Source organism: Carcharodon carcharias, chromosome 2, assembly GCF_017639515.1.
Source record: "Carcharodon carcharias isolate sCarCar2 chromosome 2, sCarCar2.pri, whole genome shotgun sequence".
NCBI lineage: Eukaryota > Metazoa > Chordata > Chondrichthyes > Lamniformes > Lamnidae > Carcharodon > Carcharodon carcharias.
In genome coordinates this window covers 15,972,004-16,044,092 of record NC_054468.1, presented here as the reverse complement: position 1 = coordinate 16,044,092, position 72,089 = coordinate 15,972,004, and the positions used below count along the sequence as shown (strand labels likewise).

General features: G+C 45.9%; 1 protein-coding gene across 3 annotated transcripts; it reads left to right on the top strand.

Moving 5' to 3' along the window:
* The first annotated feature begins 24,263 nt into the window (after nt 1-24,263).
* On the top strand, nt 24,264-56,214 carry p2ry1 (purinergic receptor P2Y1). 3 transcript variants are annotated; one of them, XM_041207368.1, is made up of 2 exons: nt 24,264-24,486; nt 54,030-56,214. In XM_041207368.1, the coding sequence occupies exon 2, from the start codon at nt 54,075-54,077 to the stop codon at nt 55,158-55,160; it is 1,086 nt and encodes a 361-aa protein (XP_041063302.1). In that variant the 5' UTR covers nt 24,264-24,486; nt 54,030-54,074; the 3' UTR covers nt 55,161-56,214. The 3 variants fall into 3 exon arrangements, with proteins under 3 accessions (XP_041063302.1, XP_041063310.1, XP_041063293.1); XM_041207376.1 differs by having other exon boundaries at nt 24,264-24,497; XM_041207359.1 differs by having other exon boundaries at nt 24,264-24,500.
* Nucleotides 56,215-72,089: the final 15,875 nt, after the last annotated feature.

Here is a 72,089-nt window from a genome sequence, read left to right as displayed (position 1 = left end):
AACATCCAAGAGGGCAGAACTAATAGGAGGACAGGAGAGTGAGGTCTAGGTGGGGTAAGGGCACACAGACACACACAGACACACACACACACACACACAGCCTCTTTTAGCCATTCCTGTTCTCTTATAATGTACATGAAGCACTGTCTATATTTATCACTAAAAGCTTGGGAGCTGCTTCTCTCTTTGGCAGTCGTGCAGTTCAGCTGTTTGAGATTAAAAGTTCCAGAGACAATATGGCACATGTAAAGGGATTATAAAGCCTAACTGGCGTGAATGGGCACGCATCGAGGTCAGTTAGGCAGTAATGGCTATTGTTTACGGAAGATTGGCCTGTAATTTGTGCAGACTACGATTCCCCACCACTCCCCTGCCCCTCGCAATTGCTCTGGGATCGTGTCTAAGATGCTGTCCATCACTGACGCTGCCACAGTTTGTGGGGGTCAATGAGGGCCCATCATTATAGGACAGCTGGGTGTAACTACTACTTCAAGAACTTCTCTGGACACAGCAGTGTGTACTATCCACAAGATGCATTGCAGCAACTCAGCAAGGCTCCTTCGCCAGCACCTCCCAAACCTGTGACCTCTAACACAAAGGCAGACAATAGGCAGCAGGTACCTGGGAACACCATCATAGCATCATAGAATAGTGCAGCACGATCAGAGGCTATTCTGCACTGACTCTTTTGAAGAGTGATGCAGTTAGTCCCCATCCCTGACTCTTTCCCCATATCCTTGTAATGTTTTCTCCTTCAAATATGTGTCCAAATCCCTTTTGAAAGTTCCTATTGAATATATTTCCATCAGCCAACCATGCAGGAAGAGCAATCGGAGAAGCGGACCTGTGGAAGACACATGGAGCGGGGAGAGAATAAATACAGTCCTGGGAGCTGTACGTCAATTGCTCAGATTAACCATCTTTGGGAAGAGCAGTCAAAAAGCGGACTGGACAGCTGCTCGGAATCGGCCCATGCTGAGTCCACAAGGAGAGAGAGAATAAACAAACTGTGATGTCACAGGAAAGAGGCAATTTGATTGCTTGGAGAAGAAGCTAGCTGTCTGGTGAGTATCTGGTGAGTATCTCAGAAGTGTTTAAGGATTATTCTATTCCTAAGGTTTAGAATAAAGTAGGAACTTTATTTCTGGTAAGGTTTAATAAGTAGGATTTAAACGTTAAAGTGATTTAAAAGTTTAAGGTTAAGGCATGGCAGGACACCTCAGCCAAGTGGAATGCCTGACCTGTGGGGAATCATGGACACTTCTCGTGACCCTGACGAGCCCACATGCAGGGAGTGTCACCTGCTGCACAAGCATGGGCTCTGTGTTTCAGAGCTTGAGCAGTGCCTGGAGTCACTGAGGTGCATCCGTGAGGCAGAGAACTACATGGATAGCACATTCAGAGAGGTGGCCACATCGCATGTTAGGGGCAAACAGGCAGATAGGGAATGGGTGGCCGTCAGGCTGTCCAAGAGAAACAGGCAGGTAGTGCAGGAGTCCCCACAGGTCCCGCTCACTAAGTGGTTTCCCATTCTGGATATTGCTGAGGGCGATGGATCCTTGGAGGACTGTAGCAAGAGCCAAGCCCGAGGCACCATGAATGACCCAGCTGTACAGGGGGGGGGGATGAAAAAGAGTGGAAGGGCGGTACAGATAAGGGATTAGTTAGGGGAGCAGACAGGCATTTCTGCAGCTGTCAACGTGACTCCAGGATGGTTTGTTGCCTCTCTGCCACCAGGGTCAAGGATGTCACAGAACGGCTACAGGACATTCTTGTGAGGGAGTGCAAACAGCCAGAGATCATGGCCCACATTAGTACTAACGATATAGATAGGAAGGCGGATATGGTCGTACAATTTAGGATTTAGTGAGCTAGGTAGAAAATTAGCAAACAGGACACCTAAAGTAACAATCTCCGGATTACTCCCAGTGCCATGTGCAAGTCAGTTCAGAAGTAGGAAGATAAGACAGATGAATGCGTGGCTGGAAAGATGGTGCAGGAGGGAGGGCTTTAGATTCCTGGGATACAGGGGCTGGCTCTGACGGAGAAGGCACCTGTTCAAGCCAGACGGGTTGCACCAGAACAGAGCTGGGACTGAGCTCCACGTGGGTCATTTTGCCAGTGCTGTTGGGGAGGTTTTAAACTAATTCAGTAGGGGTGTGGGAACCAGGAGAGAATATTAGAAAGTAATACCAGGGTGCACAGAAAGTTGGGAGAGGCAGATAGCACTAAAATAGAGAATAGTAAGTTAATAGATGAAGTCAGAGTAAGGGAGCAAGTAATGAAGTCTAAATCAGAGTTACACTGCATGTATGTGAATGCAAGCAGTATAGTTAATTAATTTGGGGAGTTACAGGCACACATTGCCTTGTGGGATTATGACGTTGTGGTGATAACGGAAATCTGGGCACTAAATATTCCTGGCTACAAGGTGTTCAGAAAAGATAGGAAAGGGAAAAAAGGAGGAGGGGTGGCATTTTAGGTTAAGGAGAGTGTTGCAGTACTGGAGAAAGAAGATGTGTCAGAGGATTAAAGGACAGAATCGATTTGGCTAGAGCTAAGGAATAAGACAGGTGCAATTACATTTGTCGGTGTAATGGATAGACTACCAGCTAGTGGGAAGGATATAGTGGAACAAATGTGCAAGGAAATTACAGAGAGGTGTAAACGTCATAGAGTAGTTATAAAAGGGGACTTCAATTACCCGTATATAGACTGAGATAGTGGTAGTGTAAGGGGCAGTGAGGGACAAGCATTCCTAGATTGTGTTCAGGAGAATTTCCTACAGCAGTATGTGTCCAGTCCAACAAGAAAGGAGGCACTGCTAGACCTGGTTCTTGGGAATGAGGTGGGCCAAGTAGATCAAGTGACAGTGGGGGAATATTTAGTAAACAGTGTTCATGGTATCATGAGGTTTAGGATTATGGTGGAAAAGGATATTCGTCAATCCAGGGTAAGAATAATCAACTGGCACAGAATGGACTTCAATGGAGCAAGAATGGAACTGGGCCAGATAGACTGGAACCAAAGGTTGGTGGGAAAAACAATAGCTGAACCTTCAAAGAGGAGATGGTTTGAGCACAGTCAAGGTATGTTCCCTCAAAAGGGAAGGGTAGGACAACAAATCCAGAGCTCCTGGACAACAAAGGAGATAGAAATTAAGTTAAAGAAGAAAAAGTGTGCTTACTACAGGTGTCAGGTAGCAAATACAACTGAGAATCAAGCTGAACACAGAAGGTTCAGAAGGGATGTGAGAACGCAAATATGGGAAGCAAAGAGGGATTATTAAAAAAGGCTGGCAGCTAACATAAAAGGAAATTCCAAAGTACTCTATAAGCACATCAATAGTAAAAGGGTGGTAAAAGGAGTAGGGACCAAAAAGGGGATTTACACATGGAGGCAAGAGGCATGGCTGAACTATTAAATGAATACTTTGTATCTGGCTTTACCTACAAGGGAGATGCTACCCAGGTTATGGTGACAGAGGAGAGTTTAAAATTGGTAAGGGGGAGGTATTGGATGAGCTGTCGGTACTTAAGTTGGATAAGGCACCGGGACTGGATAAGATGCATCCAAGATTATTGAAGGAAGTGAGGGTGGAAATTGCAGATGCACTGACAATAATCTTTCAATGTTCCCTGGATTCTGGGAGGTGCCGGAGGACTGGAGAATTTCAAACATTACACCCTTGTTCAAAAAAGGTTGTAAAGATCTGCCCTACAATTACAGACCAGTCAGTTTAACTCTGGTGGTGGGGAAATTTCTAGAAACAATTATTCGGGATAGAATTAATAGTCACATGGAAAAATTTGGATTGATTCGGAAGAGTTAGCATGGATTTGTTAAAGGAAAATCGTGTCTAACTAATTTGCAGGAGCTTTTTAAAGAGTCGTCGATGTGTATAACAGTTAACATTTTAAGTCCAACATGACTCTTCTTCGGAAGGTGAATGTCGCTGTGCTGGGGAATGTAGTGGTGGTGCTTCCTTTGAGGGTTCTGAAGCAACCTCAGAGATGGTGCTTGGGTAGGCGATGGAGCTGGAGCTGGGGGAAGGCCGTCCCCTCTTTTTATTCTTTGACTGGCCACGAGGACCTGCAGTGAAGAACTAAAAGAATTAACTCATGGTTATGCACAACCCCTTTTCTGAACTATGCTTCAGGTGTTACTCCTGCATGGCCATTTGTGACTTGATGGCTGCAACACTCCACTCTCTCCACCCACGCTAACCTGCGCTGTGACATCCATCCAGGCCACCCATGGTCAGACAGGAGGGCCTCCTGCTGCTATCCCTGGGAAACAGGACCTCCCACCTTTGCCGGATGGCCTGGAGGGGAATGTGCAGCAAGATATCGCTGAACCGTGGGGCCAATCTTTGCCTTCTCTCAGACACACCCAGAGGTAGGGGAAATCCACTCAGGCAGACAGACCGATGCTGCCAGCTTGCAGGGAATGAACGGATGTCCTTTCTTTCATTCTTTCATGGGATGCAGGCATCGCTGGCATTGAAAAACATTTGGCGCGCATCCCTAATTGTCATTGAACTGAGTGGCTTGCCACACCATTTCAAAGGGCAGTTAAGAGTAAACCACATTACCGTGGGCCTGGAGTGACATGTAGGCCAGACCAGGTAAGGGTAGTTGATTTCCTTCCCTAAAGGACATTATGGTGCCTGGACTCTCAACATTGTGAGGTAATGCTGGGGACACCAACTTCCTACCCGCCCGCGCTGCATGATTCGCCGTGCTCCTTGACCATGAATAGCTATTTGGCTGACTGCTGCATTGGTCACACACGGCCTGTGGTCTTGCCCCCAGACGGAAGTAAAATGCTCACTTCCTGTCCTGCCCCTGACAACCTTGCTGTTACCAGAGATTCCACTGAGGAGGTGGAATTATTATTATTCTGGTATTGGCATATAAATTACTAGAGTTATTCAATTCAATATCTTGCTCTTGCAGTTTAAATTCATAGCCAAAGGTTGCGATAGCAACCGCACTTTTATTACCATGTTGCTGGCCCAGTTTGGCCCCCTCTCCCAACAAACTGGTGTTTAGCTCCCTGAACGTTGGTAATCATCCACTATTGCCATCGGATAACTATTGTCCATGCATGAGCTCAGTCAGAAGTTAGTAGCTCAAATATAGTGGATCATCACAGTTGAGCTTGAACATTGACCCTCCTTTGACGAACTCGCACTTTCCAGAAAGGGTTTCTGGGTCACAAGTAGTAAGGGGAACCTTGGCTAATATTTTATATTTTTCCCTTTCCTAGCCCAAGAATCACTGAGACCAGCTGAGATCACTAACACTGCAGAAAGCAAAGATTGAAACCAGCACCGCTCCATTTTGTGCACTTCTTGGTCCATTTACCTATCAATAGGTGTTAGGAGTAGGTCATACATTCCATTGAACCTGCACCGCCATTTAATAAGATCATAGTTAATCTTCTAGCTCAATCCCACTTTCCCAGCCTATCCCACTATCCCTTGATTCCTTTAGGGTCCAAAAAAAACCTGGTGTTGGGATGTAGAAAATAGCTACAGCATTTATTGTCGACTTCAGATTTCAAATGTTCTCACAGTCCCCACAGCTCAAGAATTCATGAAACTCCTGCGCTCTCCCCCATGAATCAACTGATACATTGTGCTACATAAAGCATTGTTTTGCCAGTGGAATATTAAAGGGCGAGAACAGAGTCTTAATTTACCAGTGAGAGTGCAGATCTGCATAAGTGACTTATTGTGTCAGCCAAATCGTCAAGGATCCAGATTTTAACAGATGTGCTGGGTAATTGGACACATGCCTGGCTGGATTATCAAACCATTCGTGTGCTGCAGGCTGACAGAACATCTGTAAACATTGCTCGTGGCAGATTTTTGTCACAAAGCATCAAGGGAGAAGGAAAACATCCTCTCGTTTGTAATTTAATCCCAGGAGGCTTCATCTGCCAACGCTTGGGATCCTTTTGAAGGCAATTCATGAGCTTGGCGTGCAAGTAACCAAACAATGCTCACCTTTTACAGCTGCCTGTGGGTCCCACACAGAACTTAAAATATCTTTTGATCACTAATATTTGCTGATATTTAGTTATTTGCAAAATAACTGAAAAGCAACATTTAGACAACATCACTCAATGTTCTGGTAAGTCAAGCAGTTCCTTTCAATCTTCAACCACTGCGTCCTTCTCTGTGTCCACAAAATGAAGAGGGCAGGTGTCCCATTGGGCCAGGCAGAACACTAGTTTTATACTCCATCCAATATAATTGCAACTGAGAGTAAAAATAGGCGTGTGGGGAGTACCGTATGTAGGCACTGTGGTAAGATTATCTGGATATAATAAAGAAATGTGTATTTAATGTTATCATGTCCCACCTTTGCAGCTCGTTTGCTTACTGTAGCGTTCAATGGTTCAGTTTTTCTGTGTTTGGTGATGTGAGTCTGGTAACTGAGCTATGCTCACTGTGCTTGATTAGCTAGGCGTAGTTGTTGACTCAGAGCAAAGCAAACAGTCACTAGCTACAAGGAGCAAGAACTAGGGTAAGCATGGTGCAGACATCACAGAATCACCCAGTGCAGAAGAGATCCTTCGGCACATCGAGTCTGCATTGACACGTGAGAAACACCTGACCTACCTACCTAATCCCATTTACCAGCACTTGGCCCATAGCCTTGAATGTTATGACGTACCAAGTGCTTATCCAGGTGCTTTTTAAAGGATGTGAGGCAACCCGCCTACACCACCCTCCCAGGTAGCGCATTCCAGACCAGGTAGCGCATTCCAGACCATCACCACCCCCTGGGCAAAAAGGTTTTTCCTCCCTAAACCTCCTGCCCCTCACCTTGAACTTATGTCCCTTTGTGACTGACCCTTCAACTAAGGGGAACAGCTGTCCATGATGCTCTCCTTCAGAATTTTCTCCAACAGTTTCTCTACCACTGACGTGAGACTCACTGGCCTGTAGGTCCCTGGCTTATCTCTACAAACCTTCTTAAATAGTGGAATCACATTAGCTGTTCTCCAGTCCTCTATCCACCCTGTCCATGCCCCCCATAATCTTGTACATCTCGATCAGATCTCCCCTCATTCTTCTCTGCTCCAATGAAAACAACCCAAATCTATCCAACCTCCCTTCATAACTTAAATGTTTCATCCCAGGCAACATCCTGGTGAATCTCCTCTGCACCCCCTCCAGTGCAATCACATCCTTCCTATAATGTGGTGACCAAAACTGCACACAGTACTCCAGCTGTGGCGTCACCAAGGTTCTATACAACTCCAACATGACCTCCCTAATTTTGTAATCTATGCCTCGATTGATAAAGGCAAGTGTCCCATATGCCTTTTTCACCACCCCACTAACATGCCCCTCTGCCTTCAGAGATCTATGGAGACATACACCAAGCTCCCTTTGTTCTTCAGAACTTCCTAGTGTCATGCTATTCATTGAATACTTCCTTGTCAAATTACTCCTTCCAAAGTGTATCACCTCACACTTTTGGTTGTGATGTTGATGTAGTTAAATGGATTTCAGCAAAGCCTTTGACAAGGTCCCACATGGGAGACTTATAAAGAAGGCAAATGTAAATGGGATACAAGGTAATTTGATAAAGTGGATTCAAAATTTGCTTAGTTGTAGGAGACAGAGGGTGATGACAGAAGGCTGCTTTAGTGACTGGAAGCCAGTGTCCAGTGGCGTACCACAGGGATCTGTGCTGGGTCCCCTATTATTTGTCATTTATATAAATGACATAGATGACTATATGGTGTGTAGGATTAGTAAGTTTGTGGATGACACAAAGATTGGCCGGGTGGTTAATAGTGAGATTGAGTGTCTTGGGCTACAGGAAGATATAAACGGGAAGGTCAAATGGGTAGATAAGTGGCAGTTGGAATTTAACCCATCTTCAACCTTAACTGGCCTGTAGTTCCCTGGCTTATCTCTACAACCCATCCTAAATAGCGGAACCACATTAGCTATTCTCCAGTCCTCTGGCACCTCCCCCGTGGCCAGAGAGGAATTAAAAATTTGGGCCAGAGCCCCTGCGATCTCCTCCCTTGCCTCCCTCATCTGGGAAACAGATCATCTGGACCTGGAGATTTGTCCAGTTTTAAGCCTGCCAACACCTCCGATACCTTGTCACTCCCTCTATCAATTTGCTTAAGAACCTCACAGTATCTCTCTCCCCGAGTTCGATACCTTCATCCTCATTCTCCTGGGTGAAGACAGATGTAAAGTATTTATTCAACACTTTAGCGATGTCCTCTGGCTCCACCCATAGATTGCCCCCTTGGTCCCTACTCTTTCCCTGGTTATCCTCTTCCCATTGATGTACTTATAGAATATCTTGGGATTTTCCCTACTTTTCCCAGCCAGAGCTTTCCCATATCCCCTCTTTGCTCTTCCATGTTGTGATTGCAGAGATATTTTAAATAAACCTGTTGCACGATTAAAGGCTGGTGTCATCTCTGCATTGATCTGAGGAAAATAAAATATATAAAATATACAACAAACTGGTGAAACACAACACATCTCTTTCTTGCTTACCATTAATGTTCAATCGATTAACAAACTTTACTATTTACTTTGTCTTCATTTCCTCTGTTATGAAACTGTTCATGTTTCTGCAAATACTGGTGTGTTGAGTGCTGGGAGCTGGACTATAATAAAGGTGCAGGCAAGAGTCCGGGTGGGCATTTCAGAATGGACAGAATAGCCAGTGCTGAGACCAGGGTACAATAACCACACGTTAAAGATGACAAGGCATGTGTGCTGAATAACTGAAGACTGGCACATTTTGGGAGGTAACGGGTCCCGCAACTAATCCCATGCATAAGGTCAAATGCAATAGCACACAAGGAAAACATAAATGGAGCATTGCTTTAGTCTTTGGCAGAAAGGAGGTCTTAATGGTAAATCCATAAGACATCTCTGCCTAGTTACAATTCACGAAATTAATCCCTTCTCCAGAATAATTCCCTTTCCATTTTAGATGAGGCAAAATATTTTTTGCTGGCTGAAGGGTTGGAATGGAAGTCATCCTGACGTACTCAGTTTTTGAGAGGCAAAAGCAAGGGGTCTAAATGTGAGTTAAAGTTTGTGTGTGGATGTAAAGAAGGAATAACTGGATTTCCTGTACTCTGTTCATTCAGGTATCTGACTCATCTGGAAAGCAGGCCTGACATGAGTGGAAAGGTTCAAGTAGCAAGAAGGACCAAATCAAATAGCAATATCCAAGTAGGTTAACCAGGCGAAAGCTTCCAGTGAAACATTGTGGCTGTCCTATTGGCTAGCTGTGAATTCCCTCAAAAGGCAGTGTCCACTGCTCTTCTCTGTCTGATTAAGAACCTCATAGTCACATGAATGCACTGCTTGGAAGTGTGGTGGAGGCAGGTTCAATTGAGGCATTCAAAAGGGCGTTAGATGATTATTTGAATAGAAACAATGTGCAGGAAAAAGGCAGGCCAATGGCACTAGGTCATAATGCTCTTTTGGAGAGCCAGTGCAGACATGATGGGCTGAATGGCCACCTTCTGTGCTGTTAAAACTCTGCGATTCTGTGATTTTTGCAGTGCAGGGGTAAATTGCAACAAAACACCTCCTATTTAGGAGATCACACTTCATTGCAGCCTAACACAAGTGGAAAGGGTTCCTGACTCAAGTACAAATCGCTCACCATGCTCATGCATTTCTAAACAAAGGAAAACCAGTAAGCAGTGGGGAGGGGGAGGAAGGAGAAAGAGGGGGAAGGAGGAGACTGATCTTGTCAATGGAGTAATAATCTAAAGACCCAGGGTAATGCTGTGGCGACCCAGGTCCGAATCCCAACGCGCAGATGGTGAAATTTAAATTCAACAAAAATCTGGAATTAAAAGGCTAATGATGATCATGAAACCATTGTCCATTGTCCATTTTTCATTGGCATAAAAGCTATCTGGTTTGCTAATGTGCTTTGGGAAGGGAAATCTGCTGTTCTTATCTGGGCTGGCCTACATGTGACTCCAGATCCACAGCAATGTGGTTGACTTTGAAATGGCCTAGCAAGCCACTCAGTTGTATCAAACTGCCACAGAGTCTATAAGTAATGAAACTGGGCGGACCACCCGGCATCAATCTATGCACCGGAAACAATGCCAAACTCAGCCCTGTCGACCCTGCAGAGCGCTTCTTACTAACATCTGGGGACTAGTGTCAAAATTGGGAGAGCTGTCTCACAGGCTAGTCAAACAAAAGATTCATGGAATCATGCCTTACTGATAATGTCCCAGACACCATCATCACCATCCATGGCTATGTCCTGTCCGACAGGCAGGACAGACCCAGTAGAGGTGGTGGCACAGTCGTATATAGTTGGGAGCAAGTTGCCCTGGGAGTCCTCAGCATTGCATCTGGCCCCCATGAAGTTTCATGGCATCAGGCCAAACATGGGCAAGGAAACCTCCTGCTAATTACCACATCCCAGAACCTTGCCCCCCTCATCTGATGAATCAGTGCTCCTCCATGTTGAATACTATTTGGAGGAAGCACTGTGGGTGGCAAGGGTGCAGAATGTATTCTGGGTGGAGGACTTCAATGTCCATCACCAGGAGTGGCTCAATAGCACCAGTACAGGCCAAGATGGCCGAGTCCTAAAGGATTTAGCTGCTAATCTGAGTCTGTGGCAGGTGGTGAAGGGACCAATAGGGAAGGACATATTTGACCTCGTCCTCACCAACATAGAACTACTTGTGTGCCAAACAGCATAAGCAGCAAGGGATAGACAGAGCTAAGTGATTCCACAACTAACATATCAGATCTAAGCTCTGCAGTCCCACCACAATCAGTCGTGAATGGTGGCGGACAATTAAACAGCTCACTGCAGGAGGAGGATCCACAAATATCCCCATCCTCAAAGATGGGGGATCCCCACACATCAGTGCAAAAGACAAGGCTGAAGCATTTGCAACAATCTTCGGCCAGAAGTGCCAGGTGGATAATCCTCTGGAGGTCCCCAGCATCACAGCTGCCAGTCTCCAGCCAATTTGATTCACTCCCACATGATATCACCAAAATGCTGAAGGGGCTGGATACTGGAAAGCCGATGGATCTTTACCATACTGAAGACTTGTGCTCTAGAATTTGCTGCACACCTAGCCAAGTTGTTCCAGTACAGCTATAACACTGGCAATGTGGAAAATTGCTCAGGTATGTCCAGTACACAAGACGCAGGACAAATCCAATCAGCCTACTCTCAATCATCAGTAAAGTGATGGAAGGGGACATCAACAGTGCTATCAAACAGCATTTGCTTAGCAATAACCAGCTCACTGACGCTCAGTTTGGGTTCTGTGAGTCCACTCAGCTCCTGACCTCATTACAGCCTTGGTTCAAACATGGACAAAAAAGCTGAAGTTGAGTTGAGGGTGACTGCCCTGGACATCAAGGCAACATTTGACAGAGTGTGGCATCGAGGAGCCCCAGTAAAACTGGAGTCAATGGGAATCAGGGGGAAAACTTTCTGCTGGTTTGTGTCATAACTAGCACAAAGGAAGATGGTTGTGGTTCTTGGAGGTCAATCATCTCAGTTCCAGGACATCACTGCAGGAGTTCCTAGGCCCAACTATTTTCAGCTGCTTAATCAATTCCTTCCATCATAAGGTCAGAAGTGGGGATGTTTGCAAATGATTCCGCAATGTTCAGCACCATTTGTGACTCATCAGCTACTGAAGCAGTCCATGTCCAAAGGCAGTAAGACTTGGACAATATCCAGGCTTGGGCTGACAAGTGACAAGTAACATTCATGCCATGCAAGCGCCAGGCAATGGCCATCTCCAACAAGAGAGAATCTAATCATTGTTCCTTGACATTCAATGGCATCACTAGCACTGGACCCCTCACTATCAACATCCTGGGGGTTATCATTGTCCAGAAACTGAACTGGACTAGCCAGATAAATATTGTGGCTACAGCATCAGGTCAGAGGCTAGGAATCATGTGATGAATAACTCACCTCTTGACTCCCAAAGACAGTCCACCATCTACAAGGCACAAGTCAGGAGTGTGATGGAATACTCTCCACTGGCCTGGATGAGTACAGCTCCAACAACACTTAAGAAGCTTGACACCATCCCAGACAAAGCAGTCTGCTTGGCACCACATCCACAAACATTCACTCCCTGCACCATCGACGCACAGTAGCAGCAGTGTGTACCAACTACAAGATGCATGTTGGAACTCACCAAGATCCTTTAGATTGCACTTTCCAAACCCACAACCACTACCAACTAGAAGGACAAAGGCAGCAGGCACATGGGATCACCACCACCTGGAAGTTCCCCTCCAAGCCATTCACTATCCTGACTTGGAAATACATCGCTGTTCCTTCACTGTCACTGAGTCGGAATCCTGGAATTCCCACCCTAACAGCACTGTCGGTGTACCTACACCACATGGACTCCAGAGGTTCAAGAAGGCTGCTCACCACCACCTGCTCAAGGGCAATTAGGGATGTGCAATAAATGCCAGCTTAGCCAGCGATGCTCACATCCCATGAACAAATGAAAAAGATGCTGAGTGCCTGTTTCCTGCCCTTGTCTCTGTTGGTGACAGGGACCATTGCTGAAAGATGCTGTCAGTATAACTTTGGTGAATTGTTATGTCCATCCATCTGTGGGGAAAATGGACTCATGCCATACCCATTCAGCAGTCATTCCAGGGACATACTTACCCCTTTTCCCTCAGTCATTCAGGCACTGAGCCCTGGATAGTTAGTGTATAATCTCATTCCCGGACTCCAGGGAAAGGCTTTCCTACAGCTACCACACTAAACTCTAATATTTTTTTTTACTGGCCATACAATGAGCAGCTATGTGTTAGAATGACCTATGCAGGAAAGAGATTATTCATTTGAGGGCAATTTCTTAACATGACAAAGCAGAAAAAGAATCAAATTTCAAGTAACACCCCCTTCCCCACCTCCCCCGCATCGTGTCTTTAGCCAAAAGCGATTAACAATAACCTATCAGAGTTGTAAGGCATGGTTGAATGCCACTCTTGCATGCAGTTACTCAATTCACATCTGCTGTCTTTCATTAAATCCTGAATTGTATTCGCTCAATCATATATGCCAAAAACATTGATTGTAAGTTAAGCCTAATGACTTGCAGATTGCTGAATTGATGGCTTAATTCTTTCTTGTGCCTCACAGAGATACTTCCCCTCCCCACTTCTCCCATGCAATGGACTGGCTAAGGCATTCCTCTGCTATCAAACTAATTCATGGCCACCATAAAATCAGATTGTGGACTTTGATCCCTCTCCTACCACCCCAGGTAGGGGAGGGACTCCATACAAATATTTATTCCCATGCACATAACAGGCGAGACTTCCAGCCTTGCCCATTACACTTGACCACCAGTTCGCAGGAGATCCAGGCCACCTTGTGCCATCTGATGCTACCCAAGGGAGTTGGCCAAGCACAGTGTGCTGGAAAGGGGCAAAAGTCCCTGTCAAGTACTCCAATTCCAAGTGAAGCTCCATAGTACACTGAGAAAATACAACGTGGGCTAACCTACAGAGAGTTAAGGATGCTGACTTAACATAAAGTCAGAAAGCATAAAGGGCTCATAAAATATGTAGATAAAACCATTTGCTTTGATATTGTATCTTTCATGACCTTAGTGCTCAATAAAGAAAGTGATTGCATTTTTATGGTACCCTTCGCTACCTCAGGACAAGCCAAAATTCTTCACAGACAATTCATTGTTTTTTGACCTGTGTTCACTGCTGTAATGAAGAGAAACACAGCAATGAACTCGTGCACAGAAAGCTCTCACAAACAGTGATGAGGTGGATACCTGTTGTTGGTGGGGTTGGTTGACGGATAAATGTTGAGCAGGACCATTCCCCTGCTTTTTGTCAAGCGATGCCATGAGATCTTTTTGCAACTACTTGAGAGGAAATGTGGGGCCTCAATTTAACGTCTCAACCACTAAGGCTATATGTCCTCTGTACTATACTGAACCACCAGCCTAGTTGATGTCCTCAGTGGGGAAAGGGAGCTCCTCCCTTGAGCAGGGCTTAAACCCACAACTTTCCTGCTACCACTAAGCCAAAGATGACAAACCTTAACAATCAAACCATACCAAAGAATCAAAATTTGCTGATGACACCAAATTCAGGGGCGTTGTTCAGGACTGAGACAAAATAAAGGAAGACATTAAAATATTTGCAGAATGGACGTGTAATTGGAAAATGAACTTCAATTTAGGCAAGTGCGAGGTAAGACGTTTCGATATGACAAATGAGAATAAAAAAGAGAATGGCCTGCATTTGAATAGCAGCACTTTTCACAGACACTGGGCATTTCAGAGCAACTTACAGCTGATGAGGAAGTGGGGAATCATCCCAGGTTTGCACTAAGTGCAGTGGCCGGTGGGTAAAATGACAATTTGCCTGCCGGCCACAATGGCAGCTTCTCATGTTGTATCGTCCCAAACCCACTGTTATTAATTATGCATTCCCAGGAAATACGCCATTTCCATGGCAGATGGGCTTTCATTCGCTTGGCACCTGGACATCGCCCCCTCTGAAACTGTCCCCGCCTCCCGGAACCCCTTCCCCCCTCTTGAACCCTCCCCCCACCCCACCCCGGAATCCTTTTCCCCCTCCAGACCCCTTCCCCCCCAGAGCCCCTTACCCCCTCCAGACCCATTCTCCCCCCCCAGAACACCTTCCCTCCCGGAACCCCTCACCCCCACTTAATCCTGCCATTCCCCGCACCCCCCTGCCCCACCCCCTGGACTCGGGCCCCCCTCCCACTTAGATCGCCCCCCCCACCCTGTTCCTGACTCCCTCAGATGCCCTTACCTCTTCCACCACCCTTAGGCCTTCCACCACCTTGACCCCTACCTCCACCCTTACTTCTTTCTCAGTCCTTACTCCCTCCCATCTCCGCACTCCGTCCTCCGCCTGTACTCCCTCTTCTCTCTGCACTCCTTCCTCCCCACACTCCATCCCCGCTCTGAACTCTTCCCCTCACACATTTGGCCTTACACCTACTCCCCAGTTGCCATCTTCTCCCCATTACCCCCTCCCCCCATACCTCCTCCCCCATAACCTCACCCCCTAATGCCTCCACTCCCCCTCCCAACCTCACCCCGACCCGACCCCTTCACTCCCTCCTCCTAACCTTACCCCTCCAACACCTTCATTCCTCCCTTCAACCTCATCACCTCCCCGACACCTCTTCCTCTCCAAGTTGATCCTAGACCTTTCTCTCCCATCCCTTCGACCATTATCCATTGTGAGCATTAACGGTGACTCTCCAACTTCTGTGAGCTGCTTCACAGCAGAGCCATGTCCATGAGAATCCGCCCAGCTTGCCATGGATGTTCCTCCAGTACGCTGTTGCTGTTGGGCTTCAGCACCTTCTGCTCCTTGGATGTCTGCGATATGAGCAAAGCCCTGGTGGTAAGTCTCGACTTCTGTGAGTCACAGTTGTCAAGACGTGTTCTACATCAGTGTGTGTTCCCGCCAACGTAGATGGACAATCCAGCAGGAAGTTGTTGGAGGGGGGTGATTGTGTCTGGTGGGCTGGCCTTATAATGATATGCCAATGTTTTACAATGAGGCTGCCAACGTCCAAGGGCGGGGAACGCATCCCACCATTGATGGGCTGAGCGGACAATAGCAAACTGGTTTCACAGTTTCATGAAACCGATTATTGGCCTTCTCGCCATATTGTCCACTCATGCCACTGAGCAGGCCCATGCTAGCGGGATTCCACCCGTACCTTTTGAAGTGTAGTCACTGTTGTAATGTAGGAAACTTGACAGCTAATTTTCACACCACAAATGTCCACAAACAGCAATGTAATAATGACCAGATAATCTGCTTTGGTGATGTTGATTGAGGGATAAACATTAGCCAGGACACCAGGGATAACGTGGCATGGAAGAGTGCCATGAGATCTTTTACATCCACCAAAGAAAGAAGATCAGGCCTCATTTCAAAGTCTCACCCAACAGACACCACCTCTGATGGTGCAGCACCCAGTCAGTACTGTACTCGAGTGTCTGTCTTGATTTTTATGCTCAAACCTCAGAATGGGACTTGAACCCAGAGCCTTGTGATGCAGAGGTTGCTAACTGAGCCACAACGGTGGTCACATATCTCTTGGAAAAATAAGTGGCAAAATGAAAAACAAAGGGATCGGGGTTACAGATACACAACCATTAAGTGTAGTGATACAGATGAATACAAACAAAATATTGGGGTTTATTTGTCAAGGAATAAAATTGAAAAGCAGGGAATGTTGAACTTAAATGGAACCTTCGTTAAACTTAGAGTGCTGTGAACAATTCTGGTCTCCATAGTATAAAAAAGATATTGAGACATTGGGAAGGGTGCAAGTGTCCAAATCTCACAAACAGATGTTAAGAGTGTCAGGTTTGAAAAACAGTTATTCTTTAAACTGTCTATTTAATTTCAAGATTGGATAGAGTTGGGTTCTAAATGATACTAATTAGCATTTCTACCTAGATAAAAGGCCAATGTGATTCACATTGCTATGGAGTTGGGCTTTGAGAGGGAAAGACTCCTTAGCAAGCCATTGTAGTGTTGGATTGCAGGGTTTTTCTTAAGATATCCCTTAACCTCACAGCCAGATCAGTCTGCAAGAATCTGAGAGAAAGAGCAGTGAAAAAGAGCAGAGACAGAGAGGCAGCTCTCTCTATTGTTCACCACACGCAATGCGGGTGGCAGCTTGCGCTCAGATTGTTTAGACAAAGCTCATGAGAATTTAACTGAGGCTGGAAGATTCACCTAGCTTTGGCTGGAAGAATATTCAGGGTAGCCCTCATCATGAAAGTCAATTTGGGTATAGAAGTTATCTGGCTGGAAAAAGATAAAGGAAGGAAGCCATTGGGAGCTGAGAATCACTTTGGGTTGAAGTATAATTTGGGATAATGTGAATCTGTCCACTTTGGCAGGAAGAATAGAAAAGCAGTACATTATTTGAATGGAGAGAAATTACAGAACTCTGCTGTGCAGTGGGGCCTGCGTGTCCTGGTACATGACTCACAAAGAGTTGGTATGCAGGTGTAGCAAGTGGTTAGGAAGGCAAATGGAATGTTGGTGTTTATTGCAAGGGGAATAGAATATAAAAGTGGGGTATTTGTGCTGAATTTGTACAGGGTGTTGGTGAGACCTCACCTGGAACATTGTGAACAGTTTCGGTCTCCTAACTTAGGAAAGAAAATAATTGCATTAGAAACAGTTCAGAGAAGATTCACTTAGCTGATTCCTGGGATGAAAGGCTTATCTTATAAGGAAAGGTTGAACAAGTTGAGCCTGTATCCACTGAAGTCTAGAAGAATTAGAAGTGATCTTATTGAAACATATAAGATCCTGAGGGGATTTGACATGGTGGATGCTGAGAGGATGATTCCCCTTGTGGGGAAATCAAGGATCACAGTTTAAAAAATAAAGGTCTCCCATTTAAGACAGTGATAAGGAGAAATATCTTCTCTCAGATCATCGTTTAGTCTGTGGAATTCTCTTCCTCAAAGAGCAGCGGAGGCTGGGTCATTGAACATGTTCAAGGCTGAGTTAGATTTTTGATCAGCAAGGGGGTCAAGGGCTATGGTGGGCAAACAGAAAAGTGAAGTTGAGGCCACAGTCAGATCAGCCACAATCTTATCGAATGGCGGGGCAGGCTCAAGAGGCTGAGTGGCCTGTTCCTGCTCCTAATTCTTGTGTTCTTGTGTTGTGTTAACTGGCTCCTGGAGAATGAAGTGTTCACTTATGGGGTATAACTGTGAAGGCAGGTTTTCCATTTGTTTTGAAAGTTATATGGGGAAGCTTTGCTGTAGTTTAGAGTATAAATTGTCTATTGAAATAGTGTTTAGTCAAATTTGCTTTTAGTTTGTTTGTTACATTAAAAGTCTTAAATCTTGAATCTTGTCATGTTATCTTTTCTGTCAGTCACCAGAATGCCCAACGAGGATCATAGCAGGTAAATTCAAAAGTACTCTGTGGACCATTGGTGAGTGGTAAATTTCTGGAACAAACCCCCTAGGGGGATGGTGGAAATCAGTTTCATTAACTCATTCACGTGAAAATTAGATAAACTTCTTTCAGAGAATACTATTTTGGGACAGAGTACATAAATAATTTGAGACATGACAGATGCTAAGTGTGATGTGCTTTGAAGCAGCATGTGACTTTGTTTTGATGGTTCCCAAAGCTCCAGTATTAAGGTTGTCTTCTCCTCAGTTCTGGATCTATTATAGATTAATCAATCGAGATTGATCACTATGATTACTCAGAAACTCCTTGAATGTTATATTCTGTAGTTACCAAGATGGTAGAATGCAAACTAGATGGGCCTTATGTTTTCTAAACCAGAAATTCCTATGTTCTAATGTTTAAGAGAAACAATATCTGCATAAGGAACGGCCAATGCCAGTGTGGACTACCTCATCACATGGTCACAAAGAAGTCTCACGGGGAAGAAATCTTCTCCTGCATCTCTGTAACCTCCTCCCGCTCCAACAAGCCTCCGAGATATCTGTGCTCCTCCTATTCTAGTCTCTTGCACATCCCCAATTTCCTTTTCTCCACCATTGGCAGCCACGCTTTCTGCTGCTTATATAGATCTTAAGATGCCCCCCACCAACGACCCCCACCCCCACGCATCCTCTTTGTCTTGCTACCTCTCTCTTTTTTCCTCTGCACAAACTGATTACCACATTTTCTACATTATAGCTTTGATTACAACTCTAAAGTACTTTATTGGCTGTAAAGCACTTTGGATATCCTAAAGTAGGAAAGGACACTATATAAAAGGAAGTCTTTCTTTTTTGCCCTTTGAGTGGCTCCTTAATACCCATCCAAAGGCCAAGCTCTTGGTCCCTGCCCTAATATCCCCACATTGGGCCTTGGTGTCAAAATTTTGTTTGATAATGCTCCTTTGAAACAGCTTGGGTTGTTTTCACTACATTAAAAGAGCATAAATATAATCATTTAATATAACTATAAGTCAAATTGCTATTGAAATGGGCAGAAACATGAAGGCCTGCTAACTCACTGCAGAAATTGGATAAATTAAGCTCTGCAAGTCCCACCCATTGAGCCACCACATGGATGCTTTGATATATCAGGGTAAATTTTGTAAGGCTTCGCTCTGCTGACAGGAACTCAAATGCTGCCCTAGATTTTCTATCTAAATCAAGGCATGTAAAATCCCAGACAGTACGGCCACCAGTTATCTGACAAGTGAGTCTGTATGCGAGAGGAACCGCACTCACCAAAGTTGTCCTGGCTAGATTGGCCCTGTAATTGAAAAATAAAATCTGCCCTCCCACACCACATCACCAAAAAAAAAAAGGGCTGTGGCGGATGCACAAAGATTAACTGCACACAATTGGGTGCAAAGCAATTTTGTGTTCGGATGAGATGTTAAAACCAAGCTCCCATCAGTCCTCCATGGTGGATGTAACAGACCCATGACTGTGAAATCCTCCCCAATGTCCAAGACAGCACTTGTTCCTGAGTCAACATCACAGATGCGGATGACCTGGTCATTATCACCTTGCTGTTTGTGGGATCTTGCTGTGCACCAATTGGCTGCCACATTTCCCATTTTAAAAAATAAAGGCTTGCATTGTCACAGCATCTTACATAACCTCAGGAAGCTCCAAAGCACTTTACAGCCGATAAAAATACTTTTCAATTGCAGTCACGGGTGTAATGTAAGGAACACAGCATCCAAATTACACACGTCCAAATCCCATAAACATCAGCATGATAACATTATAACAGTGACTACACCGTAAAAAGCACTTTGTTGGCTGTGAACCACTACTTTGAAAAGTCCTGAGTTTGTGAAAGGCATTATACCAGGTGTTTTCCTTTGCTTGTCTTAACCTTGCAAACTGTTTTTGGTATGTTGAAAACTCCACTGACCCACTGATGCATTCCGGGTTGGACTACAAGCACAAAGACACTCGCAGGCAAACTCTATCCAAAGCGACACCGTCCTATTATTAAAGAAAACAGTTTTTGCAGCACGTAACAAGTTAAAACTTTAAAACACAATTTTATAATCCTCTGTAAAAATGCTTTGACACTAAATGGACCTAATGCATCTTATTCATTTGAATTGCTAACACCATTAATGAAATAACTCCCATTAGAAAGTCAACAATTAAATTATAAGGTATTTACAAGCTGTTTGTAATTCTATCCTACAACATCTACCATTCCTGTCTTCCCCTTTATTTATGCCTTATCTCTGTTCAGTGACTTAGGCAGCATGGACAGTTACAGTGAATAAACATGGGTCAAGTTAAGGTACTGATGCTGAAAAGCAAGTCCTAAGGGATAGATAACATTGAGAGCTTCCAATGCTGGAAGAACATTGTCCATTAGGGACAGTCTTAGAAATTCAGCACACTCCCATTACAGTAACTCTGCCGCTTTGCTTGGAAATGGTTCACAGGTTGCAGCTTTGTCAATTTACTTCACTTTCTCATGCTCAGTCATCAATTTCACCTCCGTACCTGGTGCTCAAAATCAATGACTTGCCAATCTTTCTATGCATTCAAGGCTAATGGGCAGGTGCTAAACTTGCAAACTCATCTCCACACCCTCCTGGAGCCTCAAGCATAAGGTTTTTATTCCCCTTTGGTTACAAGGGTCTTTAGCACAAAAACATTGTTGCTTTCCAGCCCCACAAATGAAACCTTTCGTGTTTCAATTCCTCTTTCCTTTCAAGCCTCACCCACGCTGGGCAAGGGAAATTCGAGTTCACACAAAATGGGACGAGGCTAACATTAATAAAACAGAAGCTAGTCAATATCCAACAGTGATTGATGGGCAGTAGTTTTACAGAACAGTCCGTGTGATGTCAGCCTTGGTTTAGTGGTAGCATCCGTATCTCAGAGTCAAACAGGTTATGGGTGCAAGTCTCACACCAGAAACCTCAGCACCAAATCTCAGCTGGCACTCTCATTAAAGGTACCCACTGTCAGTGGTACTGCCCAAAAGCCAGGGTACTTTTGGGGTGTCATGGTAATGTAGGGAATGCAGCAGCTAATTTGCACACAGCAAGATCCCATGCATGCAGTGGTGATAACGACCAGAGAGCCTGTTTTAGTGATGTTGGTTGAGGGATAAATAATGAGGAGATACGAGGGTGAATTCCCTGTTTTTCTATAAAATGGAATTCTTTTATGTCCGCCTGAGAGGGCGGAAGGTTTAATGTCTCATCAGAAAGATGAAACCTCTGAAAAGGCAGCTATGCACTGTAGCGCACTCAGTACTGCACTGGGAGTGTCGGCCAAGATTTTGTGCTTAAATCTGCAACCTCTGACCCAGAGTCGAGAGTTGAGGCAAAGCTGACACCGTAGGCTAATTGACAGAAATTAATTGTGGTTGCTCAATGACTACTATATCATTTTTTAAGGCTCCTGTCAGCTTGGTAGAAGAAGATTTAGATGGAGCTTGGTCATTATTCGTCTAGCATTTCCTCTTGTTCCTATCAGGGTAGATTTCATTAACTGGCACATTCCTGTTAGTTGAGCCTAATGTGTGTCAACTGATAAACTCTCACCTTGATCTGCACAACAAACATGTTCACCAGAAATAAAACATTAGCTTCACAGGTAGGTCCATGGTTCATTCTTCTCATGGCTGATGTTTTAACGGTGGTGCAACTAGAAATAACTTTGAAGGCAACAACAGATGTTGCAACATCTGGGAGATGGGTCATTGGCTGGGGGCAACGGAAGGGGAGCTGAGATAAGCATTTATAATGGGTTTTTGTTCTTCTACTCTTATATTACAAATGATAACATGAGGCAGCAAATGGCTTCCCTGGAAAAGGTTAGAGATGGAATAAATGTTCCCTTTTGCCATTTATCAGTTGGTTAAAAACTAGAGACTGCCAGCTGCTTCCAGTTGTAGGAAACACTGCCCCAGCATTAACCTTGAAATTACTTTACAAGCTTACTGTGGCTTAATAACACCATTCTTTGTGGGCTGGGATAAAATGGATGATATTGAATGAAGGTCCACTATTCAACATGCCCCATTTTACATTCAACTGGAGGTAATGGAAGAGAAGGTAAGGTGAGGCATCTAATGGGCGACCTGTTTGATAGTTAAAATTACCCCACTGTGTTTGTACAAAACAACAAAAAGGAGAGAGCTTGCATTTATATGACACCTTTCATGAACTCAGGACATCCCAAAGCTCTTCGCAGACAATGAAGTATTTTTGAAATGTAATCACTGTTGTAAATAGGAGTCCGACTTTGTCCACTCTTTAGCTGGTGGGCTAATTTGTCTATGTCAACATATTCTTGCCATTCACAGACAAAGCTCTATCATATGATATTTGCTGGTATTTGTAAGATATTATCACACAGCTGGCTACAGTTGTCAGCTTCCAACATTAAACTAGTTCAAAGAAAGATAGAAGCTGAATTTTATAATATTTTTCACACCCTCAGGCTGCCCCAAATTACTTTGCCAATAATTAGTTACTTTTGAAGTTCAGTTGTCATTCTTTTGTGATCAAGGCTTGGCCTAAATAGCCAAGTGGTTATGATACTGGGCTTGCAACCCCAAGATCAAGAGTTCTTTTGTGATCAAGTACTGGAACCAACTTGCGCACAGCAGAGTCTCAAAGATAACCAATGAGATCATTCATCAGCTCATTTGTTGAATGGTAAATGACAGCCAAGGTATATCCACTGCATCTTCCTCAAGTGACCCTCTGAGATCCTTGAAATTCACCTGGGAAAACAGGTCACTTCAATGTGGGCACGAAAGGGGCAGTAGCGAATCTACAAAGGAAAGTTGTGCAGAGTCTACAGAATCATAGACCCTTGCAACACAGAAAGAAGTCATTCAGCCATCATCTCTGTGCCAGCCTTTCTGTATCTCCAGCGGGATAAAATTCAGGTGTGCGATGGGCAGTCAAGTTTAATATTACCACAGTACTGTCTCAGTTTAGCATCTCACCTCCAAATCTGTAATAATCTGTATGTCATCAGCTCATTTTATGGCAAAGTTGTAATGTAGGAAATGTAGCCATCAATTTGCACACAGGAAGCTCCCACAAATAACAATATGATAATGACCAGACAATCTGTTTTAGTGATGTTGACTGATGGGATAAATATTGTCCATTTTGGCAGGAAGAATAAAAAAGGTTATAATCTAAATGGTGAGAAATTGCAGAACTCTGAGATTCATAAGGATCTGGGTGTCCTACTGCATGAATCACAAAAGGCCAGTATGCAGGTACAGCAGGTAATTAGAAAAGTTATTAGGATGTTATGATTTATTGTGAGGGGAATTAAATACAAAAGTAGGGAGATTATGCTTCAGTTGTACAGGGCACTGGTGAGACCACATCTGGAATATTATGTACAGTATTGGTCACCTTATCTAAGGAAAGATGTAAATGTGTTAGAAGCAGTTCAAAGAAGGTTTACTAGGCTCATACCAGGAACGGATGGGTTCTCTTATGAGGAAAGGTTAGACAGGTTAGGCTTGTATCTGCTGGAATTTAGAAGAGTAAGAGGCAACTTGATGGCAACCTTTAAGATCCTGAGGGATCTTGACAGGGTGGTTGTAGAGAGGATGTTTCCAGATGTGGGAGAATCTAGAACTAGGGGGTCGCTGTTTAAAAATAAGGGGTCGCTCAATTAAGGCAGAGATGAGAGGGTCCTGAGTCTTTGCAAGCTGCTTCCACAACATGCAGTGGAAGCAGACTCTTTGAATAGTTTTAAGGCAAGGCTAGATAAGATTCTTGATTAAGAAGGGGGTGAAAGGTTATGGGGGTAGGCAGGAGGTTACAATCAGATCAGCCATGATGGTGTTGAATGTCAGGATATGCTTGAAGGGTTGCCCACTCCTGCAACCCCTTTTACTGCCGCAACGGTATCTAAGTTAAAAAGACATGTTTAATTTGCTCTGAATTCAAAGGGCAAATCGAAGCATTAAAGTTTGCAGGTTTCTTTCCAACAAAACGCAAACACACACAAAGAAAAAAAATCCATTAGAATTAAACTCGGGAGCACCGGGATTGAATAGGAGATTGGTTTGAAAGGAGAGTACCGATCCCCGGTTGAAATTAGAGCTGAGCCAATTTTCATAATCACCAGCCACTGTGGGGAGGGAGGCAGCTGTAATCTGATGCATAGCTGTAACGTTGCCCATGAAAGATAAGTGGGAGAGTTTCAGTGCCACGCCTTTACATGACGCTCCAGAGGGGAAGCGAGGAGGTAGAACTAACATTTGAGCAGTGCGCTGTGTCTTTTTTTAAAAAAAAAACGTGGGATCTGTCGAGAGGCGCCGGACTTTCAATGGGAGAAATTAAAAGTCACAAAAAGAGGAGGAAAAAAAAAATCCACTTGACCCTGTGCTTCTTTGCTCTCACACTCCTGGTGGATCCTGTGAGGAGTGACCCCGAGCTCCTGCTGCTTGTTTAAAAGGTCGGCAGTACGTGGTAGGAAAGTTTAAGTTTTGTTTGTCAACATTCAGTTTAAAATGCGCTTAGTCAGGTGAATCACATGAAGCAACAGGACTTCCACTATTTCCCGTTTCGCGTATCTAACCTTGCGTGTGATCTTCGCACGGAGCGATCAGTAAACCATTTATTTTCACGCGGAAGGTCATTGGGACTAGAACCTTTATGGGGCAAACTCGCCGACGGTGTCTTGAGTGAGGATGGTGGAATATTGTGGTAGAATGTGGGGGACGCATGGGCTGCACTACATGTAGACCAGCGGTGGCCAGGAGTCCATGCAACTCTTCGTAAACGCTTTGACAGAGCTAGGGGAGCTTTGACACCAAATGTTCAGACTTGAATGAAGGCTTTTGATAAGAGTAAATAAGGAGAGAATGTTCCTACTGGCGGATGGGTGGGTAACTTGGTAAAAGAACCGGAGCAGAGATTTTTGTTTTACACGAATGAGTGGTGATCATGAATGGGCTGACTGGGAGGCTGGTGGGAAGCAGGTTCAAAGGTTGGGTTCAAATGGGCAATTGGATGAACTATTGAAAACAATGCACAGTTCTTGGGGGAAAAGCTGGAGCTAGGGATGGTGGGGAGTCGGACAAGTTGGAAAATTCTCTCCAGGACTTGGAGGGTCACAGTCTCAGGATAAGGGTCGGCCATTTAGGACTGAGATGAGGAGAAATTTCTTCACTCAAAGGGTTGTGAAACTTAGTAATTCTCTGCCCCAGAGCACAGTGGATGCTCACTCATTGAGTATGTCCAAGGCAGAGGGCCAATAGATTTTGCCTACTAGGGGATTTGAGGGATATAGAGATGCTCTAGGATGGGGTAGCCGAAGTAGATCAGCCATGATCTCGTGGAATAGCGGAGGAGTCTCGTAGGATTAAATTGCCTACTCCAATTCCTATTTCTTACGTTCTTGAGATGGGCTGAACAGCCTCCTTCTCTGCTCTATGACCCTCTGATATTCTGGGTGGAGCAGCATTTCAAGTGTTCATTGGCAATCCTTTATTGAAATGAAAGGATGCTTAATTAATAAGCTTGCTGCAAACTACAGTGAGCTTATTAATATGTGGGTCAGTGGACTTTTATCCATTTCCGTTTGTGTGGTCTTCGGCCAGTGAATAACCTTGACCCTACATTACCCCTCGGCAGCCCAATATCCCAATGTGGGTCCCGTGGTTTCTCAGATCATTTGATACCTTCTTTCAAATTTGCTCACTCTCACTTTACACTAAAAAATGCCAGCGTGGGAGAGTTGCAACCAACAGTCATGCCCATGGAATCAAATGCAAGATAATGGAACCTTGTGCAAGGAAATAACTCAAATTGAAGGGTTAGGGTTGGCATTACAAGGCATAAATTTGGCCCGTAGATGTCTGTTCATATTTAGAATGTTCCCCAAAATGTTCCCCAATGCCTTGTAATTAAAATTCTTTCAAATGCTGTTTGAATGTGGATGTGGGTGAATTCCTCTGCATGAGTTGCAGTAGATGATGGAGAGTAAAGGAATTTTACTAGTTTAATGCATGAGTTCAAGATGTAATGACGGTTGTAAAGCAAATTAGTTATATGAGCTCTGTTCCCTAGCCACGAACTCGATCGCTCCCCTTGGCCACTGCCTGCGGCTGAAGCAGACCGTTCACAAACCAAGCATGCTATTTGGTCTTGAACTGATTTTCTGAAACCATCCCCATCTCTCTAACATCACCTGTTTCAGCTCATCTGCTCCATAAACTAGCCAGCCTCTGATATTCTATGTTGCTGTAAACTGGAGCTCATCCAAAACTCTGCTGCCTACACCTAATTCACATCAAGTCCGGTTCATCTATCTCCCCTGTGCTCACGGACTAACATTGGCTCTTGACCTGTCAATGGCTTGACTTTAAGGTGTCATCCTTGCTTTCAAACCCTTTCATAGCATTGTCTCTGCCTATCTCTGTAGCCTGGTATGGCCCCGCAACCCCCTGTGATCTCCAGTTCTGGCCACAAACTCTTCCCCCATCTCCAGCAGCTCATGCAGAGGAGTTCACCCACTGGCACAATCAGACTGCATTTGAAAGAATTCTAATTCCTGGCTTTTAATTGCAGTTGCCTTCAGCTGCATAGGCCTTGAGCTCTGGAATTTCCCTTTTAAAGGCTCACCACTCATCTCTCTCTTTCTCTCTGTGACCTCATTTAAGATCCTCTATAAAATTTCCCTCTTTGACCAGTTCTAATGCCTCCTATAAATGTGCTGACACAGACATGTTGTGTTGTAAATTTTCTATGTTTCTATCTCCTCCCGTGGCTCCATGTCACAGTTTGTCTTTAGGAGGCAATCTGCTCATTCCAGGAATATTAATGCTGGGGACGGAGCCGTGAAATGCGGTGAGCCATTCTAAACTCCATTCGCTTCGGCGGGACTGTAAAATCCTGCTGATGCAAAATTCCATTGCATTTTTACCATTCCGATGCTTTTATAGAATTGAAGGAATCTCGGGAATTCACCGTCTCAGGTGGAATCTACTTTTTTTCTGTGGGTTTAACCTCAGGTGCTAATATTTAAAGCAAACCTAATTCTACCCTCACTTATCTGCACCCTACACTGACCATCCAACCAAAGGCAAGTTAACTTTTATTACAATGTAATTGGGACATAAGAGTAAAGAAGTCTTAAAATTGTATTGGGCATTGGCGAAACTACACCTGAAGTTTTGCTGTCCTTACTGTAAAAAGATATGTTTGCCGCAGAGAGAATGTAATGAGGATTCAGTGGGCTGGATCCTGTGATGAAGGGAGAGATTAAGCCGATATTCCCTGGAGTTTAAATGAATGAGGGGTAATTCAGTTGAGACATATAAGATTCTTAAAATTCTGGTAGGATGGATGCTGGGAGAATGTTTTCTGTACTGAGGTGCCTAGAGATAGGGGGGTCATAGTTTCAGAATAAGGGGGGTTCCATTTCAGACTGAGATGTGGAGAAGTTTCTTCACTTAAAGGACTGTGGGGTTCTCTATTGCACAGAGCTGTGGATCCTCAAGTCAGAGGACTTCTGGACACTAATGGAATCACGGGTTTTGGGGATAGTGTGGGATGGTGGTGTTGAGGTAGATCATTCATGATCTCATTAAATAGCTGAGCAGGCTGAAGGGCCCGGATAGCTCCTCCTGCTCCAGTTTCCTATATTACCCCCTTCCCTGGCCCCCTCCCTGTATACTACCCCTGCCTACAAATTAGCAATTCTCCCCTTTTTATTTTTCATATGTCAGTTGAATATGCAGAAATATTAGCAGCACACAGCAGAGATATAATTGTCATTTGTAAAACATTATGTCACGTCTTTAGCATGTCCCAAAAAACAATGTTAAACCAGTGAATTACTTTTGAAGTGTAGCCATTGTTGGTTTATAGGCTCAACGCAGCAGTCCATTTGCAACATACAACAAACAGAAAATCAGTAAAAACCCAATAATGTGTTTTTTGTTATGGGAGAATTGTTGGTTAACATACCAGGAGGATTCTCTGCCCTCTAGTAGTACCATGATATTTTTTATAACTATGCCAAGCGTGCAAACTGAGTCCCACTTGAGCATTTAATCATTTTCAGTTATGATGATGCTGCACAGTGACCAGAGAAATTGTTGCCACCGTGGTCAGTCAGCGTATTGTTTGGACTGCAGAAACAACAGTGTGACAAGGTCGAGGTTGTGGATTGCTACATGTGTTGAGGCACTTTACTGCAAACAGGAATTTTTTTATGCCTGCTTTCTTCCATCCTCTGCTACCGCCTGGCATAAACTGAAAAGCTTTTAGAAGTCCAGAAGTAGCCCAAATTGAGAGCAAACCATTTAACCAACAGTTCAGGTTTCCTCTAGCGATAGACATTGCAGGAGATGTTGCATAGTCAGTTCCACATTCACAAGTTGTCGGGCTGGTTGTATATCCCCATTTGCTTAGTGACACCTTTGAATGACCTATACCGGTCCTAAGTCTGTTAAGGCACTTCCAGGTTGCCCAGTTGCAATTAGCTCCTGGGGGAAGGCTTTCATCCGGTAGAATTTCCATCGCTGGGGGTTGTTCGAGACTGGCGAGCCGGTCTCTCCACAAGGCGATGCGGGTTTCAGATGGGGTTGATTGTAATGGAACAATACTGTCCATGAAGCTCTTCTGTGACTTTAGGCGGCTGGGTGTAGGTGTATAACCATGCAGAGGGTGCCTCTCATCTGCTGTTTGAGGGAGTCGCTCTTTCTTGCTGGTTACCATTCTTCTTGTATCGGGGGAGCGATACCCGCCCGGATATATAGGCTGTTGGTGTTTGTTCATTTTAAACAACCTGTGATAAGTCGGCAGCTTGCATTCAGAATGGCATCCATCTTCTTAGCATGAGTAGATCTTTCCCATGCAGGGCAGGCGTATTCGGCAGTGGAATAGCAAAGAGCAAGTGCACTGGTTCGCAATGTTTTCAAGCTTGCTCCCCATTTTGTGTTAGTGAGCTTATTCAGGATGTTGTTTCATGCGCTCACTTTTGCCTTTGTCTTTTCGATGTGGTTCTTGAAGGTGAGGCACCTGTCAAGGGTGACTCCTAAGTAGATAGGGTGCTCGCAATGCATCAGTGTTTCTCCACACCAGGTTACTTTAAGCTGGCGTTTGGCTTCACGCTTTCTGAGGTGGAATGCACAAACTTGCATCTTTGATGAGTTTGTGGGAAGGTGGTTTTCTTCATAGTAGGATGTTAGTCCCTCCAAGGGCTCAGAAAGCGTTTTCTCCACGGTGTTAAAATCAGTGCTTTGGGCAGTGACACATAAGTCATCAGCATATATAAAACAGCATGTGACACCATCTATAGGTTGGTCATTCAGTTAGATGTTGTACAGCAGCGATGCAAGCACGCTTCCCTGAGGAAGACCATTCTTCTGAATACTCCACCTGCTGCGCTTCCCACCTAGTTCGACATAGAACCGGTGATTCTGAAGCATGCTTTCTAACAGCTCTGTTAAGTGAATATCTTTTGTCATCTCTAGGATCTTGCAGAGGAGACGTCTATGGTTCACTCTATCATATGCTGCTGACAGGTCTACAAAAACAGCACCTGTTACCATCCCTTGCTAAAAACCATCTTCGATATGTTGTGTGAAGTTGAGCAGTTGACATGTTGTTGATTTGCCGGGGGAGATGCCTGCTTGCTCTGGAATGATCTTCTCATCTACAGTTGGTGCTATCCTATTGAGTATCAGACGTTCAAACAGCTTATTGGTGTGGCAAAGCAGTGAAATTGGCTGAAAACTCTTAGGATCTGAGGGATCTTTTCCGGGCTTTAATAGTGCTATTACATGAGCTTTCTGCCAAATATTAGGTAGCTTGTGTGTTGCTAGGCAGTGGTTGAACAATTGTAGGAGCCACTTCTTTGCTTGCTGTCCAAAATGCATTATCTGCTCTGTTGCTATGTTGTTAAGACCAATTGCTTTCCCGTGTTTTAGACTAGATATACCAGTTTCCAGCTCTTCCATGGTGAATGGTCCAGTGAAGCCAGGGTCATTGCTGTACTTCTTCCTATCTAGTTGTGCTCTTGGTTGTTTCTTGTTGATTTTTCCATTTAGGAGCAACTGGTGTGCAACTTGCTTTGCAGACACATTTGGATGTTGGGCAGCTTTCTTGGGATCGCCTCCAAGTTTGCGTATGAGAGACCATACCTTCTTGCTGTTTTCTGTAAGATCTGTTGTCTCTATCAAGGTGTCCCAGGTGTTTTGACGCTCCTGAGAGATACTTAACATCACCATCTCATCGGTCGATATTGTTTCCTTTCAGAAAGGGTCAGATTCAAACATTGAGACATATTCCCAGTAGCGTTCAGCATTCTTCATTCAACCATTTTATAGCAAGGTCTCGCAAACAATAGTGTGATAATGACCAGATCATCTGTTTTTAGTGATGTTGGTTGGAGAATGAATATTGGCCAGGAGCAGGTCAGAGACTAGGATTCTTGCAATGGGTAACTCACCTCCTGACTCCCCAAAGCCTGTCCACCATCTACATGGCATAAGTCAGGAGTGTGATGGAATACTCCCCACTTGCCTGGATGAGTTTAGCTCCTACAACACTCAAGAAGCTTGACACCATCCAGGACAAAGCATCCCGCTTGATTGGCATCGCATCCACAAACATTCACTCCCTCCACCACCGACACACAGTAGCAGCAGTGTGTACCATCTACAAGACGCACTGCAGGATTTCACCAAGGCTCTCTTGACAGCTCTGGTATGCTGGGCTCCCCCATCATTGAGGATGGAGATATTTGTGGAGCTTCCTTCTCCAGTGAGTTGTTTAATTATACACTACCATTCGTGAGTGGATGTGACTGGACTGCAGAGCTTGGATCTGATCCGTTGGTTGTGGGATCGCTTAGTTATGTCTATCGCTTACTACTTATGCTGTTTGGCATGCAAGTAGTCCTGTGTTATAGCTTCACCAGGTTGACACCTCATTTTTAGATATGCCTGGTGCTGCTCCTGGCATGCCCTCCTGCACTCTCCATTGAACCAAGGCTGATCCTCTGGCTTGATGATAACGTTAGAGTGGGGGATATGCCAGGCCATGAGGTTACAGACTGTGGTTGAGCACAATTCTGCTGCTGCTGATGGCCCACAGCGCCTCATGGATAACTCAGTCTTGAGTTATTAGATCTGTTCGAAATCTATACCATTTTGCTTGGTGGTAGTGCCACACAACACAGTAGAGGGTATCCTCAACATGAAGGCAGGACTTCGGCTCCACAATGACTGTGTGATGGTCACTCCTACCGATACTGTCTTGGACAGGTCCATCTGCGGCAGGCAGGTTGGTGAGGATGAGGTCAAGTATATTTTTCCCTCTTGTTGGTTCCCTCACTACCTGTTGCAGATCCAGTCTAGTAGCTATATCCTTTAGGACTCAGCCAGCTCGGTCAGTTGTGGTCTACTGAGCCACCCTTGTTGATGGAGGTTAAAGTCCCCCACCCAGACTGCATTCTGCACCCTTGTCACACTCAGTGTTTCCACAAGTGATGTTCAAACTGGAGGAGCACTGATCTGTCAGCTGAGGGAGGGCAATTACGTTGGTAATCAACAGGAAGTTTCCTTGCCCATGTTTGACCTGATGCCATGAGACTTCATGGGGTCCAGACTTGATGGTGAGGACTCCAAGGGCAACTCCCTCCCTGACAGTATACGACTGTGCCACCACCTCTGCAGGGATGGTGATGGTGGTGTCTGGGACATTATCTGTAAGGTTGGATTCCGTGAGGATGACTAAGTCAGGCTGTTGCTTGACTAGCCTGTGAGACAGTGCTCCCAGTTTTGGCGATAAGCCCCAGATGTTAGTAAGGAGGACTTTACCAGGTTGACAAGGCTGAGTTTGCCGTTGTCATTTCCGGTGCCTAGGTCGATGCCGTGTGGTCTCTCCGGTTTCATTCCTTTTTTTCTTGTGACTTTGTGGCAGTTTGATACAACTGAGTGGCCTGCTAGGCCATTTCAGAGGGCACTTAAGAGTCAACCACATTGCTGTGGGCCTGGAATCACAGGGCCAGACTGGGTAAGGACGGCAGATTTCATTATTAGCGAACATTAGCGTTTGTTTTTACAATAGAATCTTAATTCCAGATTTTCATTGAATTAAAATTGCACCATGATGGGATTTGAACCTGGGTCCCCAGAGCATAACTCTGGGTCTCTGGATTATTAGTCCAGTGACAATATCACTATTCCATCACCTCCCCAATTGATCATTCCACTGAAGGATATTCAGCTACAACGAGAGAGATTTTTTTCAGAAAAGAACATTTTCAGATCCAGAACTGAGTAATTTGAGTGGTGAGTGTAATGCTTCCCCCCACTGGTGGGTTTTCCTGACCTTCTGCCTGGGTCAGTTGTAGATGAATGGAGATTAGTATGATTAATCAGTAATTCCAATATCATTGTATTATGTGAATATTCAGATGGTAAAAGATGATCTAGATGGATTGTAACTCTAATACAAAAGCAAAATATTGCCGAGGGTGGAAATCAAAAATAATAACACAAATTGCTGGAAATGCTCACAATTTCAAGTATTCAAAATCATGAGTACCCTGGGCAGAGTAGAAAGGGAAAAAAATGTTCCCACTGATGGAAGGATCAAGAACGAGAGGGCACAGATTTAAGGTCATTTATTTATTTTTATTCATTCATGGGATGTGAGCTTCGCTGGCTGGGCCAGCATTTATTGCCCATCCCTAGTTGCCCTTGAGCAGGTGGTGGTGAGCTGGCAGAAGAAGGAATGGCGACATGAGGAGAAACTTTTCCAGGCAACGAGTGGTTAAGACCTGGAATGCTCTGCCCGAGGGTGTGGTGGAGGCAGATTCAAATGAGGCATTCAGAGGGAATTGGATTATTATCTGAAAAGGAAGAATGTGCAGGGCTACGGGGAGAAGATGGGAGAGTGGCTCTAGGTGCATTGCATATTTGGAGAGCCAGCACACACATGAGAGTCCAAATGACCTTCTGTGCATAGTAATTCTGTGATACACAGCAGGTTAGGCAGCATTTGTGGGGAGAAACAAGGTTAACCTTTCAATGACCTATCATCGAATGGATTGTGATTTTTTTTGCCTCACAATTTCTTGCATTCCAACATGTTAACTTTTCGCTGTACAAGTGCTGATTGTTTCCTTTATTGATCGTCAATACCCAGCTCATAGCCAAGAATCATAGGCAACAGATGGGAAGTTTTGAAGATTGATAGACTTTTAATCTGACTGGAAGGATTTGTATTTACACACTGTGCCACACATTCTTGGATTACCTTTGTACCTTTGTAACCAATAAACTACTTTTGAAGTTCACTCGCTCTTTCAGAGGCAAAAATGGCAGCCAATTTGTGCCTAGTAAGGTTCTGCAAGCAGCAGTCTATTGAACGATCTGTTCATCAGTTTAATGGGCTGCTGGTCGAGCGTGGAATGTTGAGAAGGGCAGTAAGGAGAATTCTCCCTTCTTCAAGAAAGTGCCATGAGATCTTTCACATTCCAACCAAACAGGCAGGCAGGACCTCAATTTAACGCCTCCTCAAAAAGGCAGTGTCTCCAACACTGCAGTTGTGGTAAAGTGGTGTACTATGTACCTTTTAAGAGAATGCAAGTGGACTACCCATGTGACAGTACTGACCAATGACTGTACAATGCGGGCTGTCGGTTAATGAGAAGCCTAGAGCTGGAGGTGAATGTGGGAGCATGCAAGGCTTTTGTGCTCTGCCTTCTGTTGCAATAAACAATCACGTTTTGTTTTTATGTCGGCCTCTCTCGTTATTGATAGCGAGCATCAATTAACAAATCTATACGACGGCGTGCAATTCGAGTTCACTTGACTAGTGAACTCATAGACTTAAGACCTAAAAGCAGTACTCCCTCAATACTGCACTGACGTGCCAGTCTAGCTTAGATGTTCATGTCAAAAGTGAGGCTCGAACTCCAAGTGGACAGGGCTGCCACCAAGTCAAGCTAATGCTAAAGTTTAATCCTTACTTGAAAAGATCTGGTGCTTCATAGCACGCGCCTGCTGCTGGCTGAAACACAACCTCTGTCTTGGGGACACTGGTTTGGAGAGCAAAAGTTTTGACAGCAATCGGGAATTTGTTTGCCCTTTTCTGGATGTCTCCCTTGTTGCAGGTAGCTAGTACACAGTCACCTACATACAGAAGCTCTCTGATTCCTGTCATGGTGATTTGGGTGGAGATACGCAGTCAGGAGAGCTCACCTGAACGCAACCTAATGTTGATGTCTGCAGGCGTGTCTCTGGTGGATTCTGTAAACATTGCGGCAATCAAGAGATTAAAGGGTTGGGGAGCCACAATGTATCCTTGCTTCATGCCACTGATTTCTGCAGACTTCGGACATCCCAGCACAGGCACAAACACGCCCAACCATCATGCGGTAGGCTTAGGATTTTGACAAACTTGTTTGGACACCCTGGCTCCACAGTGCCATGGACCAGGTCAACTCACGCTCTCGAAAGCTTTAGTTAGGTCTACGAGCAGCATACATTCCTGTCTGCACTTTTCTTGTATTTGTCCTGCTACAAACACTGATTGTCCCAGTTAGCCCTAAACCACAGTGATTTCGGGAGGGCATCATCTATAATGCTGTCCAGTGGACAATTTAATACGAACTTGTGAGGATCTTTCCTGCGATTGAGAGAAGACTTATCCTTTGGTAGTTGCTGCATATGTTTTTGGATCCTTTCCGTGTCCAGATGTTGGCTATGTTGGCATCCTTGAGATCCTGTGGAACTTTTTTCCTGATCCCAGATATACTTGAAGATGGCTGTAAGTTTGCTAACAAGCTCTGAACTATTAGACTCCCAAATCCTCTGTTGGAATACCGTCTGGACTAGGGGCTTTGCCTTGGCTAGGGTGATTTGATTGCCTTTAAGACCTCTTTAGTGGAAGGAAGAGGAGACAGGCTTTCTTCCTGAGGCAACTGCTCAGTTTGATGCAGAGAATCTGCTGAGATTTGGGTAAGTCTGATGAGGAGTTTGGCAAGGTGGTCATGCCACCTTCCCATTACGGCTTCCTTACCAGTGATTGGATTATTTGCATCAAATGTTAGATTATGAGCGAAGATTGTGGTGTGTGGGCCATATATAGTCTTCGGCACTTTGTAAAGACCAAGGTCTTGCCTCTCAGCTAGATGTTGCAGTTTCATCAGCTTTTGCATTCCACCAGTGATTCTGTATTTCTTGTAAAGCACAGTGGAGCATGCAGGTAGCACTTTTTTATAGGCTTGATCCTTGTTTGTTGACTGTGAGGCTGCATATGGAAGCTATTTCCATTTGAGAGGATGGGAGATGTTTTCATCACTCTCATCAAACCAGGCTTGGTTCTTGCACTTGGCAGTATCCCAGGATGTCTACTGAAGCCTTGAACATCTGATCAGGGAACATTTTCCATTCACTTCTGTGTCAGTTCGGGAAGGAAGGACAAACTGCAAAGTGGTGCCAAATTATGTATAAGACCTAAGGCAATAGTAGGGTTCCTGACGAGTTTGACATCTAGCTTTGGCCATGCCTGGTAGGTTGATTTACGGGGTTTGGGCTGGATCTTTAGAGTCAGCTTGGTGTGAATGAGGTGGTGCTCTGTCCAGCAGTCAGCTCCTCACATGACATGACCCTCTTAATGCAGCTTTTTCTTGCTGCCTGTCAAGCCCATAGTCAAGAAGCTGCCAGTGCTGAGATTGTGGATGTTTCCAGGCTGTCTTATATGTTCCTATCCTCTATGGGGAACTGTCTCAGGGCAAACGACATAATGTGGTCAGCACAACCAATATAAGAACACCCTTAAAAAGGGGGCCTTACAAAATTCTGCATTGTAGACCACCTCTCTTGAGAAAAACACCACTTCTGACCAGCCCACATGGAGGCAGACACTGAAATGTGGCTCAGCACCTTTTTGAGGACCATCTACGCCGAGCTTGCAACATCTGAATGTGTGGAAAGCCAGAGGTGGAGCAGCTGCAGAAGTTCCAGCAAGCACCGGCAACGAGAACATGAACTGCCCAGCTCTGTGGATGTCCACGCTGATATCCTGCCCCAGATTCTTCCATCGTGAGAGGATCCGCTGAAGACAATGAAATCATTTACAGCTTGGATATACTCAAATGGTGACATTGACTTGAAAAGGTGCCTTATCTGTTGGACATCTCAGAGTGCCTGCTGTCAGCTCACTCTGGGACGGCATCTCATTGTCAGAGCAGCCTTTGTTTCAGATCGAAGAACTTTCATTGAAATGTAAGAACTTGGATTTATACAAGTGTCCGGTCATTTCCTCAGGACATTCCAAAGTGACTCACAGCCAATAAGATCATAAATTCTTTGACGTGTAGTCATAATTATGGTGTCGACAACCACTGCAACCAGGTGTCCACAGCAAAAGGCCCACAAGCAGGGATGAAATAAATGTGTAGGTTATTTCAATAGCAAAATACTGTGAGCGCTCGAAATCTGGAATAAAAATGCTGGAAATATTTAGCAGATAAAGCAGGAGAAACAGAGTTAACTTATCATCGAAGACCTTGCATCAGAAGTTAGATTGTCTGTTTTGGTGGTATCAGTTGAGGGATGAAATGCTGCCCCAAATCCTTATTTTTCTTCAGATACTGCCACGAGATCTCTCACATCCACCTGCAAGAGAAGGTGGGCCTCAGTTCAATGGTTTTTCTGAATGGCAGCATCTCCTGCGCTGAAGTCTCAGTTTGGATTATGTGCTCAACTCTCCGGAGTAAGGCTTGAACCCACAACCTTCTGACTCAAAGACAAAAAGTACTGAGCCAAGGTTAATGTTCAAGCTCCTTTGTCAAAGCTTTTGCTGGCTAAAAAATAAATGCTGCTTTATTTGTGTGACTAATTCTTTCAAAGGCACCGGCAGGATGGCCTGAATGGCCTCATTCTGTGCTGTGCAAGTCCATGATTTGAACAGTAAGTGCCATTGAACACAAGAACGCAAGAATTAAGAGCAAGAGTAGGCCACTTGGGCCCTCAAGTCTGCTCCGCCATTCAATAAGATCATGGCTGATCTAATCGTGGCTTCAACTCCACTTTCCTATCTGCCCTCCATAACCCTTGACTCCTCTGTAGCAAAAATCTCTCCAACTTAGCATTGAATATATTCAATGACCCAGCCTCCACTGCTCTCTGGGAAAGAGAATTTTAGACTAATTACTCTCTGAGAGAAAAAAATTCTCCTCATTTCCGTCTTATATGAGAGACCGCTAATTTTTTAGCTGTGCCCCCTAGTTCTAGATTCCTCCACAAGGGGGAACATCCTCTCAGCATCCACCCTGTCAGGTCTCCTCAGGATCTTATATATTTCAATAAGATCACCTCTCAGTCTTCTATACTCGAGTGGATACAGGCCCAACCTAATACACTGACATGTATTGACACTGGCTTAAAGGAGTTACTGAACTCAACATTGCATGGGAGCTACATTAAAAAAGGATGATTACATTGAAAGGATACCAAAAAAGTCACTGCTGTGAATTGCTTGGGATGATTTTTATGCTAAAGGTGCTACATAAATATAAGTTGTTGTTGTTGAGTGTATCATGATAGGAATGGCTACAAGCACTTTAGCTGAAGTGAAAATATACCTGCACGTGTTGCCGTGATTTATAGCTCAAGCTCAGTTGTCCTCTACATGGGGGTCATTGTGGTCTTTCAGTGTTTGTTTCTCCAGTCACATGAACGCTACTGTCCAAAGGATAACGTTTAGACACTCCTTCAACTTCACTCAATGCGAGACAGCTATGAGTCATAAAATGTAAAATCTGGGAAGGCATTCCGCTCCCCGTGTGGTGTTTTATCTCAGTTCGGCACGGAGCACAGCACTGAGGTTCTGGGAGTGATGATTCGGCATCCAACATTTCTCATCCCTGTAGGAAGCCCAGGTCAATCAGAGCCATTAAAATAAGCAGGGGGGGTGAGGCGAGTGTTCTCTTCTCCTCCTCATCAGCCTTGCAGTATTACTAACTCTGGTTGGGCCCATTCCTGAAGGTGTTGCCACGTGACCTTTTTTACTCCAGCCATATCTACCCTCATGATGCCAACCCTGCTCCCCCGCTGTAGTTCCGGCAGTGCCCACGCTGCTGGGGCGAGAGACCTGTCGACTATTTGATTGGCTAGCAGCCCTCGGAGGCGGGAATTCGTCACCCGATGGGGGCGGAAGGCCCACCTCAAAACCAAATAACAGCCCAGTGGCCATAGAATCACTGCAGGGGCAAGCCAACCGAGTGGAGACATGTTCACCAACCGACTTTTACGCCGGGGAGGGTCAGGCCTCCACTCAGCGCTTAACATTCAGCCCAGGGTATCAGCCCTGAAGGGGCCTGAATGAACTCTTATCCTAATCCAGAATCTTATAACCCACAAAGCTGCTTTGTTGAGTTGTGGGATTGGAGCCCAGTCCTGTGTCTGCCACAGGCTCTTATCTGACTTCACAGTGCTTTTATTTTTGGGTGGCAGCATTTAGACTGGCAGTCTCAACAGCGGAGAGCGGGCACTGAATTAGCAAACTGAAACGGGAGTGTGGTACATAAGCCAGCGTGTTGTGCTGAACCTCCGTCAATCGTTGCTTCAGCACCCAGCTGGCATTTTGTATCCAACTCTGGACACCATGGGCCAGGATTTTATGGCCCCTGCTGTGTTGTATCTCTCTCTCCACCCCCCCCCCACCCAGTGGATCGGCGAGCCATTTAAATCTCCATTCAGATCGACGGGACCGTAACATCCCGCTGGTATTTTAGGGCGGATGCCAGTGCCCCCTTGGGAGGGGGCTGAGGAGATTTAGTGGTACGGACTTGAGTTGATAGTGGAACGACTGAAGGACAATGGGGTTGTACTCCTTCGAGCAAAGAGGTTCATGGGAGACCTGACAGAGCTGTTCAAAATCCTGAATCATTCTGAAAGAATGAATAAAGAGGAACTATTTCCAGTGGGCAGTGGGATCGGTAACCAGATGATTCACGAAGGAAGGGCATGACGAAATATTTTTTACACAGCCTGGTGTGATGACCTGTAACCCACTGCTTGAAAGGGCAATGGAAGCAGATTCAATCGCAACTTTCTAAAGGGAATTGGATAAATACTCGAAGGAGAGAGAATTACAAGGCCAGACGGGAAAGAGCAAGGGAACTTAAACAAATTGCTGCCAAAGGCACAATGGACCAAATGGCCTCCTTCTGTGCTGTTACTTTCTATATGACGACAGTTCAAAGGTTGTAAATGCCTTAGGACATCCTGCGATCATGAAAGGTAATATATAAATGCAAGCTCTTTATATCCCAGTTTACACACGTGTGAGTGACCTAGCTAAAAGTTCCACAGCCATTAAGAATCACAATCCTGTGGATGCTGTAAATCTGCAAAAAAAAATAGAAAATGCTGGAAATACTGAGCAGATCAGGCATCATCTGTGGAGAGAGAAACAGAGGGAATTTTGCTTACGTCCGACGGGCATGTTTCGGGGCACATAAAATGGGGTGGGTGCCCTTCCCGCCCCCCCCCACCCCCCGCCCCGAGTTCACCCCCATAATATGGGTGATGGGCGGGCACCAAAATCGGCAGCCCCGCCCACCCCATTTAAACGAACAATTAAGGGTCAATGAGGCTTGTTATGGTGTCAGTTGACCCTGATCATGTGCTGCCCGTGTCACAAAACGTTTGACGTGAGCAGCCTGGCGCGAGCGGGAAGGCTAACTTTTCACGTCAAGTTGTTAAAATGTGGGAAGGAAGCGGGGGATCGCTCCTCGGGGGCTGCCTTTTGACAATTGTGGGGCAGTTCCCCACCCTTCCTACTTGCTCCCTTCCTTAAACCCACCCCATCACCCGCACCCCACCCCCCCTCCCAAACTGCCCCTTTCCCAAACGTACCCAAACCCTCCCGGCCCAAGACCCTTGACTTAGCAGGGATCCAAGGCCTTGGGACCTCTCTTCGCCAGCAGTCCCGCCAGTGGCCACTGACGCCTTCCTGGCACTGCTGGGACTGATGGAGCTGCCAGCCAATGAGGGGCGGAGGTCCCACGTGGCCCTCGTTAATCAGCCTGCAGCGCTTTCTGGCTGGGGGCCAAGTAGGCGGGGAGCTGCCCAAGAATCACTTGTGCTCCACATGAACCTACTCCCACCCCTATTCAGGAACCCCTTTGTTCAACATCTTGTTCCTTTCTCAATCATATGCCTAATTATCCATTAAATGTAGCTATGCCAATTGCCTCAGTCACTCCCTATGGTCATGAGTTCCATATTCTCAATACACTTTGGATGAAGAAATTACTCCTGAATTCCAGTTGGATTTGTTCGTGAAATTCTTATATGTACGGCCCACAAGTGGAAAAATTTAGTGCCCCACAAGTGGAAAAATTGACTGGATTTTCCAGTGGGCGGCAGTACCCCAATGCCAGGCCCATATGGGCTCCTGGGACCCTATCCACAGAGACACCTTATCTCTCCAAAGGGGCACCCTAGCTATCCAAACAAGTCCGCCCAGTTCAGGCCTCCACTTGCCTGGTCTGATCTGCACTCTTTGCGTTTCACACTCTTGGCCGACCCAAATCCTACTTCACTGGGGTCAGCTGGGGGTTTAAATGGCTAATGTCCTCTGTAAACCGTGCATGTGTGAATTCCACCGCGTCTCCAGTCCCACTCCTGCGAAACCAGGAAGTGCTGCATTCGAGGCCGGGACTTACAATTTCCAGCCGTCTCTGGGATTTTCGCCATGATGGAGGACCTCTCCATCGTAGCTAAATCTGGGCCTTATTATCCAAGCAGTATGTGTCCTCCTTGTTCTTGTTACCAAAATGAAACATTTCTTGGTTGACCTGTAGAAGTTGCCTTACCTCTAAACCTGAGGGGAAGTCATTTGTAGGGAAGGAGATTCTAAACCAAGTAGATGTTTGTATTTAATTGACGCTGGAACTGTCTCATTTACCTGTGCTGATTTTAAAAAAATATTCGTTCACAGGATTTGGGTGTTGCTGGCTATGCCAGTATTTATTGCCCATTCCTAATTGCCCTTGAGAAGGTGGTGGTGAGCTACCTTCTTGAGCCACTGCAGTCCATGTGGTGTAGATACCGTTAGGGAGAGTTCCAGGATTTTGATCCAGTGACAGTGAAGGAACGGCAATATATTTCCAATTCGGGATGGTGAGTGGCCTGGAGGGGAACTTCCAGGTGGTGGTGTTCCTATGTATGTTTTACCCTCGTCCTTCTAGATGGCAGCATTCATGGGTTTGGAAGGTGTGTCTGAAGAGTCTTGGTGAGTTCCTGCGACACATCTTGTAGCTGGTACACCCTGCTACCACTGTACGTTGGTGATGGGGGGGGGTGAATGTTTGTGGGTGAGATGCCAATCAAGCAGGCTCCTTTGCCCTGGATGATGTTGAGCTTCTTGAGTGTTGTTGGAGCTGCACTCATCCAGACAAGTGGGAAGTATTCCATCCCACACGTGACCTGTACCTTGTGTACAGGCTTTGTGGAGTCAGGAGGTGAGTTTCTTGCCTCAGGATTTCTAGCCTCTGGCCTGCTCTTGATGTGTAAATGTATGTAAATATTCGCAGATGGTTAAGGACAGTGATGAAATACGATCACTCAAAGTCACTTTTTCACTCAAAGGGTTGTAAATCTTTGCTATTCTGAACGCCAGAGAGCTGTGGGTGTTCAGTCCACATTCACGGCAGAGGTCGATAGATTTTTGTGTACCAAGGGAATTATGTGACATGAGGAGAGTGCATGAATGTGGAGTTGAGGCAGAATATTAGCCATGATCTAGTTGAATGGCGGAGTAGGCTCAAAGGGCTAAAAGGCCTACTCCTGTTCTTATTTGTTATGTTCTTATGTTTGAGAGTACAAGGCACAAAATAGTAGATGACTTCTCGGAAATTATCCACTGTCGGTTACACAATGTTGATACTCTCGCAGGAAAGAAACAGAACCTAGTCTACAGCTCATGTGCATACATACACTAAAACATCTTAGCCCAACAGAAGGAAGTCAACAATTTGGTTCTGAAATGTCAGTTAGATAGGACTGTCACACTCATGCTGGCAGTTAAGCTATTCTTAGATTTCGCATTTCATTCAACTGTAAGAGTATCATATATTTCTCAAGCCATCCTAGGTGCCCATGAAAAAAGGAAATGAAAGTTTCCACCCTCCAACCCACAGTGTTCCATGATTGTGTCCACTGGGATCTGCTCTTATTTCACGCTCTCTCACACAGAGTTTTTCTCTCGACACCACTTTGTCGACTACTGAGTTGCATTGGGAGGGGAGTGGGATTTACTACAGGACCATCAGCATCCTGGGGGTTACCGTTGACCAGAAACTGAACTGGACCAGCCGTATAGATACTGTGGCTGCAAGAGCAGGTCGGAGGCTGGGAATTCTGCAGCGAGTATCTCACTTCCTGACTCCCCAAAGCCTGTCCACTATCTACAGGGCACAAGTCAGGAGTGTGATGGAATACTCCCCACTTGCCTGGACGAGTGAGGCTCCAACAACACTCAAGAAGCTTGACACCAGGGACTGTAGCAGCTCAAGAAGGCAGCTCACCACCACCTTCTCAAGGGCAACTAGGGATAGGTGATAAATGCTGGCCCAGCCAGCAACACCCACATCCCATAAATTAATTTTTTAAAAAACCATCCAGGACAAAGAAGGCCACTTGGGTGGCACCTCATTCACCATCTGAAATATTCACTCCCTCCATCACCAGCCCACAGTGACAGCAGCCTCAACCAGATGTACAGCAGCAACTCATCAACATTCTTCTGTTAACCCACATTACCCATTCATTAACCTCATCACTGTTCATGAACCACATTTTTATACATGCCAACAGTAGTGCATTTTTTAATCATACACTATATGTTAAGTTCATGGAGAGACATAATGTGGCATTAATTAAATGCAAATTTTCCTTTTTGTTAGGTTGCAATTGCATGGTATGTTTAACGTTGGTGTGAAGGAGATACGGCTTCTCACCAATACTAACCGTGTATCATATCTTTGTTGCCTCCAGATTTCCCAGCCAGCCTCCCACCTTCTACCCTCTGTAAACTTTAACTCACTCAACACTCAGCCGCCCATGTAACCTGCACCAAATCCTCCTCAACCATGATCCTGTGCATGTCGATGCCCCCAGTCTGGCAAGCCTTGGTTTTCGAATTCTTTTCTTATTTCTAATACCTTCCATGCCTTGCTCACCCCACCTTTGTAACCTGCTCCAGCCCGACAGCTACCTGGGATCTCCACAACCCTCCTCTCATTCTGAACTCTTGTGCATTCCAAATTTCCTTCACACCATTGGCAGCCGTTCCATAAACGATCTTGGCCCTAATCTCTGGAATTGCTTTCCTGACACTCGGTGCCCCCCCCCGCCCCCCCCACCCCCCGGGTCACCTGCTCTCATAGCTCTTTATGAGTCTCGGGGCGGAATCGTACCAGATTTGCATTAAGTGTAGTAACGGGTGGGAAATAGGATGTTTTACCTGCCGGCCGCAATGGCGGTTTCTCGCGCCATATTGTCCCATTCCCGCCTCATTTATTATGCATTTCTGGGAAACATGCCGGGTTGCTGGTGATTTGCCCGCCCCTCCATCACCTCAGACCTTCAGTAAACCAGTTGCCATCTTCACAAGGTACTCCTGCACAGAGCTATCACTCTTCAAGGAATAGGAAGCTGCTGGGAACCGATGGCTGCCAAAGGGAAGAAACCTGCTGACCCCAGATTTAGTGATGCTTCCCTCCAATGCCTACTGAATGCAATGGAGGCCTGCTGTGTAGTCTCCTACCCCTGCTCTGGGTGAAGACCGGCAAAAAAGGGTCACCAATCCAGCCTGGGAGGTGATGGCATGGTGGTCGCCAACAATGCACTCCAAAAGAGGACAGCCACCCAGTGCCGAACGTGGATGACTGATCTCCCCCATTCTGCCAGGGTATGTCACTCTGCTCATCACTCTCAACTCTCACACTCACAAACCTGTCACACATCCACAGGGATCTCACTCACTGCCAGTTCAAGGGACATCACCGCTCACTCTCTCACACACACTTTCATCTGCCCTGTTGATTGTGTCCTCATCCCATCCATGGCACCACTCACCACCTACGCACATGCCAGGCATGCTTGTTATCTGGTCAGACAGGCACCTGGCTTTGCATTCTCTCCATCTGTCTTCATGCAGGACAAGCTGGCTGACAACAACAGGGAGAGGTCGCAGACTGGTGGAAAGCAAGGTCCCCATGGACTTTGAAAATAGAGTCATGCAACTGGCTGGCGACAATCTGGACCATTCCTGTGCTCAGGATGAGGTTGGCGGTGCTCAAACAAGTGAAGATACAGCAGTGCAACATCCATCAGGCAACCATGCTGTGAGTGAGTCCCCCTGTTACGCAGCCCCCTGCCATGTACTAATTATCCCTCCTTGCTTTCGCAGGCACATCTGGGAAGCAGCCAAAGGGGTCCATGAGCCGGGTCCTCGAGGCAAAACCTGAAGAAAGCTCAGAAGAAGAATCTGATGACACCCTCATTGAAGGCCCATCACAGCGCTCACCCACACCCTCCACCAGCGCAGAGACATACACCTCAGTGGGACCTAGTTCTAGACTAGCCCAGGGTCACAATCTGGTGAGCACATTGCACTGTCTGATCCACGGCAGGCAGCGGCATGGACTTCCCAGGTGTCCAGCATTTGAGGGCTGCTGGAGACCAGAAAACTGCTCAGTCCAAGTCAGATGAAGAGCCTCTGGACTTGGTCATACCTCAGTTGCTGGAGCTGCAAAGGCAAACGTGGGCACATACGGAAAGGATGCCACTGCACTCCTCAGATTGCAAGGCACGATGGAGGAGCCCATCCACCTTCAGTCTGAGGTGATAGCGCCGGCATGCCAATGTGGCAAGGTCAATGCTGGTAGGATGGCGGCCGACATGGAGACCTTGGTCCACTTAGTGATTGTAAGTAAAACCTTGCATGCTGTTTTAGGGATTGTACTGACGAATCAGCCCTAAGCGTGGGTAAGCTTAGGGGCGGAGTTTTCTAGTCATGGACCTGGCTGAAGCATGTAGCTTCAAAAAGAGCTCTGTAAATAAAGTTAACTGTTTCTAACAAAAAAATCTGTCGGTACACCATGTATATTGCAGTTGGTGATGAGGATAAATAGCTCCAGTGCTGTACCTCACCTCCTGAATGTCAATATATCAATTTTTAAGGAAAGAAATAAAAGTATACTCACCAGTCGGTGCCACTCTTCAACAGAATCAACCCGTAGAATCAAATCCATGGGAGACGGGAGCCAGTACACAGAGCGCCTAGGTTTCTACTTTATGGCAAATGAAATAACAGCGGAGGAGAAGCAGAGAGCAATTCTTCTCAATGACTGCAGGAGCAAGACATATAACCTCATCCGTATCGAACAGCCCCAAAACACCTCCAATTCGAAATCTTTTAGTGAGCTTGTAGAACTCATGAAGACATATTTTCAGCCTAAGCCATCAGGGATTATGCAAAGATTTAAGTTCAACTCCAGAGTAAGGGCCCCCGGGTGAGTCAATTGCAACTTGTATCGCAATGTTGAAGCAGTTGACTGAGCCCTGCGACTTCAGAAATGCTCTCAATGCCACGCTACGAGCTTGTTTGGTTTTGTGGTGTACACAGCAATGCCGTTCAGTGCTATTTACTTGCAGAAGTTAATATTGACCTGAAGCGCGCCATGGAAATGGTGCTAACCATGGAGAGAGCGCTGAGAGGGAGTCACAGGGTTTCCAGAGTGTGCAACATGGCGCCGGTCTTCAGTTGGAGCTGGAACCTACCGCTGGGCATAGCACAAAAACCAGGGAGACAACCGCAAAGTGGGACACAGTTTCTACTGCTCAAAAAACAAAAAGGGATACTGGAAGCATCTCACCAGCAATTAATTCGTTACCGATGTGGGGAGGTAACCATGTACAAGAAACCTGCAGATTTAAAGAGGCAGAATGCCGCTACTGTCACAAAAAAGGGCATGTTATAAAGCAATGCGGGGTGAAATCAAAACAGCCAATCAGACAGCAGACCAAGTCGATTTGAAGTGCACAATATGCAGAACCAGAAGCTGCTGATACTGATATCTATTCCCTATCCAATGTCAAAGCAGTAAATTCTGAACCAATCACCGTCACCCTCCAAGTGAATGGGAAGCCTCTAGTCATGGAGGTTGACACAGCAGCATTGACCACAGTGGTGGGACAACACACATTCAAATGCCTAAGCGAAGGTACCCAGCCACTGAATCTGGAGCAAACCACGGCTCAGCTGAAGACAGACACTGGAAAGGCAATACAGGTAAAACACATCGCCTCTGTACCTGTGTCCTACAGACAACAGACAGCCCGGCTACCAGTGATTGTTGTAACAGGTGCAGGACCTCATCTTCTGGACCGCGATTAGTTAAAATAATTTAAGCTCAGCTGGTCAGAAATTTTTCAAGTCAGAGCAGGACGGAATCCTGAGTTGATAAGGGAACATGATAGTGTCTTTTGCAATGAGATAAGAGAACTGAAGGACCTTCCCAGGATGCAAAGGGCACCTCAGGTCAGAGTCAATTCCACAGGAGAACCATGAAAAGAAGCTAACGAATACAGTGCCGCTCTGAACCAACTGAAGACACAGTTGGCAGAAAAAAACTCAACAATGTTCAATGTTCCAGGAGGAAGCCAAAAGGTACAAGAAGGAGACAGAAGAGCTGACGAGTCAGCTGATTGAAATAAAAGAGATGTTAGAAGGAAAAGTCACGGAACTTTCCAAGGTGTGAGTGAGTAGCAAAGCCATGGGTAGCTCAACCACCGTACTGAGCCACCTCAAGAATTTGCTAGGGAGAAATTCTTCTAAGTGTCTGAAGTAGCAAGACATAAACCTCATCTGTATCGAACAGCCCCAAACACCCCTAATTCCAAATCTTTTAATGAGCTCATAGAACTCATGAAGACACATTTTCAGCCTAAACCATCGGGGATTATGCAAAGATTTACGTTCAACTCCAGATTAAGGGCCCCGGGGAGTCAATTGCAACTTATAGCGCAAAGCTGAAGCAGTTGACTGAGCCCTGTGACTTCAGAAATGGTCTCAATGCCACGCCAAGAGCTCGTTTTGGTTTTGTGGTGTACACAGCAACGCCGTTCAGTGCTATTTACTTGCAGAAGTTAATATTGACCTGAAGCGCGCCATGGAAGTGGTGCTAACCATGGAGAGAGCGCTGAGAGGGAGTCACAGGGTTTCCAGAGTGTGCAACATGGCGCCGGTCTTCAGTTGGAGCTGGAACCCACCGCTGGGCATAGCACAAAAACCAGGGAGACAACCGCAAAGTGGGACACAGTCTCTACATGAGATGGAAGCATTTCACCAGCAATACAGAAATTAATTCATTACCGATGTGGGGGGGTAACCATGTACCAGAAACCTGCAGATTTAAAGAGGCAGAATGCCGCTACTGTCACAAAAAAGGGCATGTTATAAAGCAATGCGGGGTGAAATCAAAACAGCCAATCAGACAGCAGACCAAGTCAACTGAAGTGCACAATATGCAGAACCAGAAGCTGCTGATACTGATATCTATTCCCTATCTAATGTCAAAGCAGTAAAAACTGAACCAATCACCGTCACCCTCCAAGTGAATGGGAAGCCTCTAGTCATGGAGGTTGACACAGCAGCATTGACCACAGTGGTGGGACAACACACATTCAAATGCCTAAGCGAAGGTACCCAGCCATTGAATCTGGAGCAAACCACGGCTCAGCTGAAGACAGACACTGGAAAGGCAATACAGGTAAAACACATCGCCTCTGTACCTGTATCCTGCAGACAACAGACAGCCCGGCTACCAGTGATTGTTGTAACAGGTGCAGGACCTCATCTTCTGGACCACGATTAGTTAAAAAAAATTAAGCTGAGCTGGTCAGAAATCTTTCACGTCAGAGCAGGACAAAATCCTGAGTTGATAAGGGAACATGATAGTGTCTTTTGCAATGAGATAAGAAAACTGAAGGACCTTCCCAGGATGCAAAGGGCCCCTCAGGTCAGAGTCAATTCCACGGGAGAACCATGAAAAGAAGCTAAACGAATACAGTGCCGCTCTGAACCAACTGAAGACACAGTTGGCAGGAAAAACTCAACAATGTTCAATATTCCAGGAGGAAGCCAAAAGATACAAGAAGGAGACAGAAGAGCTGACGAGTCTGCTGATTGAAACAAAAGAGGTGTTAGAAGGAAAAGTCACGGAACTTTCCAAGGTGTGAGTGAGTAGCAAAGCCATGGGTAGCTCAACCACTGTACTGAGCCACCTCAAGAATTTGTTAGAGAGAAGTTGGGCTGACTGTGAAATCAAAATGACGGATGAAACAAGACCCTGCGGCAAAAAGCAAAAACAAAGACAGAAATCAAATCCGAAAGGCCAATAGGCTATGTCTCCATAACCCTCTCTGCAGCCAAGAAGAGTTACTCACAACTTGAAAAAGAAACTTTATCCGTAGTATTTGGAGTAAAGAAAAACCATTAATATTTGCGTGGTCGACATTTCACCAAGGTGTCAGATCACAAGCCACTAATAATAGCTACTAAACTAATAGGTTTATTTAGTGAAGGTAAAGCAATTCCACCAATAGCCTTACCAGAATTCAACGGTGGCCTTTGATTTTGTCGGTATATGAGTACACTTTAATGCACCGTCCGGGTGTGCATATAGCAAATGCAGACACCCTCAGCTGTCTTCTTTAGCCAGATAGCATTACACATGATCCACTGCCTCAAGAAGTTGTTCTTGTGTTGAATTTCCTGGATTCCTCGCTGGTCTGAGTGAAGCAAATAAAGAATTGGACAAACCAGCATCCCAATTTTTTCAAAACTCTGAGAACAGGTACTGCAAGGATGATTGCTTGCACCAGCCTCTGAAGAGAGAGAAACATTCTATGCCTGTAAAACTGAATTAAGTTGCCAAGGTGAAATCTTGTTGTGGGGAACAAGAGTCATCATCCCTTCACAAGGAAGAGAACCTTGACAGAGCTTCACAGTGCCCATCCAGGCCTTTTAAAAATGAAGATGCTTGCACGAAGCTGTACCTGGTGGCCAGGTATGGACAGTGATATAGAAAAAATGGTTAAGTGTCTCCAGTGTCAGCAACAACAGAAGTTGCCCATTTCAGCTCCACTGCATCCGTGGAAGTGGCCTGGTCGACCCTGGGTTAGATTACATGTAGGCTATGTTAGTCCATTTTTAGGCACCACGTTTTTATTGATCATCAACGTGTATTCTAAGTGGATGGATGTGTATAAAGTTAGATCACTGCAGACATCGTGTTCAACTATTGAAAAGCTGCACCAATGTTTTCATGACCTACAGGAAGTCATTGTTTTGGATAGCGGTACTACTTTCGTTAGTACAGAATTCCAGAGATTCTTGAGTTTAAATGGGAGTAAACATATTAAAACAGCACCATATCTTCCCTCATCCAATGGGTTGGTAGAAAGAGCAGTACAAATTTTTAAAACAGGCATGAAAATGTTACCAGAAGGAATGTTAGAAACACAAATTTCATAATTTCTTCCCAACTATTGCATGACTTCTCATGCAATTCGGGGTTTCAACGCTCTCTGAATTACTAATGAAACGCCACCTTCGTAGAAGGGTGAGTCTGGTGTTTCCTAACTTAGAGGAGAAGGTAGAGAGGAACAGAGTCATCAGAAAGTGAATCATGATATTCACAGTGAAGCTCGAAAATTTACTTTGGGAAAGATAGTTTTTGTGGGAAATTTTGGAAATGGGCCTAGTTGGGTTCCTGGTATCATTGTCTCTGAAACGGGACCCTTGTCATTCCAAGTGGAGATGGAAAACTGGATTGAAAACAAATGAATCACCTAAGAAGTAGAGATTCACTCCACCAACCAGTTACTCCACCTGAAATTGAAATCGAATCTTTGATCCCTGAGGTGCCAGATTGACATAGAATAAACGTACTTGACGTCTCTGTTGAAGTAAATAATTCTGAACTGCCATTGTCTAAGGATGTCTCTGATGCAGCCGTTCCTGATCAAGTTGATCCAGTGGGAGAATCTCAAGTCGTACAGCTATGTTGCTCTAACCAAATTAGAAAACCACCTCAGAGACTTAATCTATAATCGCTTGAACTATGTATATTTGTGTATATTATGGATTAAGATATTCTTGCAAATAAGACGTAAAAAAAATTAAAGAGGAGGAATGTAATGATTGCAAATAAAACCTTTCGTACAATTTTAGGGATCATGTGATTGTACTGATGAATCAGCTCTAAGTGTGGGTAATGGGTAATCTTAGGGGCGGAGCTTTCTAGTTGTGGATCTGGTTCAAGCATGTAGCTTCTTCAAGATCTCTGTAAATAAAGTTAACTGTTTCTAACAAGAAACCTGTCCAGTACTCCAAGTTTATTACAGTCCAGGACATTGGTGGGTTGAGCTCCATCATTGGCGCCATAGTTGGCCTCTAACAGTGTCAACGCGAGGGGGGTGTAGGGCAGCTCTATGTCACTCCAGCTTCTCTGCCTCCTCAATGAGTCAGCCAGGGACCCTTGGGCACCCATAGGAAGGAGGACCCAGCAGGTGTACAGCCTGGGGCAATCTACTCAGGTAACTCCAGGAGCGTCCGGCCCATCCGAATCCCCTCCTGCTGTGACACCAGCAGCTCCAGCTCCAGAGGCCAAGGAGGGTGCCACTGCCACACAGCAGGACCCCGAAGGTAGGCCGGGGTCCTCTAGGTCTCGGCCCTCCTGAGGGCGTCCGTCAAGGTCATTGCAGGCAGGGTGAAGCAGTTAGCAGGCTGCCTCCACCTCCACTGTGGATGTCCGTGGTGGGGGTGGGTACCGAGATGTGGCGGCAGGTTTAGGAACGTAAAGAGGATATTATTGCACAGCCTGGGCATGGGGTGTTAATCACTTGTACATGCTGTTCACTATTGTAAATAGAGTCCCAAGAATGTCTCCCTGCCTATGGCTCCTTGTTCTGATGAGCAGTATTCATGTTACTCAGATACAAAACCTTGGTTCTGCACAAGATAAAGGCAGGTCTCTCAGTCCAGGGCCTCTTCCCTGTGCTTTGTGTAACATTCCCAGCACACTGATGGTGCACCTCCACAGTCACTGGGCACATCAGTCATGTCTGTGCCTCGATGGGGCTTATCATTGGTGCCAGAATGTCCTGGGCCAGTGGCACAGAGTCCGTTGTTCTCTCTTTGTGCTCCCAGCCCCTTTGAGGTGTGTCTGCACACCCCATCTCATCAGCATCTGTGTCTGGTGACAGTGCGGTCCTGAAGAGTTCCTCTCATGAAGGGTGCCATAGGAGCAGGAGAAGTTAATGTTTCCCCGCTGCATCTCCATGATATGACCCTGTTCACAGAGCACAAGTGAGCTGCCATCAGCCAGATGGGAGTCAGACATTCACATAAGCTATGGAGTGTCCCCACTGCATGTCGTCATCATCCTCCTGGAATGTAGGGACTATGGGCATCCACTACATCTCCATGACAGGAGCCGTATCACAGAGAGTACGTACACTGCCATCAGCCAGACAGGGGTCCAATGTTCACAGGTGCAATGTGAGGATCTATGGAACCTCCTCACTGCATGTCGTCATCATCCTCCACGAATCTAACAGCTGTGAGGGCCTCCTGAGCACGCCTGCCTTTTCTGGCCAGTGCAATGGCCTCAATGCTGTCACCCTCACCTTTGAGGACCTCCTCACCCTCATTTCCATCAACGTCCTCCTCCTTGGAAGGGGCCATGCAGCCCCTCCATCTCCTCCTCAGGCGCAGGCATTCTCCTAAGCCGCACTGCAAGGCTGCACATTTAGCTTCAACCACAGGGAAGACTGATCCAAACCTGAATGATGACAATGCAAGGGGCTGAGAGTGTCTCCACCAGTGACTGCTCCATGGCCAGCTTTGGCAAGGAGATTGTGCAATTTGCCCAGCTGTGCAGTTGTTCTGCATTCCACTAAGATGCCCATTAGTTTGCAGTCTGTGCCCGAGGGGTGAAAAGCTCTGGAGCATTTGGTGGCACTTTCGTGCCTCTGCGTTGCTAGAGTGGGCAGAGGCAGATAAGCTAGAGACCCCACTCCACGCCATGTCAATGTGGCTGCCCCTGCACTGTCTCAGCTGCAGAGGAATGGTCACTTTATACACAGTTTCCCTAATGAGTGCCCGGTTCCCTCCCCCTCCCCCTCCACCCACCACTCCACCCCCTCCCTGCAGCATGTGCTTGTGCACTACCATCAGACAGTGCTGATTTGCCTCCCACCCCCCACCCCACCAACGTCTCACTGCTGCCTTGCCCCCCACCACCCCCCCCCCGCAACCCCCAAACCCGCCCCAACCGGAGTGCAGCCCTTGCCCCTGCACCGCACCAGCCAGCCCGGGGAAGAAGCGACTTGCCTGTGCCCTCGCCTGAATGCGCGGCGCCTGGACCTTGAAATCCAGCGGGCGACCCTGGTGAGCGCTGCGCAGCGTTGCAGGTGTGACCCTCGCCTCTCGAAGTGCAGCCTGCCAGCCGCCCGCCTTATAAATGCTGTCGTGAACCATGCTCGCCGTGCCTGGATGGTCCAGCGTGGGAGAGTGACTCTGGCGGGCAGGGATTATAATTACACGCAGATGTATTAAAATGACATCCGGCAGCGAGAAACGCAGCCCGTCACTGACAGTGGTCGGGGTGGGGGGGGGGGGGAGCGCAAGATCGCAAACCGGTTTCACGACATCATGAAACTGATTCTTGGCCTCGCCACCGTATCGTCCGCTCACACCGGCACTGGCGCCAACGGGGACATCCCGGGTACCAGATTTTGTCTGACATACCCCTGCGAAATGCCTTGGGGTGTTTTAAAGGACCTGCATTTATGTGGTGCCTTTTATGGCCACAGAACATCCCAAAGTTCTTTACAGCCAATGAAGTACTTTTGAAATGTAGTCACTGTTGTAATGTAGGAGACACGGCAGCCAATTGGTGCACAGCAAGCTCCCACAAACAGTAATATGTTAATGACCAGGTGACCTTCCTTTTTAGGGATGTAGTGATGTTGGATAAATATTGGCCAGGGCACCAGGTAATAATTCTCCAGCTATTCTTCAGGATAGTGCCATGGAACCTTTTACATTCACCTCAGAGACGGAGGCTTCGGTTTAATGTCAATCTCAAAGATGGCATCTCCAACAATGGAGCACGCCTTCAGCGCTGTACTGAAGCGTCAGCCTTGAACTTGTGCTCAAGATTCTGGAGTGGAACCCGAAACCACAACTGTCTGACTATGTTAAAGGTGCTATATCAATGCAGGTTGTTGTTGTATAAATTGCATACCAAGGTCAACCACAACAAAAGTGTGTTACTCTGTCCCCTCCAGAGAGTCTCGCCCTGCTTCATGCGAGTGGTTCCCTGACGCTGGTTTAATGGCCACCCCTACATTACACCCTTGCAGTATCAGCGTGAGGCAAAACATTCCTGCTGTAGCATGACTGACTTTTCAGATCGCGGCTTCACTTAGAGCAATCAGTAACGGAGAAAAGTTGGGAAACGACTACGAAAGGCCAGGCCACCTTTCAGATAAGACATTAAACCAAGTTTCTGTCTGCTTCATATTGTTGCTGCGAAGCACCTGGGGAGGTTAAAGGGGCTACATAAATGCAAATTGTTGTTGTTGCTCCAGGGCCACACTGTGTGTGTGTGCTTGCTGTCATGTTTACCTACGTAACATCACTTCAAGAAGTAATTCATTGGGTGCAAAGTAAATTTTGGGGACATCCTGAAAATGTTGTTATAGGGAACAACAACAATGCAAGTTTGTATTTCCTTTGCACCATTACAAATCCATTTTATTTACCTTTGCCAGAGTTTGGGCAGAATGACAGTACGTTCTGAAGAAAAAAAATATCATTAATAACTTATAATTGCTTGCCAAAGATCATGCAAACTTCAACCTTGATTGTTTATTGTTTCAGATGCTCTGTTTCTTGGTGGGACGTGGGCCATCCTGTTGATGCCAAATGGAAGACCTTGAGTTTGATACAATGCGGGAGACATTATCCAATTTCTCAAATTCATCCAGTGACCTGACTGCTAGCATCAACAAAACCTGCTCCTTGAACAAGGGTTTCCAGTTTTACTATCTGCCCATCATGTACATTATTGTGTTCGTCATTGGATTCATTGGAAACAGTGTTGCGCTCTGGATGTTCATATTCTACATGAGGCCTTGGAGCAGCATCACTGTATACATGTTTAACCTTGTCCTGGCCGACCTCTTCTACGTCTTCTCTCTGCCGGTTTTAATATTTTATTACTTCAACAAGACCGACTGGATCTTCGGGGGGACGCTGTGCAAACTGCAGAGGTTTATTTTCCACGTTAACCTATACGGGAGCATCTTGTTTCTGACCTGCATCAGTGTCCACAGGTACATGGGGGTAGTCCACCCCATGAAATCACTGGGCAGGTTGAAGAAAAAATCTTCCATTATTGTGTGTGCGTGTGTGTGGGTCATAGTAATGGCTGGTATCGCCCCAATTCTGTACTTCTCTCGAATTGGGCTAAGGAAGAATAAAACAATGACATGCTACGATACGACATCTAGAGAGCTCCTGCACACTTACTTCATTTACAGCATGCTCACTACATTCTTTGGTTTCTGTGTCCCCTTCGCCACCATTCTGGTCTGTTATGGATTTATAGTGAAGGCGCTAATATTTAACGACATGAAGACACCTCTCCGGGGCAAGTCCGTGCGTCTCGTTATCATTGTGCTGGCAGTCTTTGCTGTCGCCTACCTCCCCTTCCACGTGATGAAGAATTTAAACCTTCAGTCCAGACTTTATTACCAGGGGTCAGAGACGTGCGGGTGGAACAAGAGAGTCTACGCCACCTATCAAGTGACCAGGGGTCTGGCCAGCCTCAATAGCTGCGTGGACCCAATCCTGTACTTTCTGGCAGGAGACACTTTCAGGAGGAGGTTTACTAGCGCAGCCAATAGATTCATGTCTCGACGAGGCGAGACCAATCTACAGTTTCGGAGTGAAGACAGTCCACTTAATGTTGCATCAAACATTTCACAAAACGGAGACACCTCTCTCTGAACTTACTGTTGTGTTGGTGAATTTTATTGATTTAGGTTTTGAAGGTACAGGAAGAATTGTGTTTGAGAATGTCTCAATTTAAAGCTTTGGTCTATTATAGGATATAATACAGAATGAAGTACCCAACAATCATAAGTTCATGCATACAGTTTGTACCTAACTGTTTATCTTCCAAATCAATCACAGCTGAATCTGAAATTTTAATTTTGGAGCAAGGATTATTTTTTTCATCATTTGGAAAGTCATTTATTTTGTTCCTCCATCTCTTTCCAACGTGCGCATTAGTTAGTTTTCAGTGCCCCAGTGCTGTTATGAAATCAAAACAGAGGAAGCATGCTAGAGTAGCTCTGGGGTGACTGTCTCCATGGGGAAGTTACTCACAGCTGCTCACCGCCCCTCCCAGCCACCATGACTTGGCAGAAATCTGGAACCCAACCGATATGAGCAAAAATGATCCTGAACTTGAGAGTTTCCAGATGTTTCTCCTGACGGTCATCCTGACACTTCTATATGATAGGACAGACGGCCAAGTAGGGCCACGCCAATCTTGAATCCGGTTCCTAACTAATTGCAATGGAGGTTCTTCACGGTTCTTTACAGGTCATTTCGGGGAGAGCTGATTTTCTTTTTGACATAAAACGCTCAAGCTTGGGCATGGGCAGTAAGCTGGCCACCAGCTGCATGCTCCGCCCAATTTGCAGCTCCACTAAATGCGATGGAAAGCAAAATTGGATATTGGCTGAAGCCATTCCACAGCCTCCAGCCTACCGCCAGTCAATTCCGGTTGGACACGTTCCTGTGCCCAGCGCCAACAACCCTTGCCATTGGCTGCCCAACACGTCAATCCTCATGGAGCCCCATCTTCCCAGGGCCAATTGGAAAGCCAGCACACTCTTTGTTACCCGACTAGCTGATTCTTCATTCTCAGTCAAACGGCCTTTTTCTCTTCATCACCAAAACGGTTATAACTGGAAACAAAAGTGTTCCAAAATATGAAAAAGAAACAAAAACAAAAACAGAATTACCTGGAAAAACTCAGCAGGTCTGGCAGCATCGGCGGAGAAGAAAAGAGTTGACGTTTCGAGTCCTCATGACCCTTCAACAGAACGGAACAGTTCTGTTGAAGGGTCATGAGGACTCGAAACGTCAACTCTTTTCTTCTCCGCCGCTGCTGCCAGACCTGCTGAGTTTTTCCAGGTAATTCTGTTTTTGTTTTGGATTTCCAGCATCCGCAGTTTTTTTGTTTTTATCTCTATGAAAAAGAAACATTTTTTTGAAGGTCCTACTGATTTATCTCCTAGGTAGCAGTGCCTAGGGGATTAATGTTTAATTTCAGGAGACTCCAGGACAGTACTGGAGGTTTGGCAACCCTACTGCACACAGGCCTAAAGTCAAAATTACTCCGGTGATATCTTAAACATGGGGAACAACAATAAATATGTAGAAGTAAAAGGATTTATGTATAATTATTTACATTCAAGCCATTGAAACATTTGAGATGCTATAGCTTTAATTAATATTTTGATGTTGACAATGTACACTTGAGGTTAAAAAACTGTTGTTCTGGCAATAGCTCAATGGGCTGAATGGCCTCCTTCTGTGCCATAATGACTCTACGACTCAATAAGTGTTCAGCAATGTGTTGGCCTAAATACTTTCCATTCTCCTTTTTCTCTCGAATATATGATGCTGCCCTCCATTTTTGCCTCTCACGTTTCAGTTCCCCGCCGTGTTGAATATTTCACCAAGAGAACTATTTGAAAAAAATGATGACAGTGTTTATTTCCCAGGAATTAAAAATCTTTCATTTCTTGAAGGGTTGTTTGCTAGTGCGAGTGGAAACAAAACAAAAAGATTAAGAAACACGAAGTCGTGTTCGGGGGGGAATAAAATGGATTACGCTTTGAAAGGTGCTTTGCGGGCTATAATTTGCTTCGGGGCATCTTGAAGCCATGAAAGGCGCTATGTAAATGCAAGTCTTTCTTTTGTTGGCACAGTGAGATTGACCCAGGCGTGATTTCAACTTACAGAGAACCATTGGGTGCCATGTGCGAGTGGAATCAGATCTGAAAGGGAGAAAAACAAATCTGGCTTTTCTTCTCAATAAAGACACATTGAACAGCACAAAGCCTGAAATAGCTCCACCAAGAATTCTTATGGATAAATGGTTTGCTCTCAGTAAGGACTGGTTTTGGGCCTCTCAAAGCTTTCCAGTTCATGCCGGAAGGTAGCAGAGGCTGGAAGAAAACTGACAAATTCTTGTTTGCGGTGCAGTATCACAAAGACTGTAGCAGTCCACGTCTCGGCCCTGGAACACTGTTGCTTCTGCAGCTCACACAGCACAAGGATAGCTGCTGACTGGCCATGGTTGGGAATAATTTGTCTGGTCGCTATGTGTAGCAACACCATAACTGAAAATACAGGCGCAGTCTTTTGCAATGCCACTAACACACAGAGCGGCCAGAAAATTCTGGGCCTGAACTCCCGCGGAGCGGCTATCCAACTCGAGAGCCGTCCACCTCTGGGGTCAGGCATTCCGAGGGTGTCCCGTGGCGTGGTCACAGGGGGTTGGGGGAAGTCCCGTAGTGGGGGGGGGGAAGTTGGGGGGGGTTCAGTCCTATTGTGACCCAGGAGTTAGAAGTGGTTTTAATTCCTCTAACTTTCCCTAGGTAACTATTACTGCAGATGGAACCATCCGAAGTTTGCAATTTAACCCGTACTTGCAGATGGTTCCAACTGCAGAGCAGTTGCCCCACAGAAGTTTGAACTTCCTGGGCTATTGCTGGGCAATCCTTACCTGGGGTCTTGCAGTGTGGGGGGTGGGGGGCTGGGCGGGATGTCCCTGCACAGTTTCTTTGGGGTACCCCCCGCCCCCCCTTCCAGTTATGACTCCCTGAAGCTCAGCAGTTACGGGGCAATATTTTCCCACTTTGATGGCAGTGTTGCTAATAGAAGTTATGTATGGGGTAATATGGGGTATTGCACCATGTGGAGTATTGTGTCCAATTCTGGGCATCGCACTGTAGGAAGGATATGAAGACTGCCAAGAGGATGCAGAAAAGATTTACGAGAATGACTCCAGGGATGAGGGACATCTGTTGCATGGATATCTTGGAAAGGCCAGGCCTGTTCTCTTTGGAGAAGAGAAGGTTGAGAGGAGATTTGATAGAGATGTTCAAAATCATGAGGGGTCCAGATGGAGGAGACGAAGAGAAACTATTCCCACTGGGGGGTAGGGCCAAGAACAGAAAGACACCAATTTAAGGCCATTGGCAAATGGCTGACTGGTTTCCTCTCGGCTGTAACCATTAGTTGATTCCGTGGCTGTATATCTGGATCTGTATTTGGGTCATTTTGGCTTTGTGTGACAACACTCAATGGATAATCACGAATGGGGAGCCCATTTCGCATCTCTCCTGTTTGTAGTCAATGAGAATAATAACTGGTGGAGATGTAAAACATGCTGACGATTCACTGTCACCTGTTCCACACTCCCACACAGCATCAATTTTTGTGGTCCCTGCACCATGTGAATTGTGTGCTGCATCCATCATGTTACACTGTAATACCTGAACAATAAGAACGAAGCAAGTAACTATAAAAAAGTTAAAGATGGGGTCAAACTTAAAGAAAAAACACATAATTGTGCAAAGATGGGTGGAAGGTCAGAAGATTGGAAATAATATAAAGAACAGCAAAGAGTGACCAAAAGATTAATAAGGAGGGTAGAATTAGATTCTGAGAGGAAGCTAGCTAGTAACATAAAGACAGGTAGTAAGAGTTTCCATAGGTATTTAAATGAGAAAAGAGTTAACAAAAGTGAGCGTTGGTGCTTTAGAAAATGAATCTGGGGAATTGATAATGGAAAGTAGGGAGATGGCGGATGCATTAAACACATATTTTGCATCGGTCTTCACAATGGAGAACACTGGCAACCTCACAGAAATAGCTGTAAATCAGGAAGTGGATGGGAGGGAGGAACTCAGGAAATTACAGTCACCAGGAAGTGGCATTGAGCAAGTTGTTGGGGCTGAGGGCCGACAAATCGCTGGGTCCGGATGAACTTCATCCTTGGGTCTTGAAAGAAGTAGCTGGTAAGATAGCTGATGCACTGGTTTAGTTTTACAAAATTTCCCAAGAGAGAATTTTCTCCCCGTCCGGTGTGGCGGGGGGAGGGGGAGGGGGCCGGGGGGGGTGGGGAGGGGGTTGTGCGGGCCAGGCAGTCGCACAACCGATTGGCTGGGCGCCGTCATTTTACTTGGACGGGTCAATTAAGGCCCACCCAGTGTGACGCGTGCCCGGAAGTGCTGTGCGCTCCCTGTGTGGGTGGGGACTGCCTGAGTTGGGAGTGCGCTCTTTTGTCCATGAACGTGGAAGGGAACTGAAATATCCCTGAGGCATTGAGATGCTTCAGGGAGATTATTTTCACATTGAATAAAGGTAAAAAAATATTTAAGGACGTGTCCCCTCATATGAAACTGTCACATGAGCTGGGACATGTCCATTAATTTTATTTAAAATGTTTCAAAAACTTGAAAAACGTTCATGAAACCTCATCCCACCTGTGGATGAGGCTCCATGAAAAATGCGAAGGCCGCCTGGGCTCTTTGCCTGCCCCCCACCTGCCGACCTTAAGGTTAGACGGGCAGCTCAGCTAATTGCTTTATTGGCTTTTTAAATGGCGTTAATAGACCTTTGACAGCTCCTGGTGTAGGGGGTAACATAGTGGCACAGATAGAAGATTGGCTAGCTAACAGGAAGCAGAGAGTTGGTGTAAGTGGGTCTTTTTCTGGTTGGCAGGATGTGGTGAGTGGTGTGTCACAGGGATCAGTGTTGGGGCTTCAACGTTTTACAATTTATATAAATGACTTGGATGAAGGGACCCAAGGTATGGCTGCTAAATTTGATGATGACACAAAGGTAGATAGGAAAGTAAATTTCGAAGAGTTCATAAGGTTTACCAGACTAATAGCAGGAATGGACAGGTTGTTTTATGGGGAAAGGTTGGACAGGTTAGGGTTGTATCCACTGAAGTTTAGAAGAGGAAGAGGTAACTGAAACCTTTAAGATCCTGAGTGGTCTTGACAGGGTGGATGTGGAGAGGATGTTTCCTCTTCACAGAATCACACAGTGCAGAAGAGGCCCTTCGGCCCATCGAGTCTGCACTGACATGAGAAACATCTGACCTACCTACCTAATCCCATTTATCAGCACTTGGCCCATAGCCTTGAATGTTATGACGTGCCAAGTGCTCATCCAGGTACTTTTTAAAGGATGTGAGGCAACCCGCCTCCACCACCCTCCCAGGCAGCGCATTCCAGACTGTCACCACCCTCTGGGTAAAAAAGTTTTTCCTCACATCCCCCTAAACCTCCTGCCTCTCACCTTGAACTTATGCCCCCTTGTGACTGACCCTTCAACCAAAGGGAACTGCTGCTCCCTATCCACCCTGTCCATGCCCCTCATAATCTTGTACACCTCGATCAGGTTGACCCTCAGTCTTCTCTGCTCCAACGAAAACAACCCAAGTCTATCCAATTTCTCTTCATAACTTAAATGTTTCATCCCAGGCAACATCCTGGTGAATCTCCTCTGCACCCCCTCCAGTGCAATCACATCCTTCCTACAATGTGGTGACCAGAACTGCACACAGTATTCCAGCTGTGGCCTCACTAAGGTTCTATACAACTCCAACATGACCTCCCTACTTTTGTAATCTATGCCTCAATTGATAAAGGCAAGTGTCCCATATGCCTTTTTCACCACCCCACTAACGTGCTCCTCCGCCTTCAGAGATCTATGAACACACACGCCAAGGTCCCTTTGTTCCTCAGAACTTGCTAGTGTCATGCCATTCATTGAATACTTCCTTGTCAAATTACTCCTTCCAAAGTGTAATACCTCACACTTTTCAGGGTTAAATTCCATCTGCCACTTATCTGCCCATTTGACCATCCGGTCTATATTTTCCTGTAGCCCAAGACACTCAACCTCACTATTCACCACCCATCCAATCTTTGTGTCAACCGCAAACTTACTAATCCCATCCCCCACATAGTCATCTATGTCATTTATATAAATGACAGATAATAGGGGACCGAGCACAGATCCCTGTGGTACGCCACTAGACCCTGGCTTCCAGTCACTAAAGCATCCTTCTGTCATCACCCTCTGTCTCCTACAACTAAGCCAATTTTGGATCCACCTTATCAAATTACCCTGTATCCCATGTGCATTTGCCTTCTTTATAAGTCTCTTGTGGGAGAATGTAGGACTAGAGGTCACTGATTAAAAAAATAAGGGGTCGTTCATTTAAAACAGAAATGAGAGGTTCCTGAGTCTTTGGAATCTGCTCCCTCAAAAGGTGCTGGAATCAGGGTCTTTGAACATTTTTTTAAAGTGGAGCTAGATAGATTCTTGATTAGGAAGGGGGGTGAAAGGTTATCAGGGGTAGGCAGGAATGTGGGGTTGAAGTTCCAATCAGATCAGCCATGCTCTTACTGAATGGTGGATCAGGCTCGAGAGGCTGACTGGCCTACTCGTGCTCCTAATTCAAATTTACATATGTTCATCATTTGGAATGGCTTTACACAGTCACAGGCGTATTCGTTTGGCTGTATCCCTGCTTCTGCATAACAGCCTCCCTCCAGCTGACACCCTGAGGAAGTGGTGAGGTCAGACAATGAGAGAGAGGTGGAAGCAAGTCAACTCTTTTTTCTATTCTTAGTCACTGCAGTCTGGCCTCAGCTAATCTTGCAAATGAACTGGAGTAGAACATTGAGTCCCTTGAACCTGTCCTACTGTTTGGCTAGATCACGGTGGAACTTTATCTTTGCACCATCTACTGACCTTGGGCCCGTGACCTTAAAACCCTTGACTAACAAATGTCTATCAATCTCAGTTTTGACATTTTCAATTGACACACAGCCTCAACAGCTATTTAGGGGATAGGGTTCCAGCTTTGCACTAGGCTTTATGTAAAGATTGGCTGGCCTCTATAACAAGCAGACAATCACTGGCAGCCATTTTACACACAGGCATTAAGCTAAAATTCTCACGCCAGTGTGTGAAAGTTAAGCTATGTGTTGTAAAACCCAAGGAAGCCAAAGCTTCCTGCTTGGATGTTAACATTCGGGATAAGGCTTGAGTGATAAAGATGTAAGGTTTTATGAATATTATTGAGTTCCTGATTAACCATCTTGGAAAGAGACAGGGTATAGAGATGAGATATTGCAAAACGTTCCATCAGGGAAAATGAATCAGTGTGTTTGCTTCACTTTAAAGGATTGATTTTTTAAAAATAAAATCCCATTGAGAACAAAGCCTTGAGTGAGTAATTAGGGAAAAAAGAATCTTGCAAATTGTACAAAATTTCGAGCCAAGTATTTTAATGTGAATGAGAGTATGTGATATTATTCATGTGCACAGAGTGCATTTTTATCAAATCCCTTTACTGCTTTATTGGAGAACTTAACTCTTGTAAAATAAGTGGGATGATGCTTCTGATAAAATTATGAAAATAATTTGATATGAACGCACAAGTTATTTGCCTGATAATATTACACAATCTAATATAATCCTACAAAACCGATTGGAAGTTAACTCTAAGTAAAGCCAGTAAGAAGTTACAGGGACTTGATGCACCACATCCACAATAAGTAAATACTGGTATCGAACCTACAACAACCTCTGAGAATGCTGACAACTAAGCAATGGCTGACGCAAATGGCTTAACGTAGCTATTTTTATGGAGTTATTTATTTTTCCTTTTACATTTATTGTCCTTCTTCGTCGTTCTGCAGTACAGCCACAGCTTCATTCTTCCTTTTAAATGGCTTCCCATTTTACATAACAGCCTATTCAACCACAAGCTGCATCATAACGAAGATCGACCCTGCTATTATCCAATACCCGGGTGCAAGTGAGGAAGGGTGAAATTTAACGCCGGTTAGGATGCAGATCTGCCTTTGGTGAAGGGTACAATGGACATGTACACAATGGAAAAGTGTACAACAGGGTATGTATATCGGTGGGTGTGTAATGAGTGATGTCTACAGCAGAGTGTATAACGTTGTATAACAGGTGGGGTTCTTAAATTGCAGGATGTATAACGGATGGGGTGTTTAACAGGTGGTGTGTATAGCGTATAATGGATAGGGTGTTTAAAAGGCATGGTTTTTTTAAAAATGTATTCATTCACAGGTTGTGGGCATTGATGGCTAGGCCAGCATCTATAGCCCTCCCTAATTGCCCTTGAGAAGGTGGTGATGAGCCACTTCTTTGAACCGCTGCAGTCCATTTGGTGGAGGTACACCCGCAGTACTGTTAGGGAGGGAGTTCCAGGATTTTGATCCAGCGACAGTGAAGGAAAGGCAGTATATTTCCAAGCCAGGATGGTGCGTGACTTGGAGGGGACCTTGCATGTTGTGGTGTTCCCATGCACCTGCTGCCCTTATCCTTCTAGGTGGTAGAAGTCGTGCGTTTGAAAAATGCTGCTGAAGGAGCCTTGGTGAGTTTCTGCAATGTATCTTGTAGATGGTACACACTGCTGCCACTGTGCGCTGGTGCTGGAGGGAATGAATATTTAAAGTGGTGGATGAGGTGTTACTCAAGCAGGCTGCTTTTTTCTGGATGGTTTTGAGCTTCTTGAGTGTTGTGGGAGCTGCACTCATCCAGGCAAGTGGGGAGTATTCCATCACACTCCTGACTTGTGCCTTGTAGATGGTGGACAGGCTTTGGGGAGTCTGAGCTAAGTTACCGTCCACAGAATTCCCAGCTCTGAACTGCTCTTGTAGCCACAATGGTAATCCCCAGGATGTTGATAGTGGGGGATTCAGTGATGGTAATGCCATTGAATGTCAAGGGATGATGGTTAGATTCTCTTTGTTGGAGATGGTGACTCCAGACCCACAGCAATGTGGCTGACTCTTAACTGCTCTGTGCAATGGTCTAGCAAGCCACTCAGTTCAGGGCAGTTAGGGATGGGCATCAAATGCTGGCCTTGCCAGTGGCGTCCACACCCCATGAAAGAATAAAGAAAAAAAAAAATTAAGAGGCCACCTCCGAGAGCCCCGTCCAATTAAGGATGGTGGACGGGCTCCTCAGCCAGGAGGGCCAATCAGAACTCGAGGCTATAAGTGAGTGGCAGCTCTGCTGGGTAAGGTGGGTGCTATCACTCTAGATGGGAGAGCGAGAGAGTGTTTCAAGATGGAGTGTTTCAAGATGGTATGAGAGGGTCACAGCTGTGCCCGCAGGCCATCCTGTGGAGGAGTGCCCTCTCCATACTGGTGGTCCAGCAGCTGCAGCCACATGTCATTCTAAAAATTTTTAAAGACTTTAAAAATTTTTAGAATGACGTGGCTGCAGCTGCTGGACCACCAGTATGGAGAGGGCACTCCTCCACAGGATGGCCTGCGGGCACAGCTGTGACCCTCTCATACCATGGGATGAGGGAGCCAGAATTAAATGAGGTATCGCTGGCTCCATGGCCTGTTGCTGGGAGGCCGTCTCTATCCATCCACCAGGCTTCAGCCTCAGCAGAAGGGTATGGGGGTCTGTCTGCCATCTGGAAAATTCCACACGGCCCATAAAGTCAATTCAAGTGCCTCAGTTGGTGCTTTAATTGGCTACCCATCTCTGGCGGGTAGCTGTCATCTGTCTACCCACTCTGCCCCTTCCCCAAATCAGCCTCAGCCAAAACAGGCCAGAGGCAGGAACTTGCTAGCTGATGGCACACCGGTTGCACAAAATTGCTTCCAAACCGTCAACCTTTGCAGAATAAAATCCGGCCCAAATTTTGAGGTTGATAACCTTTTATTCCGAGAATGCGAATCTGGTGGTTTCTAGAATGGGCATCCAGGATGGCAAGATAATAATCAAACCCATCAGCCAAGAGATAACCGTTCATGAAATCGGTGGATAAATGCCCATGTTTCCTGTCTTTATTTTAGCAGAAGCACTAAACTGTTACCACAAACAGGTTAATGCCCCTATTAAAATGCTGGGCACAAGTGCATTAACTATTTGCCTGTGAACTTCACTGATTGAAATTTCTCTTCTACTGATGCAAGCGGACATACATATTCAAGAGGGTTTTCAGGCCCTTCTCAAACCAGGATTACAAGATGAAGAAGGGGGTATTGTATGTTTTGTGAATGACCGCACCATTGTGTTGCTGTATGGAAACACTGTTGTACTGATGTTTAAACAGGCTGGAGCCTTAGAACCATAGGAATGTTGGCACAAAAGGAAGCTATTCATCCCATTGTTCCATTTCAGGATGATCCATCATTCAATTCAATACTCTTTAACATTTTCTTCTTCAAGTAGTTATCCAATTCCCTTTCAAATGTCATGCTTGACTGAGATTGAATGGTCATTTGTGATAATGCATTCCATATTTGAATAACCTTTACATCAAAAACAATTCCTCCGTCCTCCCTCTTTAAGCTCCTAAGTCTTCGTCTCAATTTAGCCATAGATTGGTGGCCATCAACTGTCAACAAGACAAGAGCTGGTTTTAACTGTGTCCTTTTCTCTCAATGTATGATGTATTGTGTTATCGCATGCGATTCCAATGACTTGTGCAGCATGCCAGATAAGCAGCATGTTAGATTTAGCATGTTATCAAAGAGCACAGCTCACTGACTTTAACAATATAACACTGAGACCAATGACAAAGCTGTGACAATAAAGTCATAAATCAATGACCATGTTATGCGGAGCATTTGATATCATTTCTGGATCCTTTCAATTTTTTAATGAATAGTGATGTTTCCCACTTATAGGTGAGACCAAAGCTGGAGGTAACTAATCTAAGATAGTCAACAATAAATACATTAAGGAATTCAGGAGAAAATTCTTTGAAGATCACCCAGTGATCCCAGGGTGAAAGGGGGAAAGGTTTAGGGGGAACATGAGGGGGAACTTCTTCACTCTGAGAGTGTGGAACGAGCTGCCATCTGAGGTGGTAAATGCGGGCTCACTCTTAAGTTTTAAGAATAAATTAGATAGATACATGGATGGGAGAGGTCTGGAGGGTTATGGACTAGGTGCAGGTCAATGGGATTAGCAGAATAATATTTCGGCACAGACTAGAAGGGCTGAATGGCCTGTTTTCTGTGTTGTAGTGTTCTATGGTTCTATGGTTCAGTGACATTTAGGAATTCAGGACTGCTTTCTTCCCCCATTGGAATGTGGAACTCACTGCTAAAGTTCCCACTAATTTCTGTTTGCTGTGTGTTGCATTGCACAATCCCTTTAAGATTAACATATAGCTACACATGCGCACATTTTAAAAATAATGTTGCTTGTGTGTAGCCTGTTTGTTCCCTTTGTGGCGCATTCCTGATTGCTGCACGGCTAAACAGCTTAGAGGTAACATTGCTCACTACCACTGGGAGAGGTTGAGGCAGAGAACATAACTGCCTTTAAGGGGAAACTAGATTATAATAGAAGATTATGCTGATAAGTGAGATAAAGTAGGGTGGGAGGAGGATTTGGGGGAGCGTACACACTAGCATGGACCATTTAAGTCTGATTGTCTGTTTCTGTGCTGCACATTATATGTAATCCTTTGTAAGATTCGCAAAGTCAGTGAAGAAATACTTGCACTCATAAAGGCTTATTAAAAAAATCATTCATGAGGTGTGAGCATTGCATGTAAGGCTAATATTTATTGTCTGTCCCTAATTGCCCTTGAGAAGGCTGTGTCCTGTCCTCTTGAACTGCTGCGGTCCGTATGGTGAAGGTGCTCCCATGGTGCTGGTAGGAAGGAAGTTCCAGGATATTAATCCATTGACCATGAAGGAAAGGTGAAATATTTCCAACTCAAGCTGGTGTATGACTTGGAGAGGGACTTGTAATAGCCAAGTGGTTATGGTACTGGGTTTGTAACCCCAAGATCAAGAGTTCAAATCTCACAATAGCAAACTGTGAAACAATGTAACTTCATCTGAAACAGATGGAAATGGGTTTGTACTCAAAAGAGTTACAAATTACTTTGACAATGGTGACCATTTATTTATGTGCAGCAAGATCCCACAAAGCACACGGAAGTGAATGACTAGCCAATTTACTTTCACTGGTACTGGTTAAGGAAGGAGCTTTGATCAGCACTCTAGGGCACGCCTGCTCTTCTTTGGAAAGTGTTGTGGAACTCTTAGCATCTACATGAATCACCAGATGAGGCTTTAGTTCAGCTTCTTATCTAATGGACAGCACTTTCATTAGTGCAACATCAGAAACTGCACAGGAATGTCAGTCCACAGGAAACGTTCAGGATCTTTATTTGGGCTCCAGCCCATAATCTTTTGACTGGAAGTCAAGAGTGTTACCAACTGATCCAAACTGACTATTTTAGTAGGAAAGAGTGTAGGCCATATATCTGTGCATTTTGTCAGTTGGTATAATCACTTGTATAGGAAGATTCTTATTTCCCAATCTTGCTTTATTCTTGTAAACTGCTAGCTATTGTAATTACTATTGTACCCTTTGCCATGTCTTTGCTCCCCTGATGGTCCAGTAGGGTAATGTAGATTCTGGTGTCACCTTAAACAGCAGAGAATATAATTGGGAAATGTACCTCAGATCCTGATCAGTCTAGCCTCTCACATAAAGACTGGTCTTTGCGGCCAAGTAGTGGGAATTCTTGTTCCTCCTGACTCCATATTCAGACATGTATAATTTAAAACTTCACCTTTTCAGCTGCAGGGCATCCCATTTGAACATAACAGTATAAGAAATAGCAGCTGGAGGAGACCCTAGTTCCTCGAGCCCTACTCGGCCACTCAATAAGATCATGGCTGATCTTCCATCTCAACTGCACCTTCCTGCACTGACCCCATAACTCGATTCCCTTAGTGTCCAAAATTCTATCGATCTCAGTCTTATACATACTCAATGGCTGAGTATCCACAGTCCTCTGGGTAAAGAATTCCAAAAGATTCACAAAGATATCCCACCTTATCACGGTTCTAAATCGCCAACCCCTTACTCAGAGCCTGTGACCTTCTGTTCAGGACTCTTTCACAGGATGTGGGTGTTGCTGGCAAAGCTCACCGTGATGTCCTCTACCCCCACTCTGGCAGTAGGATGGGCAGCAGCATCGCCCATCCAGCATGGAAGGTGGTGCCAGCTGTGGTCAGCACCCATGTACTGCAAAAGAGGACAGTCATCTAGTGCCACAACAAGATGAATGGTCTCATCCATTCCACCAGGGTAAGTCACTCTTCCCATCACTCTCAACTCACACACTCACAAACCTAACACACATCCACAGGGATCTCATACCTCAAGGGACAACACCACTAACTCTCATACATGCCCTCACATCTCCATCAGCTCATACCCTCTCCAGCTCATATCCTCATCCTGTCCATGGCACCACTCACCACACAAACATTCCATGCAGTGCCATGTGTCCTGCTCCATCTGTTTTCTGCACGCTGACTGGTGAGGGTATGGACCACACCTGCGGTGAGGGTGAAGTCAGCAGCGAACACCCTCGTGAGGATCCTGCACCACATCATCCTTCTCTCAATGCAAACGTGAGTGCTCTTTCTCCTGCTTTTGACTCTGCTGGCATGCACTAATTATCTCTTCTTTGATTCACGGGGAGCTCTGCCAAGTGCCAGACACACTCAGCCAGCCAGTCCCTCAGCTCTATCCAGGTCCTCCCCTCCAGCCAAGAGAACACCTTGTCCATTGAAAAGCTGGAAATAAGCAGCCTGGAAGATCCATCACAGCGCTTACCCACACCCTCCACCAGCGCAGAGACACACACCTCGGTGGGAGTTAGATCTAGAGCAGGCTCAGATTCCCAATCTGGTGGTCACTGCATGGACACATGTCCGGAGCAGGAGGAAGCAGGTGCAGCCAAGCTCCCTGGCACTGAGAGGACTTTGGGGAAGAGGTATCTGCGAGGTCTGAGTCAGATGATGAACCTCTGGATTAGGCCTTCCAACTCATCCTGGAGAGTCAGCAGAAGGTGAGGAAGCAACATGCAGAGCTGTTGGAAACCCTCAACAGAGTGGCACGTGAGTCAGTTGAGTGCATCTGCCTGCTCTCTGATGAAGTGGTACCCACATGTGCCTGTATGGAGGTCTCCATGGTGGTGATAGTGGACACCATGGAGACCGTGGTCCAGTAGAATGCGGAGATGTGTGCTGACCTGCATTACATCGCAGGAGCATTGGGTGAGTTCCTACAGTGGCAGCACGAGAGGGAAACGGGGCACCTCAACATCCCTCCAGGTGCTCCTTCCCCTCAAGGAGTCAAGCCGTGGTCCCAGGCACCTGAAGGGAGGACACGCGGCAGCTGGACACCCCTGGGTCATCCACTCGGTAATCTCAGAGTCTGTCCTCTCCCTCTGAGTCTCCTTTGCCTGTGAGCCCCTCAACCTCGTCCTCCATCACCGCAGAGGGAGCAGCTGGCCCAGGAGTGATTCTGGAGGGAGAAGTGTGTGTGGCAGTGTTTCTCAGGGCCATGTGCAAGCACTCTCCCACACATGCAGACTATTTCCGTATCACACTTACCTCAATGTCCTGAGTGCTTTGAATGCTGCCTGCTGGGGTTGGCTTTCAGTTGTCCATCTGAGCTGACCTGCTTCTCTGCTTACCCAATGATCCCACTCCCATGCAGCACCTGATCTCACCCACCACAACTCTCATTTCACTTTTGATTTAGACAGCACGGTGGTGACACAGTATTTTATTCGCTCTCCTGACCTTTCTCCTCCCCCAGTCACCCAGTTCCTTTCCTCCATCACTGTTGACACCCCCCCCACTGGCATGACCTTCCACCTCCCCTCCGTGACCGACCAGCCACAACCCTTTTCCTTTGGGTATGTCCAGATGCACATGTACCCTTCCTTCCCGAAATTCCCACCCTCATGCACATTAGCTTCCCTGACTTCCTCCTTCCCACCTCCAGGGTCCGTGTCGGCTTCCGAGTCCCCACCAACTGCCCTCCCCCTCCCCTTTTCCGCTACTGCCAAACCCTCATCCTCCCATCCTACTGCCTCACTCTGTCCTCAGTCATTCTAACCATTCTCTTGTACCACGCCCACACTCAGTTCACTTGCCAGGAGACAGTAATGAACTCATCAGAGCCCTCCCCCCATATGTTCACCTAAACATCCCCCCCCAGCCCCGCATCCTTTCCCCTCTTGGAATCCCTTTCCCCCTTGGAACTCCTTCCCCCCCCCAGGAATTCCTTTACTCTGCACCTCCCCAACCCCAGCCTTTACCCCACCCCCGCACCCACTTAGCCCTTCTCCTTTTCTAACTTCCTCTGCCACCCTTAGTCCTATCCCCTCCCGACTTCTTCCTCCACCCTTACTCCCTAGCTTCTCCACATCCTTTCCTCCCCCCAGACTCCCTCCCATCTCCACACTTCTTCCTCCTCCTGGAACCCCTCCTCTCTCTGCACTATTTTCTCCCCTGGACTCCCTCCCCTCACCACACTCCTTCTGCCCCTGGACTCCCTCCCCTCTCTGCACTCCATCCCCCCTCCAAACTCCTCCCCTTAGACCTTCCACCAGCCCCCCCTTACACCTACCTCCCCAGTTACTGTCCTCTGCCCCATTACCCCCTCCTCCCCCATGCTCCATCCCCCCATCCTTCCTCCCCCCAACCTTCCTCACCCCCCACCCAACCTCACCCCCCACCCCAACACATTTGCTCCCACCCTCCCAACCTCAACCCCCCGCCCACTCTACCCGACGCCTCTTCGACTCCCAGTCAATCCTAGACCTTCCTCTCCCATTCCCGCTGGTACATCTTCCCCTCCCAAACACAGCTGGGCCTTTCTCTCCACCCCCTCGACCATCATCCTTTGTGAGCACATCCTCTATGGTGAGTTTTCAACTCCTGTGGGCTGCTTCGCAGCAGACCCATGCCCATGAGAATCCACCCAGCGTGCCATGGATGTTCCTCCAGTGTGCCATTGCTGTCGGGCTCCAGCATCTTCTGGCCCTTGGACGTCCGCGATGTGAGTTGGGCCCTGGCGGTAAGTCCCGGCCTCTGCACGTCATATTTGCCACGACGTGACAGGATCGCAAACCGATTTTTGGCCTTCTCGCCATATTGCCCACTCACACTGCCCAACACCAGCGGGCACAGAAAATTCCACCGCTGTCTACCAGCGAGCCAGCTTAAGAAAGATGGAGTGTACGGCCTCCTCTGGTTTATTTGGGACTCACGAAAGCTCATTTGAAACGGCCGACCTGCCTGAAACTCCCGAAGTCCTTACAATCTCCAAAAAAAAAACAGCTTACTCTATAAAAACCCACACCAAGGGCTGGATCTATTCTCGTTGAAAGGAAACCGATCTCTGCGCTGCTTCATTTTCTCAATAATTGACCCGTGGTGCAATATGAATCCACAGCCCAACCCTTAGTTAAACAATCTCATCCTGATTAACTCTCATTTATTCATTCAATTACATCCCAGCACATCATCATTTACCCATAATAAAATGATGCCTTCAAATGATTCCTTCCCGTGTGTAATTTGTTGCTGAATAATACTCTGATCTCTAACATCGAGAAGTCAATCACTCATCTTCCCATGCGTTAGTGAGCTGGCCATCTTCCTTATTTGAACATCGTATTATATTTAGCTGGCCTTGATTAGGTCTATTATCCCAATGTTACTCAGAATGACATGTACGGATATACTATTTTAAGGTCCAGGCTGTGCTGAGGTCAGATCATTTCCTCTTCTGCAGCAGTTAACGTGGTGATTTCCTGGTGTCTGGGCACTGAGAATTGAAGGGCTTGGTCACACAACTTGCTACGCGCGGACTGACAGCTGCTGGGCCTGTCTGATCAGCGCCAGGAATGAATGTGACTAGAGTCGAATGCCTGCGCAAACCTCCGCGCTTTGCTGTGGTTCGTTTTTATTGTTAAGAGGCAGGGGAGGAGAGCAT

Coding starts and splice junctions, on each gene's coding strand:
- p2ry1 (XM_041207368.1), top strand. CDS start 54,075: ATGGAAGACCTTGAGTTTGATACAATGCGGGAGACATTATCCAATTTC.